Source organism: Nicotiana tabacum, chromosome 16, assembly GCF_000715075.1.
Source record: "Nicotiana tabacum cultivar K326 chromosome 16, ASM71507v2, whole genome shotgun sequence".
Lineage (NCBI taxonomy): Eukaryota > Viridiplantae > Streptophyta > Magnoliopsida > Solanales > Solanaceae > Nicotiana > Nicotiana tabacum.
In genome coordinates, this window is record NC_134095.1 from 41,444,759 (window position 1) to 41,516,847 (window position 72,089).

The 72,089-nt window shown below is 38.4% G+C and overlaps 1 protein-coding gene across 1 annotated transcript; it reads right to left on the reverse strand.

Annotated features, from left to right (window-relative positions):
- Positions 1-3,949: 3,949 nt before the first annotated feature.
- On the reverse strand, positions 3,950-11,852 carry LOC107827658 (putative protein phosphatase 2C 9). Its single transcript, XM_016654844.2, has 6 exons — positions 11,474-11,852; positions 11,264-11,312; positions 10,420-10,659; positions 10,037-10,313; positions 4,778-4,932; positions 3,950-4,358 (listed from the first exon to the last, which is right to left on the reverse strand). Exons 2-6 carry the CDS (start codon positions 11,300-11,302, stop codon positions 4,221-4,223), a joined length of 849 nt encoding a protein of 282 aa, XP_016510330.1. The 5' UTR covers positions 11,303-11,312; positions 11,474-11,852; the 3' UTR covers positions 3,950-4,220.
- Positions 11,853-72,089: the final 60,237 nt, after the last annotated feature.

The following is a 72,089-nucleotide window of genomic DNA, read 5'->3' on the forward strand; positions in this document are numbered from 1 at the left end:
ACAATTTAGCTTAAATTTACAACTCTACCCTAAATGAGAAGCTTTTATAACCACACAAATACTCTGGGCCCCATTTGGACTTGTTTAGGACCACAAATTCCAAAGTCTTCATTTTTTTCTTAAACTCCGTGCCCAGTCAAATAGGTTCACATCAATTGGAACGGAAGGAGTAATTTTTATTCAGGGGCGATTAGGTAACACGCAGAGTAAGGCAATATGCATTTGTTTTCTCTGCTTCCAAAAGTTATTCAAAGTTCTTACTTTTGCTCATAGTTCTTCATAAATTTTTGGCTCTGAACCGAGGGCAGAACAATCACTAAGCTCACTACTACTGGTTTGGCACTTTATTCTATCTTTAATTTGCTCATCTAACGTTATTAATCACTTGTATTGAATTAGTCCATACATCCTTAAAACCACGTATAAATTTAATTGTTATCCGTTTTTAAGGGTAAACACATATAATTTATATATATCAACTAGAAAAGATAATAGTGAATCCAACCACCTTTGAAACTCCACAATCCATGGGAAATCAGCAATCCCTCATCCTCTATTGTTCTTATAGGTTCGAGGTATTGATTATTACTGAATTGTTCTATTTTATTTTTCCCTTTTGTGCAACTGCCAAATATATACTAAGAAATGAACTCCCTCTAAATTATAACTTCCATAAACACTCATAATTACGAAATGGTTTTTAGCCTTTGCAAAATTCACTTTATGATCACGATGTTTTATTCCTGTCTTGTGCCAAATAAAACCAATCAGCAAATCCACTAAATGTTCTTTCCATCAACAAATTAATCTCAAGTCACTAATACAAACTTACTTTCACTAAATGACGTCTTCTTTTGCCTTCACTAAGATTAAGCAAAATATATAGATTGCTACTTGAACTATGAAATAAATTTCTGTTATACACGTTCTAAAAATGGAAATTATTTTATACTCTCAATATTTTAAAAGTGTGTCTATGACACACCAATTTTAAAGTTGACCAATTTCACAAAATATGTCTATGTCATGCACCAATGGGGTTGCAACATGTGTTGCTACCCTATAAAAACTTAGAATTACAAATCTACCGTTGTCTTCTTCCTCCTCAGGTTTTTGTACGTTTATCTAGAATTCTACTTCTCTTTTAGTTGCTTCTTTTTAATTCAAAACACCCCTAATCAATTTCAATTAATTCCAAACATCAACTTTTGCTTTGTGCAAGTGTTTTTACTTGAATTAGAACATAAAATTTCATATTCAAATGTAATTTCGACTTCAACCTTCGAAGCATTGCCGTCAATGGTGATATGAACTTTAATCCACCCAAATCTCATCCCAAACAGTGATTACAATTCATTTTCAATCTCAAACCACACATTTTTAAAAAGAATTGTTGGTTTTAAAATAATTGACTTAAGGTTTGGTTTCCATTGTTCGAGCCACAAATAAAATTCAATTTCTAACTCGAATTTGTAGTGGACATCAATGGATAATAATTGTTTGGGTTGAATTTTCAAATCAACCGCTAATTTCAAAGACTTCATTGATGAGCAGAATGCAAAAATAATTTACTAAGTTGTGGGTTGATTTAAATCTAAGATCTATAACTTATGTGGATTGTTTGTTGTTTGGAATTGGTTAAGAACTTATTCTTTGAGCTTAGAAACATTTGAACGAATTGATTTGAGGAGGAATTTTTTGAATCCACTAATCAAAGTGGTATGTCATAGACATACTTTTAAAGGACTGAGTATGTAAAATAATTTTTGTTGTCAATAAATGTGTCATAGCAATTTAGTCTGTAGTTTAGATGGTAACTTATTTCACCACAGGACTACAAAATATTCTATATCCAAAGAACTAGTAAATTAAATTGGTTTGGTACAAAGTACAAACATCTAGTATGAATAAATATTTATTGGTAAGGTAAAAATTAACTCGAATTGATGTTTATATCAAAGCAATAAAAACATGACATACATTCGCACATAGATTATATTAATTAATCATATTTAAGTAATGTATATTTTCAATTTTTATATAAATTAATCATGATAAATTAAATAAGTTTGATTTTATAGTAAATTAAATTATATTTAACTAATATAGATATATTTTTAATTTATTACACTAGTTAACTATGGTAAATTAAATTTGTTTGATGTAAACATCAAGTGCAAATAAATATTTACCAATAAGTACTTACCTGCAACCAATATTTATATCAAATTAATTTAATTTATTATAACAAATTAGTATAATTTATTTAACAAATACATTAATTAATTTCTAATATAGAAGAAGAAAAAAAATCAAAGAAAAGGATCTAATTAAGAGAGAAATATACCAAGACGAAGGAACCCAGAAAAAGAAAGGAAACAAAAACTGGGCAAAAAGAAACCCTCGAATTGAAATTAAATATATGCCCCCAGAACAAAGCCACAAGAAATCGATCCTCAGATCTCTGCCCTTGTAGCTGAAAGAAGAGGCATTCTAATTACACACCAAAAAAAACATTTTTAACTTACACAATCGCATTTTTTCAAAATCTATACCCAAAAATAATAAGAAAAAAAACAAACAGTAAAAAATGAAAGAAGAATAAGAATAAAAATCTATTTCAAATGGATATTGATCCCACTGCTTCGCAACAAGTTAGCAGCTGCTTTCATCTAAACAGAGAAGAAGCCCTTATTTATAAGGTGGGGCTAGGGTTTCTATGGATCAGCTTTGATAGAGAGCATCCTCAGTTGTTGCTGTAATAGCAAACTATTCCCTCAAGTTTCTATAATGTCAGAAATGTACATCACTTAATAATCATGGTGTTATTCTCAAGGAGAATGACAAAATGGTCCCTTATGTTTGGAGGTAGGTATAAAATAGTAAAGTAATTTTATGTTAATTTATGGGAAACTACCAGTTATGTCTTTATAAGTAGTTTATTATAAAAATTGGTCAATTCATAAAATATTACTAATATTAGCCAAATATTATTAATATTAGCCAATTTAGTTATTTGTAGCCAAATAAGGTCAATTTTTTGAATGATTGTTATTAGAATAGATTCGGTACATTTTAAGGAGCTTGAATCTCAATTTTTGGGATGATTTGATGGAGTTTTGAGGTGGTTTGAATTAAAAATTTGAAATAGAAGATGAACATAAAAAAAAAAGTTAATAAAAAAAGACATGTATATCATATTGTGTATCATTTATGTATCACATATGTATCATATTTGTATCAAATGTGTATCACATGTATATCTGCGTGATGCATATTTAATACATGTATCGCAGAAGAATTTTTTAAACTCGATTTTAACTACAAATTTCGATATCAAATCAATCCAAATCACCTCCAATCTTTCTCAAATTTTGTATACTGATTCATCTATATGTTTTCAATAAATTTCAACCATACCCATTGAAAAAGATCATTTTTTGCATATATATATTCCACTTAAAAAATAAATAACCAATGGGTTTAACTTCTATATTTACAAAGACTCAATTTGGAAATTGCTCAAATTTGTGAGACTAAAAATCCTCCCAAAAATGATAATATTCAAGAAGTCATGGATAATATAATATTCATATTACAGTTAATTCATTTTCTATCCGTATTAAATATGGGCCGAATAGGATATTTTACTCGTTTTTTATCCGACCATATCCGATCTGACTCGCTCCTTTGCCACTCCTAGCCAAAGATTTCCATAAAAACAATACTATCAAAGATACCTTCACACCTGTGACTAGTACCAGAGGCATAAACGAAAAAGAAAATAAACAAAGATCGTGAGTATCACACGCGCATTCATTACTCAGGCAGCTAATTACAGCAATGAAAACGGCAAAAGCTAATTTGAAGGTTGTTTCAGTTGTCTAGAAACAAGCACCAGATGTACAAACCCAGAGAATATGGTCTGATGAAGTTAAAAAAATATGTACTTCAAACGGTCTGCTAACATAGCTGTATACTTTTAACTTTGACAAATATATCATACAATGTAAATATCCACTCAGATTGTTCAAACGAACAATGTGACCAGATGCCCTTTCTTTATGTCTTATGGTACTGTCATTCAATTCCACCAGCCTTTTCGCAAGCTTTACTCTAAGCTGTCACAAATTTAATATCCTTTGTACATTTCTAGATTACACGGCGTGGAAAACACACTTGTTTCTCCGAAACTAGGAACATATGGTATGAGAAGCTTATCACCTAAATCTGACGACGACACAAGATATATCATCTTTGCTGTCTCTCTTCAATGCTTCCGCTGTTAATTGCTTGGCTGCTTTCTGGGGATCTTTAACTCTTCTGGCTATATCGACTGCCTCTTGATTAGACATCACCTGAATTAATCAAGTCAAAAGATGCAACTCGTGATCACCAGGGGCGGATGCACGTGGAACGAAACAGTGTCACGCAACACCGCTTCGTTGGGAAGTTTTACAAAACATATGTATTAATATTGTGCGGAAACGAATAACAGAAAGAAAATAACACCACTTAACACAGATTGTTGCTTGGCACGGTGGTTATATTCTTGATTTTGCTCTTAGAGGTTGGAGGTTAGAATTGAACTTTAGACCTCTTCTAACTTAAGACTCAACAAAATCAATGGTTTAAGGCTACTTCTTGTCTATAAATGTGATAAATAATGTTATTTAATTCCCACTCTTTTATAAATATAAATATCGACACCGCTTACGAAAAATCATGCGTACGATTATGGTTCATGCAAACATAAATCTACGGAAAAGATGTGTACCTTCCAAAGACCATCACTTGCAAGGATAAGAACTTCACAATTGACATCAACGTAGATATCTAGAATATCAGGATCTGATCGCAAATGTGATTTAAGACTCTTATCTCCAAAAGCACGAGAAACAGCCAGCTGCCCATTCACTCTTGCAACATCCCCTGATAAAAAATGCAGCAAAATCATCAATACAAAATACATCAGGTTTTCCCGAAGAAACAGAACCCATTTTTGGTAATGGAACCTCCAACCTATTGATATATATCAAGATACATAAGCTTCACCTACACGCCCTTTGGCCATCATTATACAAAAAACAACCAACTACTACTACTAATAATAATAATAGCTAAAAAGAGCTCTGCACATAAGGTGAAATGGATCCACATGAAGCTACCTACTAATGGCAAGCAAGTGTAAGCAAATAGTTCAGAAACATAGGGCAACAAACACAAAGCTACTAATGGCAAGAAACTAAAGCAAAAAGGTCACAAGTATAGGGTACAATTATTAGCGATAAGTTTCTTCAAAAATGTTAAATGGTGCATCTGAAGTCCAAAGACAACAATCAACAATACTGGTGCAAATTTTAACCATAAGGACCTAGAGACAGATAGAAGTACTAGTGATTAAGCCAATAGGGATCGGAGTTGATGAAACCTGTTTGCCCATTGATATAGCCATATCCAGGATTTTAAGACAATGAATGCAAATTTTCCTAAAATCTCAGAAACATAGTCTAATGGAATTTTGATAAAGTTACAGACATGACATTGTGCAATTTATTGGCTCATGAACAACATCTCTTGGATTTAAAGTAAATTCTGAAAGCACCTAAACAAAGTAAAGGATAATATTAACTCAGAAAGATATCCTACCAGAAGCATGGTTCATGATTAAACAAAGCTATTATTTGGTAAATCTGATTTCATAGACATTTAAGCTTGACTATCAAGGTCAAACAAGGATGGTCAACTTAAAACACTAGCAATACTTAGCAGTGGAAATCATTAATAGCAGGGGCAAGATACAAGAAGAAAGGGGCAAAATATACAGAAAATGCTAACTGAAAACTGTTTACAAAAAAAAATATGAGGAACAAAGCACTTTCTCTGGAGTTACTTAAAATTTTCTGAAATATTGATAGATAACAATTAAAAAATGCAAATCTGCAGCGAGGGGGGTTGGCAGGAAGTGGCAACTCTGCCATTGGGAATCATGATATGATGATGAACGTTATTATGCGTCTTAAGATATCATAAATGAAAATGCAAAGTTGGTGCCAGAAAAATATAATTAATCTTTCCCTCGCTCAAGCATGTTGCTGAGGCACTCCATCCATGGAGACCATATATTTTGAATGCTTGGAATGCAGTTTCCATATTTTAAATCTCTGGGGTTTGAAAATTATAGTCCATAAGAATAGAATCAAACCGAGTAAGCATTCATCTGCACACTCTCAAAACTACAGGAGCTTGGGATTAATTATTCAGAGAAGGATAAAAGGTTTTACTCTAATCTCATGAAGCTTTTTCAAATAGTTGAAGGGACATTGTATGAGAGACAACTAAAAAGAGTAAATCCAGGGGTACTACAACTATACAAATAAAGACATAGATCCCCCGTTATCTAGGTGGGATAACCTACACGGTCATCCCGCTACAGCTAATATCGCATCCTGTCGAAAGTCAAAAGAAAAAGAAGAGAACTCTTTTGAAAATTGGTCGTGCTACAATCTAAAAGCCGAGTTCCTTATATTGGAGTCTTAGGTTACGTACAGTATAGTAAACAATTAGTTTGTACTCCTATCAAGGAAAGTAAATATTCTACAGTATCCCAAGGAATATTATGATATATTCTCCGGTATTCTACTACTTAAATTCAATGAATATACAGATGCTGCAAATTTAGACACTATTAACTTCATGAATTCTCTCGACTTTTAAAAGATCCTACTTTCCATTGACTGTAATTTAATTGGACAACGACATTGCAAGTTAATTGAGTTTGAAATGATATAAATCATTGGCGATAATTGTATGATGTTAGTTGATATTAGCTTTATGTAAATGGATTTGAAGTCATAAAACTTGTAGAAAGATGTATTGAATACTTTTGTTTATAGAAGCATGTCAAAAATTCTTTAATGTTACATAAGGAAATTTTCTCTCATAAAAGGAAGTTGAGAGAAGGCACAATACATCGACAGCTCCTTAAAGTTGTCAACACTTTTCACTTAGACATTCCATCTTAAGTTCATTCCATTTGAACACTCCAACCACATCTCAAATGTGTCATTTAGACACAAAATTGATAGGGAGTCAAACACCAAAGATGTGTGTAATTCACACGATTGACAAACAAAATGGAGACACGTGGATTTAACTTAAACAAATAAAAAAAATTGAAAAAAGAAAAGAATAAAAAGAAAAACAAGAACCCCACCCCACCCCTTTGTCATATTCCCCATGATCCCCCTCCTCTCCGTCTTCTAAAACAACAAAGGTACCCCATGTCGTCTTCTCCGCAAAATCACCACTTCCACCATTCTTTTCCTCCTAATCTCCACCCCCAACCATTTACAACATTAAGAACAAGCACGAAATATAGAAATTAACTAATATTTTCTCTGTCATCGAGGATTAACCTCAGATTGCCATAAAATAAATCCACCAACAACGAACATTAGTGGTTTGTTTCCAATGGCCAAATCTGGAGCTTCCAGTGATACCCATGTGCCCGAACAGGGCCTGTAATGAAGATTTTAGTGATACCTCAAGGTAAAAGCACTAATCCAGCAAGCTCGCCGGTGCCGGGACCTATGTGTGTTTCAGATCTGAAGAAGCTGTTCAAAAAAGTTTCTGCGAATATTGACCTCGTATCTGAAGGGAGAAGGGTCGGAATTGTGTGGGAAGCACGAATGGCCTGCAGATTGAATCATGGGCTTTAATTTCTGATAAATTTAGACAACGGGTCTTTAACAGTAGCTAATTGGAGAAAAAAGAATTTGAGTTGAGAAAAGAGGAGAGAACGAAGAAGAATAAATGTGTGAGATTTTTCCGGCAATGAAAACTTAAGCATACCATGATGCGTGAAAAAATAGAAGAAAAAAGAAGGAGAAAAAAGTTTAAAAAGGAAAAGTAAATCTTTCACGCTCTAAAAAATGGTGTAATACACGCACTATGCCACAACACTAAATTGTGTCTAAATGACACAGTAGATGCCTAGTTAAAACGTTCAAATGGAACATACTTAAGCTGGTTTGTCAAAGTGAAAAGTGTGGACAACTTTAAGGGGCTGTCGATGTATTTTGCCTGCCTTTTAGAAAATTTCCTTATCTTTCATAAAACTTGTAGAAAGATGTATTGAATTTATAGAAGCATGTCAAAAATTATTTTATGTCACATAAGGAAATTTTTTTCATAAAAGGAAGTTGAGATAAAAAGGCAATAGATATAGCAAGCATTTCCCTAATTGAAGTAATAGAATGGATAAGTTCAAATCACTGTAACCACAAGCAGCTATAGCATGGAAGCATGGGCAATTATGTATTTTGTGGTAGATTTTGGTTTCATGCTATCTCCACTCCATATTGAGTCGACTAATTTATTGTTTTTGCCATTTCCAATTCATGTAACTCTTGCTTAAGTAGAGTCTTCCACGTACAAAATCTGACACTAACCTTTTAGTTCCGAAAGAACCTCTCTTGAATGTTATTTAAATAATTAGTGATTATCTGAGCATCTCTATAACTCAGTCTAATTGAGTCACCTATTTAAACTTTCATTCTCTATCTCTGCATTGATCAATTGAAGTTATCAGTATCCTTCCCTTTCTTCTTAAGGAGACGCGATAGAAAATACAGCACAAAAAGTACAAAGATTACTACCACATCAAATTGTGTAACTTTTTTGCACTGAACTAGAGGCACATTTCAAATCCAGCAAACTACTGAGAGAAACAAAAGAAATGACCCGGAAAAAGATTAAAAAAGAAAAAGACGAAAAGGACCGAATAATGTTGATAAGCAGGTTAAATAATTCCCCAATCCAATTTTACATGACACAATTATTATCTGGGAGTCACACAACTTTTTCTTGGACTGTGACTTGCTTGAACTTTTTAAGATATTTTTAGAACTCTAGTTTCTGATACTTTTTCTACAGTTTCCGAATATAGAACTCATATTTGATTTTACTAAATGAATTGATGTCCACAAACCCAAGATTGGACTATTTCACCCTCAAGCTTTGAATAGTGTCAGTCATTTCAGGATGGATAGTGTACCTATACGTAACAAAACTTTGACTCCGTACGCTCTAATATAAAAGAAATTGACAGCCCAACAGTTGTAAGGATGCTATAGTAATATGATTACTGGAACGATACTGAAAACCAATTGGCGTGATGGAAGCTAAAAACAAAGAAAGGTTCAAAATCATAACGAAAAGTTAATCCGATCGTATTTCTTTCAAAGTTTGACTTATCGAGCATGACCTAGCTCTAATAGATCCGCCCGCCTGAGTATGACCAGCTATCCAGTGCCAAAGGAGGAAATAGAGTTTGAATGATGTACCAAAAAGAGAGGAATTTTCCCCCTTTGTTCTTTTTGCTGCTGGAGTTATCTATTGATAACTACTTTTGGTGGATGATTAATTCTCGGTATTTACAAAAAGAAGTAGGAATATATTTCCTTTTTCAGATGGAAAATTGTGATAATATTTCATGAAACTTTTAGCATAAACTGATTACCTTCAGTCTGAAAGAGAGGGCCAGAGAGAGGAAACCAAGGTAGCTAAGAGAAGAAAGAAGCAGACATCCAATGAACAGGCAACAGTTTAGTTCATCGCCATAGTATTAAACCCTCAGGTACTAAAATTTCCATTCCACCAAGGGTCAAAACCAAAGGAATTAAAAATCGCAAAAAGATTATTGATTATTGTAATGTAGCTTTCAGAAATTTAAATAAAAACTGCAAGTGGTTCGACAAGCACAAAAGGTGGTGGCAGTGCAGTACATGAGTTCATCCAAAGCATCTACGCAGCGGAGTAAATTAATACAACAGCTTTATTGGATGATACAAGTCTTCTCAGTACTCCTGGAAACACAATACAAGACAGACAAAACAATAAACCCTGCCCACTATAAAACAATAAATCAATGAGTTTTACATGTTAATTATTAGGAATGTCAATCACACCAAATAGTATCTTGGACAGACATATTTCAATCACTGACTACATTGCTCAGATTTCAGGAAAGCACCTGGCATATTTGAGACAAAACCTCCTCTATCCTCAATGCTGGCTCGTTCTGTATTTGGCTCATGTTCTATCGTCATCTGAATAGCTTGACCACCCCGAGAAAGAACAGCTCGTGAATCTCCCACATTAGCTACCCACAATCTTAGGCTATTTATCAGAATAGCGGTGACAGCAGTGGACCCACCTCGGCCCAAATTAGAACTATTTGAAAGTATTGCCTGGTCAGTTTTTTCGTAGGCTTTTGTGATTGCTCTGCGTGGATCTACCCAAAACTCATCCTAGTAAAAGACGAATCCAAAGATGAGATGCCAACTGCTCTAATTTTTTCACTATATTATATGTTTCAATGCAGCATTGCAAATTCAGGATGCATAGAAAACCTACCTCCTTTAAGATATTGGCAAACAGATGTTTCTGCAGATAAGAAGGAACCTCATCCCCCAAATGACCATCATAAATAGCAAATAAGCCAAGCTCATGTCCTTCTATCTGTACAAATTTAGCGACATGGTAATCTTCCATCCGATGATCAGCCTTCCCCTTCACTAGGCTGACACCATACTTAGTATTACCCTCATGGCTTCTTCCTCTACCAGAGCTAGAAGAAGACTCTCCACCTACGCACTATGGTAGTAAAAAAGTTAATAGAAACAAATCCATAATGGTGTTAAGAATAATGAAGATTAAAGAAGATTAGCAGGTATATAACCTAGAAAGTACAAGACTGGAGCGCGAAATAATCAACTTCTAAGGAGCGAATTCAACCAAAAATATTTTATAACTCCGTTTAGTTCCAATTAAGCAAGGCTGCATCATCCATTCACACATCATATCGATATAGTTGACCAGCATAGTTCAACTTCCCATCAGAAGTTCTGTGGCATGCAAATTAAGAAAAAACCTTCTACAAACTTTTTCCTTCTCTAAGAAGAAACCTTATAGGAAACTTTAGTCATTGCACTCAAGTAATTCACTAACTAGACATTAATGAGGGACAACTTTCTCAGAATTGTCAATTACAATTAGTATAGGGAAATGAATAAGTATGAGGCAATAACTCTCAAATTCATTTGCAACATCAACTGAGTGTTGCTTCTGAGTTCTGCAGGATCTCTCTCCAAAACTCACTTCTTTTTAAATCAGTGTAAAGGAACACAGGAAAACACCACCAAACAATATCAACAAAAAAACAAGAAAAATAAAAATTGAAACAAAAGAATAATATTACCTGGCCACAATTAGCATTAAAACAGCTTAGCTTAACCATCCTTAAAAATCTGCCACCAAAGTTAAAAATCGAGTCTTGAGAATTTGTAAGAAACAACCATAAACCTCATGAAAATCACATCTTAAAAGGCCAGAATTTTAACCACTCATCACAAGCCATAAACCAAGAAAAGGGAGAACAAACATATATCAAGAATTCAAGCAAACCTACCTATTTTAAAGATAAAATAAAAACAAAGGATGGATTAACTGGCTGATTGCATCACCAAGAATTTATCTCTTCTGTGTTGGCTGAAGCAATTATTAGGCTAAAGAATAACAGTGAAGAACAAGGAAGCTAAGCTAGCACTTAAATCCCTCTTGGCTTCCCACTCACTCAGAAAGGTAAAAAATTCATCTCAATTTTTATGCTAAGAAAATGAATTATTGATTTGGAAAATTCTTTGTGAATCCTTTTTTCTCTTTCCCCTAACTGTCTTGAGGACAAAGTCGGGGAGTATTTTTGGCTTGTTTAGGAAGAGACAAGCAAGTGCAAAATGGGAAGATTAATAGTAATAGTAAAATGTTTACTTCCCCGGTTTGAACATGTCAAGGTTTGTCCCCTCCTTTACGGTTTTATATATACCACAAGGCACAAGTCTCTGCCATTTCTCTTTGAAGCATTCATAACAAATCCCATAAAAATTTTGGCAATTATGTTCTGCATTTTATAACTTCAAGTACCAAATTTATATATTTTTGGAGCATCTATCTAATTTTAAAATATACTTTCTCTGTTTCAATTTAAATGACATATCTTTTTTATTAGTACATTTTAAAAAGAATTAACATATTTTTATATTTAGAAATAAATTAAATCTATACTTTTTATTTTACCTATTTCTTAATGAGAAGCTTTTATAGTCACACAAATATTATGGTCCAACAAAGCTTTTGCCCCTTAAACTTCTAAGGTCACGTATATCGAATGTTTTTTGTTTTCCTTAAATTCTTTGTCAAGTCAAATTACATCATCTAGATACGAAATCACCGACTAAAAAATCACAATTCAAATCGCAGTATACAAGTTTGAACGTCAATAATATCATGGTTATTACGGTCCAGTTAACTCCTTGATTTTCTATATTATAATATTAATTATTTGTGAAATTCTATTTGGTGTTCAAAACTCATCGACCCAATTAATTAAGATTCAATATAAAACTACTAAACGTTAATCTACTAATGAGGCAACATGTGAGAAATAAAAATGCGAGCAAGCAAAGTTAAAAGATCATAGTACTCGGAGATTCAAAGGTCATTCAACTATTCGAAATTATCTAGTAAAATTATTTTTTTTTGTATGTAATAAAAAAATTATTTAGCTATGTCTATAGCACTTAAAAAGTTATTCACCAAATTTTACAAACTTTCGATGGCTAAATACGTATTTAATAATCTAAATTGTCAATCATTGTCTTCTTCTTTTTTTACTTTTTAAATAGTATAGAATCATTTTTTGAACTTGTTTATATAAAAAATAAATCTTATTTATAAAGTAAAAAAGCGCAAAAAATAATTTTTAATTATATATAATGTTGAAATAACAAAATAATGAATTTTTTTTTTTGTGAAAGAGTAACTATTCATGTCTTATTTGGAACCGAAACTTCTTCACTTACACATCTGATGTCCCATTGCAGGAGAAATTGCTGCAGCCAGTCCGTGCTGTTTCTTGGATAAATAAAAACTTTTTTTTTGGATCCAATAAATAAAAACTTCAAAAAATACGGATATATGCTTATGTACTCCACACAAGGATCCGTGTTATAAATAGAATTCTATTTAAAGTGAATGTCTATATTTCAGAGAGATTTAGAGTTTGTTACTTGTGGCTAAGTCACTTTTCCCCTATAAATAGAGGGTTCTATTCCATTGTAATTCATCCAGATCAATAAGAATTCTCTCTCCCTACTTTTCTCTGCAATATTCTTCTTCTTTTATTGTTTAATAACACGTTATCAGCACGAGACTCTAACCAATTGAGTAGAAGCTTTGGGATTAAACATAATGATTGTCAATTGTTCTATGAACTTCCTTCATAATTAAATTTTGGATTTAAGTAAATATTTTATTTTTCGCTTTTATTCTGTAATTTAATTTTAAATGCAAGCAAAGACAATAATTTTAATTATCTTTAACGGAGTTAGTAAGAAATTATATCCACTCGAAGTGGTAAAATTTCTATGTCTTGCCATGATCAAATTCATACATGATTGTGAGCACAATAAGTGGAAACTCGTCCCATTGAATTTGCTTCATTCTCATTCCATTAAGAGAATGTGATAGCAGTATGTGATAAGTCTAAAAGAAGATAAAATTATTACTATGAATGTATAAATGGATGTGGACGTGGCGATAGACGAAATTATAATCGTCATCACTGTGGTAATGGGAATTAATAAGGATTCTTAAAATAATCCTTCACTCTGTGAAAGTAATGTTTGTCATCGATTTGACATGAAATTTTGTAAAGCACATATAGATGATTATAATCTATTCATGGTGTGAATGTGATAACATGTGATTTATGAATACATATTCACTCTTGAAAGAATATGAATGTGCTAGTGGTAGTGAATATACCACACTCGCATCTAAAAGGAGGTTTGAGATGAAATAAGAAAATAATTTCATTATTATGGCATAAATGGTCATTGATCACATACCTATTGTGATTATGCCAAAATATTATGGCAATGTGATTATTACAGGGCAAAAGTAATAGAAGCAACATATCTTGCCTATAATAATTTTGACCATGACCATAATTATATAACTTTCTCCTTGAAAGAGATATTCACTGTATGGATGCTGATGAATATTTGACAATACAAAATTAATTGAAAGCTCTAGAAGAGCCAATTATACTATTTTGGAGAAACACAATTGATTACCAATAAGATATTGTGTTGTAGTAAGTCTCAAAGAAACTTATTCAGTTTCCAAAGTATACGCGAAAGCAATTGGTTATATTGAGACTATAAATAAAGGAAAGATTTAATATCTTTTAGGATAAAGGGCAAGATATATAGCCCTCTACTTTTAAAAATTATTCATATTTAACCTCCGTTATACTTTACGGACAAAGATACCCCTGACGTTAGTAAAGCTGATAAAAATATCCCTAAGGGGTCGTTTGGTAGGATGCATTAGATAAAATAATGCATGCATTAGTTTTGTGAATAATGCCATGTTTGGTAGACATTTTGAACCTATGCATTAGTTATGCAAGCATTACTTATACATCCTATTTGGTATTATCTTATGCATAACTAAGCATAGAAAACCATGGTATTAGCAATGCAATGAGTTTTAATGCATGCATTAGCTTAGTTAAAGACAAAATTTTCCTTCAAAATTTATGCTTGATTAAAATATGCTAGTTATTATATTAAATGCAAGTTTAAAATAATCCAAGTAGTGAGAAATAAAATTATAGCTCTAGTAAATAAATAAATACTTAACATATTCCTTTTATTATAAATAAATATTTAGTTCTATATTACAATATATGTAGACAAATCAAATAATTTTTTAAAAACTTTTTCATATAAAAACATTTCTCAAAATATGTTTCTTTTAAAAAGTTAGAGTGATGAACTGGTTTTGAGGACATTTTTGTAAACAAGCAACTCTTTTCGAAATTGTGCAATACTTTAATACATCAAATCAAATAATGGATAAGAAATATGTCAGCATAACTAATACTAGCATTACTAATACACCTTATTCAGCATTATTCTCATGCACCCTACCAAACGTCCCCTAATTGTTAACGGAGGTCCACCATGGCAAACTAAAATACACGTGTCATCTTCTAATTGTTAGTCTTTATTTAAAAATATTTCTTTTTCATTTGAGATTTTTATTCTATTTCCTTTTCTTCTTTTCTTTTTTCCTTGCTCTTTCTTTCTTTCTTTCTTTTTTTCTTTCTTCCTTTCTTTTTTTTTTAAGTGTTTCACTGGTTGTTCCATTCCGCCATTTTTCTTTACAGGTTGAAGTAAGTTAAATGTTGAGAGAAAATTTGGTTGGTCGGAAAGCTTAAGGTCCGGCGATACCATTTTTTCCGGAAAGATTTAAAGTGTTAAACATAGATTTTTTTCTCATTTTCAAAAGAAACAAGATTTCAAGTATTAAATGGCATTCGTTAACACCCAATAAAAATATCTAGCAAAATGTATTAACACTTGTCTTTGACCAAGAGTTTAACTTGTAAATTGCAGCAATTGCTCATAAAGTGCGAGCCCCAACTTGGTTAATGCCATGTTTTTTCAACCGTACTTCTGATATCATAGTTGAGATAGAGAAAAAAAGATAAAAAGAATGAAAGAAGAAAAGAAAAAAAATGGTGGAAGGAGAAATGGCAGTGACAAAGGACTTGGAAAAGAAAGAAAGAGAGAGAAAAGGAAAAAAAAAAAAAGAGAAGAAAAGGAAATAGAATAAAATTTTCAAACGAAAAAGGAATATTTTTAAATAATAGCTAAATATAAATATCAAATTAGAAGATGACACTTGTATAGTTTGAGCTTAAAATTTCTCTCAGCTTGCCACGGTCGATCTCCGTTGGAAAATAAGGGTATTTTTGATAATTTTACTAACGCCGAGGGTATTTTTGTCTGTAAAGTATAACGAAGGTTAAATATGAACAATTTTTAAAAGTAGAGGGATATATTTGGCCATTTCCTGTGACGACCCAAAGGGTCATCACCTGTTTTTTAATTGCATTCTATGCTTCCGAGGCCTTGAAAACCTCATTTAGAGTCGCCTTGATTTGCGTGCGCAGTCTGGGCGCGTAGCCAGAAAGCTTAAATATGAAATTCTGTAAAAAATGATGAAATTTGAGTTTACAATGAATAAATTTGACTTCGGTCAACATTTTGGGTAAACGGACCCGGACCCGTGATTTGACGGTCCCGGAGGTCCGTAGGAAATATGATACGCTTGGAATCGAATTTCGAGGTCCCAAGCCCGAGAAATGAATTTTTAAGTAAAATTGTTTTCTGAAAATGTTTAAGGAATTTTGAAATGGAATCTGATTAGAAAGTGATGGTATCGGACCCGTATTTTGGTTCCGGCGCCCGGTACAGGTCTTATATATGGTTTAAGTCATTTATGTAAAATTTGGTTGAAAACGGAGTCCGTTTGACGTGATTCGGACCTAAATTGCTAAAGTTGAAGTTTTATGAAGTTTGAGAAAAACCCTTTGATTTTTAGGTTTGATTCATTGTTTTTGAGGTTATTTTGGCGATTTGATCGCATGGATAAGTTCGTATGAAATTGTTGAGTTAGTACATGTGTTTCGTTAAGAGCCCCGAGGGCTCGGGTGTGATTCGGATGTGTTTCGGAGGGTTTCGGACTTAGAAAATGTTGCAGGTTTGTCAGCTGTTGAGTTTCTGGTACTTCCTTCTTCGCGTTCGGGGGAGTACCCACGCGAACGCGATGGGTTAATTGTTGCTGAAGGAATTTCCTTCTACGCGAACACGTAGCTCAGGTTGCGAACGCGAGGCTTTGGGGGGGATAACCCTTCGCGAACGCGGTCCTGGCCACGCGAACGCGAAGGCCAAATGGGCCTGGGCAGGGGGTGGGGTAGTTGTCTTACGCGAACGCGAACCCTTGGACGCGAATGCGAGGGCTCGAGGAGATTACTCTCCGCGAATGCGAGCTCGTGTACGCGAATGCGAAGGCTCACCCAGCCTGACCATCGCGAACGCGAAGGGCATTTTCGCCCAGTGATTTTAAAAAGGCCATAAACAGAACACTTTCGGATTTTATAAAAATTTCACAAACCTCTTCTTCTCCAAAGCTCTTAGGCGATTTTTGAAGCTTCTCTTCACCATAATCTCTTAGGTAAGTAATCTTTAACTTGTTTTCTTCATTTTTCATCAACACCCACTAGATTTTTAGGCCTAAAACATGTAATTAAGGGTAGAAATTAGGGATTTGGGTAGAGTTAGGGCTTTTTGATTATTTATGTTTTAGACCTCGTTTTGGGGTCGGATTTGAAAATAAATTATATATTCGGGCTCGTGGGCGAATGGATGATCGGGTTTTGGTCCGAACCTCGTGTTTTGACCAAGCGGGCCCGAGGTCGATTTTTGGGATTTTGGGAAGAATGATTGGAAAGTTATAATTGAACGTTGGAATTGGATGTTTAGCACTTATTGATGATATTGAGTCAATTATGTATAGATTCGATTGGGTTGGAGCCGAATTTGAGAGGAAAAGCGGTGTTCGAGGCTTGAGTTGGCCGTGAAAGTTCGAGGTAAGTGTTCGGTCTAACCTCAGCTTGAGGGATTAGGAGTTGAGTCCTATTTGCTATTTGCTTCTTGTTGAGTGCGACGTATAGGCATGGTGACGAGTATCTGTACGTTGCTATCGAGCATGACCGTGAGTCTTAAATTTGAACGTTGTTGTGCTCTTAGATGGCACTTCAGATGCTTTAATTAATGATCTCCTATATTGAGTAAAGATTGATTTTATCCTCGTAGATCTTAGTTATGATTGAGTATTGTCATTAATTGAGCTGAGTAAAAAATGAGTTAGGATTTGGTTATAGCTGATTCTCTCTTGTCGGGATGACTGTTTCGATATTGTTGTTCCCTTGCCGGGAAGTTATTATATTATTTTTGTTCCCTTGCCGGGATTTCTTGTAATTTTGTGATGACTTGTAAATAGGAGCGGGTGGTATGCCTACCACAAGATATAATGGAATGGGAGCGGGTGGTACGCCTACCACAAGATATGATGAAATGGGAGCGGGTGGTACGCCTACCACAAGATCGATAAAATGGGAGCGGATAGTATACCTACCACGAGATATAATAAAATGGGAGCAGGTGGTACGCCTATCACAAGATATAATGAAATGGGAGCGGGTGGTACGCCTACCACAAGATATAATGAAATGGGAGCGGGTGGTACGCCTACCACAAGATATGAGAAATGGGATCGGGTTACACGCATGCAACAACATGAAACTGAAAGTGAAAGTTGCCATATTTCTTTTTATCCGTGGTAGAAGTTAAATTGTAGTTTCCTTATTATTCTTTGATATTCTGTTTTATCTGCTACCCCCGAAGCATGTTCCCCTTCCCCAGCTTTGATTGCTTATTACCTGTTTATTTTTTCTACTATCTATTATATATCTGCACAGGTTTATCTGGAGTCTGGTCCTAGCCTCGTCACTACCTCACCGGAGTTAGGCCAGACACTTACCAGCACATGGGGTCGGTTGTGCTGATGCTACACTCTGCACTTATGTGCAGATACCGGAGCAGCGTTTGAGCAGCAACATTAGCTCGGGAGCCAACCTTCAGTCCACCTGGACACCGAGGTAGCCTTGTAGGTGTCCGCAGGCCCGGCGTCTACTCTATCCTATTTTATATTTTGTTAGACAATGTTATCTATCTTTCAAACTGATGTATGTAGTATTCTTAGTAGTCCGTGGATGATGTGACACCATGTTCTGGGTAGAGACATGTATTGGTTTCTAGATATTTGGGTTTCATATTTATTTAAGACTTCCGCTAAATTTTATTTTTCGCTGTCATTTAAATGCTTAATCATTGATAATTTAACTGGCGAAACTTGTATAAAAACGAATGAGTTAGTGGTTTCTAAGTTCATGGCTTGCCTAACTTCTACGAGTATGCACCATCACGACTCCCGAGGGTGGGAATTCCGGGTCGTGACATTTCCCTATCTTTTAATACCAACTTGTAGGGAGTAATATGCATGTGAAAAGTTACCCGCTTTATTCTCCAGTTTGTACTACACAAACAAAAGAATGCCACAATAAAATGGATATTTGTTGATATAAAAATCCATATCATAATAAACTTGGAGTTTATTGATAATTCCACACGTCATGGTATAAATATGAACTTTATCAATATTGATAATTTATTCAGTTGGCATAATTGATTTAGCCATGTTAATTAAGTATGAAGTGCATAAATAAAAAAGAATTCACGTGGGTAAATATTAAAGAACTAGAAAGTTCTTTATGAATTCTCTTATGTTGCATGTTCTCATTATTTATTAATAGACCAACTAAAATTGAGATTGAATACTGGAAATATCAAAAGTGAATATGGGTCCATTCACCTGCCATGTATACCACATAAGATGCATCTATGAGATGATTACATGTGCGATTATTATTAGCCAACAACCTGATATTTGCGAGGTAACTTGCTCAATAATTCTATTTAGAGCATAACTTCCAGATTTTCTATTCAAGATAGTTTATCTTGATTAGTTGGTTTACATCACAACTGGTTTAACAAGATGAATTATTGAGTGTCTTCACTTAATAGTAAAACTATTGCTTATGAGAACAAAGTTATATACATATATATCAGTTTGATATACGTTATATACGAAAGTATATTATTTTCTCCCCTCACAAGTGGTTCAGGGTCAGGAACCAAATAATTTCATCTTATTATTATTGATGTGCGGTGTATATTTGATCAACACCATAACGCACAAAGGTGAGTTTTCAAAGTTGAGGAAGCAAGTTAGTTTTTCTAACATGAGGGGGAGACATAATAAATAGTTGAGAAAAAGTTACGTGGAATGAATTATCATTTGTACATCTAGATCCTCGAATAAGATAATATGAACTTAAAGTTCATAAAAAGATAATTTATTTGCAATATATTGCAAAGCATGACACTACATTTGCTGACCCAAAGAAAGTAATTATATATTCACCGTATATGCTCCTATTACATTAAGTTCTAGAAGGACAAAGTCTATGGTACACTTAAATCGTATAGACAAATCAGTTTCAAATAAACTTCTTGATAAAGAAGATGAGCAAATGATCATAATAAGGAGGCAAGTGATCTAGAAGATCACATGACATAACACTTCATAAAATCTCAGGAGAGATTCAGGTACCTTAATATATGAATGAAGAAATCTCTATATTATTTCTATATGAAAATAAGGAGGTTAGAACCGATATAAAATGTTCGTTGACGACATTTATGATAGCGCTAAATATATATGAGGATCTTAAGTCTGGAGAAACAATTTGAATAGAATTAGTTTCATATGAAAGATATGTAGATTTGAACATGTAGTTCAAACACTTGAAAGTATAAAGTCAATGGTATGTACAATCAGTTTCGATATCTTATTTGGCTAGCATGACATGAAAACTTGATATGCATCTAACTAAAGTCTATTATATGACTTAACTTATATGACAATCCTTGAAGGATTTAAATCGCTTGAGGCATATACAATTCTTGGTCCTGAAGTACCATATCCTAAGTGCAATTTGTGCACATATGTATCTTGTTATAACTATAAGCATGACAATATGATAACGGGAATTTTTACCTCTATGGAGATATTGAAATGTCATTCCACAATATTATATGAAGACATTATGTATCTATCCAGAAGGATGCTTTCAAGGTGCAATATTTTCATTCAAGTTAATATGGCTCATTTGATTCTTAAATCTCTACAAACAATCTTTAGAAGATGTGCACAAGATTGGAATGCGAAGGTTGAAAGATGTGAATTGATGCTCTCATCAGGGGGAGTTAATACGCGTTGTACTCTTTTTTCCTTACAAGGTTTTGTCCCACTGGGTTTTCCTTGCATGATTTTTAACGAGGCAACCAAAAGGCGTATTGTTAGATATGTGTACTCTTTTTCCTTTACTAGAATTTTTTTCTACTGAGTTTTATTTTATTAAGGTTTTAATGAGGCATATTATCTGTTGAATAGACATTCAAGGGGGAATGTTATAAATAGAATTCTATTTAAGGTGAATGTCTATATTTCAGAGAGATTTTAGAGTTTGTTACTTGGTGGCTAAGTCACTTTTCCCCTATAAATAGAGGGTTCTATTCCATTGTAATTAATCCCAAATCAATAAGAATTGTCTTTCCCTACTTTTCTTTGCAATATTCTTCTTCTTCTTTTATTGTTTCATAACAGTCCCGAAATAGTTTATGAATGAAGATAAATTTAAGGGGTCATTTGGCAGGGTGTATAAGAATAATGCGAAATAAAGTGTATTAGTAATGCTGGGATAGTAATGCACATGAGCGAAGCCACGTGGTTAAAGGTGGTCACTTGACCACCATTCGTCGAAAAATTACAGTATGTATATAGGTACAATATTACGTATTAGAGGTATATAACACATATTGAACACCCTGTATCGAAAATTTTTTCACTTTTTTTTAAACTTGAACACTCTTGAAAAAATTCTTAGCTTCGCCACTGGTAATGCATGCATTAGTTATGTAGATATTATTTCTTATCTACTGTTTGGTATGGTGTATTAAAAATTATAATGCATTGCATAATTTTTAAGAAAAATAGTTGTTTATAAAAATGTCTTCCGTATTCTCTAGCTTTAAGGGACTTTAAATATAATTTTATCTTTAACCATATTAATGCATGCATTAATAGTCTTAGTATTACTAATATCATAGTTTTCTGTGCATTACTTATACATAAGTAATACTAAATATGATGTATAACTAATATAAGCAATAGTTATACACAAGAAATGTTCTATCACTAAACTCCCAATATTAATATATGCCTCCCATAACTCAAATAAACAAAGGAGTTGTTTATTTGGGATTATGAAGGCATTAAATCACTTGTCTAGGGACAAAAGCTAAGAAGTTAAGTTGCCTTACACATAATACTTATAAGTTATAACAAATACATACTTCATTTGATCCACTTTAATTGATTTTTCTGATTGTTTTCACACGTATTAAGTGATCCACCACTTTACATTAATTAACAATATAATTGACTATATCAATCTTAATTTATTTATTAAAAATATAACAAACTTTTTAGGCTCTTTATTCCAAGGACAACATTGGAAAAAAGAAGTTAACTTCTTCTTGATATCTGAAAAAAGTAAATATTGTGGACCACAAAGAAAATACTAAAAAATTAATTAAAATGCACCGAAAGAAATATCAAATTAAGTAGAGCTTTTGACAAAATTAGCCGCTCGGCAAAAACTATAAACAATCTCCGAGCCCACAATTGCACATTACAACTCGTAACCAAAAACAAATAAATTATGTTAACCACTATGCCGCCCCGAGCCTCAGCTTTCTTATACATAATTATAATTTAGTGTTAGGATAATTCCAGAGATTAACATCCTTTATAATAGTTTTTAATATTACATTTACTTTATTTATTATAATTTTTTGTGTAATAATTCTTTCAACTTATTTTTTAGTAATGTAGACAAATAGGAGTATAAGATAAATGGGTATTAAAAACATTTGTGGGTAGGGGCGGGTAATTTGTTTTTTGCCGCCTAGTTATTTGTAAAACATTCAACACTCAATATGTGCCACCCACCTACGATTACCCTGCCACCAAGAAAAAAGGAGAAAACAAAACCCAACAAACAAAAACATAAATTTATGGAACATAAAGATCTGAACTCGTGAATCTTTTTCCAGATAAGGGAGACAATTTATACGTATAATTATACAAAATAGATTGTCACTATACAATTCTATTTTTACTTACAATTTTTTTGATTGTTTATCTGATTTACCTAAATATCTTTCTTATATGCTGGATTGTTGACTGAGCAGAACATTTTAAAACAAAGAATTGTGAGCATCAAAGTGGTTTTACCCAAGATTTTCCTGATTTGACCATACATATGTTCTATCTAATGTGAGCTAGGCAAGCCAAACCTTTAACGACTTACCTCATTGTCCAATTATTTCTGGTTAACAATTATAAGGCGATAACGTGATAACAACGGAAATTCAAATTTAAGCGGAAGGCAACAATAAAATATATGAAAACTGTATCTATTACAAATACTTAAGCCTTAACCACCCAAAACCTGGTGTCACAGTGTCACAGACTGTCTAAGATTGCTACATACAAAGTCTGAAGAAATAACAGTACACTGTTTCTGAATAAAAAGAAAATGAAACAGGAAATAGGGATAGATGGAGACGCCAGGGTCTACGGACGGTTGCAGGTCTACCTTGGATCTCCGCGTGGACTGAAGGTAGCCTCCACACTACGGTCCAAAAGCTGCTCCGGGATCTGCACATAGTGCAGAGTGCAGTATCAGCACAACTGATCCCATGTGCTAGTAAGTGTGTAGCCTAACCTCGGCGAAGTAGTGACGAGGCTAGGACCAGACTACCAAATAAACCTGTGCAGTTCAAATATATACATCGGAAAAGAAGTACAGAAATAACCAGACAAAATGGGAGGGGGAGCATGCTGTGGGGGAGATAACAGTTCCGAATAGAAAGGTGTTGATACCCAATCTTTCCCTAAGTATTTTTTTACACTTAAAAATACTTTCAAAATAATATATATGTGCATACATAAGCATGCCCAAGTGTTTTGGTATTTTTCCCAAATTTTTAAAGACTTTCAAAACCAATTTATTGTCTATTTTAGCAGCGCAAAATCCATAATTATTCCCAAAATCATCATTTTGGTGAATAATTTTTTATTTCTCATATTTACACCAAAATATAATTAAAGGTGATTTTTTTGCATATTTTTACAAATTTATTTGGTATTTAAAGGCTAAATTGCATGTAATTGCAATTATAGCCTATTTTACAATTAACAGCATTTCATAATTATTAAATTATTTTTAGTATTTTTAAATTAATACTTATACCTTATTAATCAGTTCAGTGCTTTTAATTTGTTTTAAAAATCATTTTAACTATTTTATATAAAATAAAAAGGAAAAACTGGCTATTTGACATTTAGCCTCATCTCATTGCAATTATAGCCCATTCAGATTTCAATTTTAGCCCCCAATTTACCTAGTCCTAACCCCAATTAGACCGACCCATATTTTGAACCCGGCCCAGCTCCGATTTAATCTGAGCCATTGATCAAATGAGATCAACGGCCCAGATTTGCTTGCCTTAATTAAATCCAATTACCCCCAGACCCTTCATTTCCACGAGATTCTCTATCTCTCTTTATATCATCTCTCACTCTCCCTTCTCTCTAGAACCTTCTGGTTCTCTCTTCTTCTCCGATGAACTCACCGCCTCTCCGACCACCTCCAGCCTCACCCCTTTCGACCACCAGTCGCCGTGAAACCTTACCTCATTGATTCCCTCTATCGGTGAGACCCCAGAAGCCTCCTCCATACAATATGGTCACTGAAGGCTTGGTCTGGTTTGTCTCTGGCCTTTCTCCGATGGGTTTTGGTCCGATGGTGCTATGGACACCATTATTGTTGAGTTGCACAACCAGGTTTCTCTTATCTCTCACTGGTTTTTTACGAAACCCTAATCTCGACCCAAACCCTTAAATCTCTATATTTTTAACGATTTTTAACTCACACCTTTATGTTTTACACTACTCTCTACTCGATCTTTACGATTGTTCAAGTTTTAAACGTTTTCGTTCCCTTTTTCAAACTAGGGTTTCTGAACCCCTTTTCGAAATCACTTTATCTTTCTGATTTTGAGTACTATATGTTTGTGTTTGTATTATTTGCTGGTTTGTGGGATCTTCTAGGTTGTTCTCCGAGTTCTATGCTTTAATTTTTGTTATTAGGGTTCCAACCTTCTACTGTTTCTGTGATTTCTTGCTTAGGGTTCTCTGATTTTCATGTCTATTGTGTTTTATAGGTCTAATTGTTCATCGTTTACCAAATATTCTGCTGATTTTGTGCATCTTTTCGAATCCCCGATTTGTATATGTTTTCCTTAGAAGTTTTACACTGATTTTTTAAATCACTTCCTTATTCGTGAAAAGCTCTCCTTACTTAGTACTGATTCCCTGTGACTTTCAATTTCATCCGTGATTCTTTGAACTAATTTGTATGCACAATATGCTGTCCTTATACTTTCCTTACTTGAAATATTCTGTATTCAGTCCTTATCACATGCATCATACTCTTACTACTCCTATTATGGAAATACCAGTCTTGCAAATAATAATTTCCTTATTTGATACAATTTGTACCCGTTTGAGCTATGACTCCCTAATTGAAGGGAGTCCGAGGCTTTAATTGATTCTAATAGGCATTATTTCCATAACTATGATCAGTCTATACGTGTTACCTTATTTTCCACTTGTTTTCAAAAACTATAAATAGTCTACCCTCTCTTTGGCATAAGAGGGACAATCACTGCTCTGAACTCTCTCTTACACACATAAGCATCTTCACTGCTCTCTCTCTCTTATTTTTTCTACACATTCTCTCACTTCTACTGGTTACCCAGTCGGCTGAAAGCCAAGATTGAGTAACTTGTTACTCTACTGCTGAATTGCTCTGCTTCTCTTGGTCTGCATACACTCCTGCTCTACTTCCCTGCACACCACTGCTCTATATTATCTTACTCTTGACTGGTATGTCTCCTATTTGATTTACAGTTCCCAAAATAACATGTTTTATGTGTATTGCACTTCCTCTTGTTCCTTTTTATGCTTCTACTTATGGTTCTGCTGTTCTCATTGCAATTAACATGCCTCTGTGTTAATTGATGTGTCTATATTTCCCTTAATTCAGCATGCCTACTACTTCCTTTATTTGTCTAATGCATGTTTTTTCTTACCCCTGTACAATTATCAGCATGTAACCCTGAACCTCTTTGGTAAAAAATGTTGTGACTACCTAAGTTCTGAAATGCTTTTCTCTGATGACTATGTATGTGCAACTGTGCTCTTACATGTGAACTACTTGTCCCCATGCCCCCTTGTCCCCTATTTGTGTTTGTTTCCTTGAACTATGTGTGATGTTTTGATTCTGAGATTGTCTTACTCATCTCCTTACAAAAACTGTCATACTCTTCTATTTTTTTCAAGAACTGATCCTATATGGATCATGTTAAACTGTTTTCTCCTCTCAACTCAATTTCTTTAAAAACTCTATCACACACTCTCACTACTCTTAGAGATTAGGTCCTACCCCTTTCGTGTAAGCATTGCTTTGGGTATCTTTGAATACCCACTGAACTTTGATGCACAATGTCGCACCTCCTTTAAAAAAATTAGAAAAGTTCCATTAAAACTACTTTTGAATACTTTAAATCCTATTGAGTGCTATTATCCTGTTTTTCAGCAGCCCATTACCCTTTGTTTTCCACTATCCTATTAAATTAAAAACCATTAACAAACCACTTTCAGCCCACTACTATGTCACATTACCCTTACTGTTTTATCCCAGAAATGCCCCTGACTCCTACTGTTATTACTGAAAAAAAATCAGAACCTACTGCAAAACTGATTCTATAATTTGTATAAACTTGATTATTCTTCTGATTTACAGTTATAACCAATCCTATGAACCTCCTAACACAATTGTATTTGACCAACTTTTGTAAACTTGAATTCAAACTTAACATCACAACAATATTACACTGAGTTCAGTATAATAATTCAAACGAACTTTAACTTTGAACAAAATCAAACAAACACAGGAGCATTGTCAATATACTGACAATGCCCTGAAACTCAATGTTCAGAAATCAACATATACACACCATTGACAAACTTTCTGATTTATTAAACAAGAATCAATTAATTGGGAAGAACTAATTGATTAATTTCAATGATAATAATCAACTCCAAACAGATAAACAGGATATTACAAACAACATTTTCAGAAGCAAGATTCACAATACAACTAATCGACGAACTTAATCGAGTCGATTACACACATTGTACATAATCACAATTAACAGAAACAATTCACATTTAGAATCAAGTAGACGGGTAGGGGACAGTATAACAAAATTGACTAGAAAATTATGAAAATTTAGACAAACTAATGAAACGAACATAGAATATACGTAGAATACACACAAGAAACAGAAAATTACCTCTGAACCTTCAAATTCAACCGGACTCAACTCAATTTGAATTTGGACTTTGTTTGAAATCAAACAGACCTTAGTCGAAGTATTTTCTATTGAAAATACTTTGACTAAGGTCGATTAAACCTCAATCTTTCGTCTGAAGTGAACAGAATCCAAAAGTCTGGTATTTCTAGGGTTCTTGAAGGTTCGATTTGGGACTTAACCATTTCTGGTCAGATTCGAGGGGGACCAAATACGACACAAGGGTGAGGGTAGCCTAGGGGTCATTTGGTGTCAGTTTAGAACGGATCTGAGTTTGTTCTTGTTTGGTCCGAATCTTCAAAAGAAGATTCGAGAAGCTCGGAACTGATTCGAGCCAAACAAACTTCAGATCCATAACGAGGCATGCTAGGGGGTACTATGGTGTTATTTTGGAAGCCATTGGAAAGGTTTGAGTTTTCAGACCCACCTTCGATTTAGTATTCGAAGAGTTGGGGTCTGATTCGAAGGAAACTAAGGTCAGATTTGTGTAGAGGATGTTCAGGGGGTTCTAGGGTGTTATTTTGGTGACCGGCGGCGTTGATGCCACCGGGTTTCAGGCGGTGGGATTCTAGGGCGGCTAGGGTTAGGGGTGGGGTTTGGGGACGATGATGAACAGTGAGAGGAGGGGGGTGTTCAGTTAGGGGCCGGGGTAGGGGCTTGGGCCTTATATAGGGGTGAGGTGGATTGATCTCATCCGTTGGATCAATTAAGATGCATGGTTGAGATCAATCCACTTATCCAAACGACATCGTTTGATTTAAGTTGGGGAAAGGGGTCAACCCGGGGTTGAAATGGATCGGGTTTGGGTGAGTTTTTTAAGACCGTGGGATCAAGATGGATGAACGGTTCAGATCTAATTGCCCTTAAACGTCGTCGTTTCATTTATGCAGAAGCTGAACTGGACCGTTTGATTGCAATGAATCAACGGCTCAGATTTGAGGTATCTCATGCGGCGTCGTTTAGGCTTGTTCGAATTGGACCGGACAGGGGGATGTTGGATTGGGCTGTGGGGGGGGGTAATTTGATTTGGGCCTGGATTTTAATCCAGGATCCAATTTTTATTTTACAACTTATTATTTTTTTTATTCTATTATATTATTTATCAAAAAAAAATCCTAACAAAAATTATAAAACAATTTTTAACCTTACACAAAATATTAATCACTTCATAACAACTATTCAACATACAGATAAAACATTAATCACACAGTGGAATATAAAAAATAGAACAAAAATGCATATTTATCTTTCAAATACATAATTAAATCCTATATGCATGCAACATGTATTTTATTTTAATTTTCATTTTATTATGACAAAGTAAACATTTATGGACATACAACAAATATTTAACACCATGCAAATTCAAGAATTACACAGTAAAAGAAATTTATTTTATTTTTTGATTTATTTTGGAGTAGTTTTTGTAAGGCAAAAATTACGTGCTCACAGCTGCCCCTTTTTGTGCGGAAACTCGAAGAGTTTTTGTGCAAAGATAAAGTGAGCAGACACGAGCGATTTTTGCCCGTTCAAATACTCCGTGGGAAGCATTTTTTGAAAGATTTGACCGAACCTCTGCTTCAAAGGTTTCCTACATATCCTTGGCTATAAAGGAATCAGGTCAATGTAGTTCGGGAAGTTTTGGGTAGCTGGGACTACCGTGGGACTGTGATGTTACTGCTGCTTCGTGCTATTTTTACTGCTTGCTGACCTCCTTATTACACCTTACTTCAAAGGTAATACAAAAACTAAACTAGATTATGGTACAGGAATTAAAAAAAATCTTATCTAGATCATGCCCTTGCGTTTCTTGTTGTCTTGATATCTTGGTGACTCTTGGGCATTTGGCTTATTCCGTATTCTTTATCATTATGTCCCGTATTTTCTTTTGGGACTCTTGTTGTTTCTTGCTGGGGATTTTGTTGGACTCCTCTGCTTTATTGATTCTAAATATGCTCCTTTATCATATGAGCGGGCTTTTGATTTCAACACTTCAATTGCATTCCCTCGTTCTCCAGGTGGGTGCCTTGACTGCTTCTTTTCTTTCTTCATCCTCATTCTCCAGGTGGATGCCTGACTTCTTTAATTCTTATCCTCATTCTCCAGGTGGACGCCTGACTTCTTCTTTTCTCATCCTCATTCTCCAGGTGGATGCCTGATTTCTTTAATTCTTCATCCTCATTCTCCAGGTGGACGCCTGACTTCTTCAATTCTCATCCTCATTCTCCAGGTGGACGCCTGACTTCTTCAATTCTCATCCTCATTCTCTAGGTGGAAGCCTGACTTCTTTAATTCTCATCCTCATTCTCCAGGTGGACGCCTGACTTCTTTAATTCTCATCCTCATTCTCCAGGTGGACGCCTGACTTCTTTAATTCTTATCCTCATTCTCCAGGTGGACGCCTGACTTCTTCTTTTCTCATCCTCATTCTCCAGGTGGATGCCTGATTTCTTTAATTCTTCATCCTCATTCTCCAGGTGGACGCCTGACTTCTTCAATTCTCATCCTCATTCTCCAGGTGGACGCCTGACTTCTTCAATTCTCATCCTCATTCTCCAGGTGGACGCCTGACTTCTTTAATTCTCATCCTCATTCTCCAGGTGGACGCCTGACTTCTTTAATTCTCATCCTCATTCTCCAGGTGGACGCCTGACTTCTTCAATTCTCATCCTCATTCTCCAGGTGGACGCCTGACTTCTTCAATTCTCATCCTCATTCTCCAGGTGGACGCCTGACTTCTTTAATTCTTCATCCTCATTCTCCAGGTGGATGCCTGACTTCTTTAATTCTCATCCTCATTCTCCAGGTGGACGCCTGACTTCTTCAATTCTCATCCTCATTCTCCAGGTGGACGCCTGATTTCTTTAATTCTTCATCCTCATTCTCCAGGTGGACGCCTGACTTCTTTAATTCTCATCCTCATTCTCCAGGTGGACGCCTGACTTCTTTAATTCTCATCCTCATTCTCCAGGTGGACGCCTGACTTCTTTAATTCTCATCCTCATTCTCCAGGTGGACGCCTGACTTCTTTTTTCTTTACCAGGTATTTCCTGACACAAATATTGTCTTTGCCCCTGTTTTAAATCAAAGAAAACTTCGTTAGTTTAAAGCAGGGTGGTTAACTGGGGTATTCTTGCCGATGGTGAGGCTTCTCTTCATCTCTTTTTATTGCCTTGGAATGGTTGAAAAAGACTGTTTTGTCCTTGTAATTGATCCTTGACTATAGGATTCCCCTCTGTATGTTTTCCTTCGAACCCTTTTAACTGTAATTATATGTCCCTTCTGACTTTGCTGATCCACTTTTGATTTCACTTTTCTTACACCCATATCTTTTATCTCCCGCCTTTCATGGCCGTATTTTGCATCATGTAACCTTGAATCTTGGTAGTATACCTTGACATTCCTTCTTATTTGTTTGGAATAAAACTTATCTCAAAGCTTTAGAAAAGTAAGATTATTAGTGACGAAACACACTGATTTCGACAATTATAGAATGAAAAGAAAAATCCAAGTTTGGATGACTGTTGGAGAAAGAATAAAAACTTATCTGATTGGAGTTACTGACACCAATGATCAGGGTATGCATTTCGGATTAATCAACCCAATCTTTTAATCAATCTCCTTTCAATTGTCTTATTTTCGTTTTCCCCAAAATTTCCATAATTCAACTTCATTTTTCATTTCACAGACCTGTTGGACTTGCAATATCTCAAAGAGTTTTCACCGATAAACCTTCCTCATTTGTTCATTTCTCACTTCCTTTTCGCCTTATGGTGCCTACAAAGGTTTTCACCAATAAGACTCTCTCATTTTTACTTTTCTCTCAACTTCCGTCGTCTTATGGTGCCCGTGTGGGTTTTCACCTATAAGACTCTCTCATTTTTACTTTCTTTTCTTGTTTGTACCAGAGTGTTATGAACCATCTTCATTTGCTTGTCTCAGCATTTTTCTAAGATTGATCGAAAGGTCTTTTTGGTATGGGGTTAGAAATGGAAAAGGTATTAAAAGCTAAACAGTTCTTGGTATGGGTTAAAAATTACAACTATTGGAATCTTTTTCTTATTTGCAATACAGTTTCTTTGCCCCAGTTTTTTATTGGGGTCGCTTGACATAACTTTTTGTGCACATTATGTATATTGTGCACCCTATGACCGAGCCGTGAGGCGCCTACGTATCCTTCTTTGAGGAATCAGGTCAAACGCAGTTCACTAAATAATAGTGATTTTCTCTTTTATTATTATTATTATTATTATTATTATTGTTACTTCAATTTGATTTTCATTGATTCCAAGAGAGGGTAGGAACGAAACAAATATGGCTCAAAAGGGGAAGCAAAGGGTATAGTGTTTGGATAGCAGAATAAATTGCCTTTGTCATTCCAATCTTTGAAATAATGTTAAATACAAACATTCAAAAGTTATGCGTAATATCTCTTTACCGCGTCAGAATTGATCGCCATGTCCATGCATTTGCCTTCAATATCTGTTAAGCATAGTGCACCATTCGACAATACTCTGGTCACAATGAATGGTCCTTGCCAATTCGGGGCAAATTTGCCTTTCGCCTCAACCTGATGTGGAAGAACACGTTTCAGCACATGCTGACCCACTTCAAACTTCCGTGGACGCACCTTTTTGTTGTATGCTCTTTCTATTCTTCTTTGATATAATTGACCATGACATACTGCGACCAATCGTTTTTCATCAATCAAGTTTAACTGTTCCAGACGGGTTTTGACCCATTCATCATCATCAATCTTTGCTTCGGCGATGATCCGAAGGGAAGGAATCTCAACTTCTGCAGGAATTACTACTTCAGTGCCATATACCAACAAATAAGGAGTTGCTCCTACTGAAGTGCGAACAGTAGTGCGATATCCCAATAATGCAAATGGTAATTTTTCATGCCATTGTTTTGAACCTTCTACCATTTTCCGAAGTATCTTCTTTATGTTTTTGTTGGCTGCCTCTACTGCTCCATTCGCCTTGGGCCGATATGGGGTAGAGTTGCGATGTGTAATCTTAAACTGTTGACATCTTCCTTCATTAAGTTGCTGTTAAGATTAGCACCGTTATCTGTGATGATCACCTTTGGGATTCCGAATCGACATATGATATTTGAGTGGACAAAATCGACCACAACTTTCTTGGTCACTGATTTGAATGTCTTGGCCTCAACCCATTTGGTAAAATAATCAATAGCTACCAGAATGAACCTGTGCCCATTGGATGCTGCCAGCTCAATTGGTCCAATCATATCCATGCCCCAAGCAACGAAGGGCCATGGTGCCGACATTGTGTGCAATTCGGATGGTGGAGAATGAATCAAATCTCCGTGTATTTGGCATTGATGACACTTGCGCACAAAACTGATACAATCTCGCTCCATGGTAAGCCAATAGTAACCAGCACGGAGGATCTTCTTTGCTAATACATATCCACTCATGTGGGGTCCGCAAACTCCCGAATGTATTTCAGACATGACAGCTGTAGCTTGTCTGGCATCTATGCATCTTAATAATCCAAGATCTGGTGTTCTTTTATACAAAACTCCTCCGCTTAAGAAGAATCCATTTGCCAATCGTCTAATGGTCCTTTTTTGATCTCATGTAGCTTGTGCGGGATATATCCCCTTCCTGATATACTCCTTGATGTCGTGGAACCATGGTTCACCATCAAATTCTTCTTCGACCATATTGCAATAAGCGTGTTGATCGTGGACTTGAATATGTATCGGATCTACATAAACTTTATCCGGATGATGCAACATTGATGCCAGGGTAGCTAATGCATCGGCAACCTCATTATGGATTCTTGGAATATGTTGGAACTCCACTGATTGAAACCGCTGACAAAGATCATGTAGACATTGTCGGTATGGTATGAGCTTCAAGTCTCGAGTTTCCCATTCTCCTTGAATTTGATGTACCAAAAGATCCGAATCTCCCATGACTAAGATTTTTCGGATACCCATGTCTGCGGCTAGCCTTAACCCCAAAATGCAAGCTTCATATTCAGCCATATTATTGGTGCAATAAAATCGCAATTGAGCCGTAACAGGATAGTGATGCCCTGTTTCAGAAATGATAAGGCTCCTATCCCAACTCCTTTCATATTAGCGGCTCCATCAAAGAAAAGTTTCCAGCCAGGTTTTTCAATTCGCTCCACCTCGTCGATATGCATTGTTTCTTCATCAGGAAAATAGGTTTTCAACGGCTCGTATTCCTCATCAACCGGGTTTTCGGCTAAATGATCGGCCAGTGCTTGAGCCTTCATTGCAGTTCGAGTCACATAGATGATGTCAAATTCTGTGAGCAATATCTGCCACTTTGCAAGTCTTCCCGTTGGCATAGGCTTTTGAAAAATGTATTTCAATGGATCCAACCGAGAAATGAGGTAAGTAGTGTTGAATGACAAATAGTGTTTCAATTTTTGAGCTACCCATGTTAGGGCGCAACATGTCTTTTCCAGATGAGTATACTTAACCTCATAAGCTGTGGACTTCTTGCTAAGGTAGTAGATGGCCTGTTCTTTTCTGCCAGTGAGGTCATGTTGCCCCAATACGCAACCAAATGAATTTTCCAAAACTGTTAAGTAAAGAATCAAAGGTCTTCCTGGCTCTGGCGGAACCAACACGGGTGGGTTCGATAAATACCCTTTTATTTTATCGAACGCTTCTTGACACTCATCGGTCCATTTGACCGCAGCATCCTTTTTCAACAATTTGAAAATTGGCTCACAAGTTGTTGTGAGCTGAGCAATAAACCTGCTGATATAATTTAACCTTCCCAACAAACTCATTACTTCAGTTTTGTTCCTGGGAGGTGGCAATTCTTGGATGGCTTTGATTTTTGATGGGTCTAGCTCGATGCCTCGTCGACTGACTATGAATCCTAGCAATTTTCCAGATGGAACTCCAAATGCACATTTGACAGGGTTAAGCTTGAGGTTGTACCTGCGAAGTCTTAAGAAGAACTTCCTCAAATCCCCAACGTGGTCGGCCTGATGCTTTGATTTTATGATCACATCGTCCACGTATACCTCAATCTCCTTGTGTATCATATCATGAAACACTGTGGTCATTGCTCTCATATAGGTTGCTCTGGCGTTCTTTAAACCGAATGGCATTACCCGGTAGCAATAAGTTCCCCATGGTGTGATGAATGCCGTCTTTTCTGCGTCTTCTTCATCCATTAGAATTTGATGATACCCAACATAACAATCCACGAAAGATCCTATATCATGCTTGGCACAATTATCGATCAAAATATGGATATTGGGTAATGGGAAATTATCCTTCGGACTGGCTTTGTTGAGATTGCGGTAGTCGACGCATACTCTAATTTTGCCATCTTTCTTTGGCACAGGAACGATATTAGCTAACCAAACAGGATATCGAGTGACTCGAATGACCTTTGCTTCCAATTGTTTGGTGATTTCTTCCTTAATTCTCACACTCATATCAGGCTTGAATTTTCTCAGGCTTTGCTTGACAGGAGGCACTGTTGGATCGGTGGGCAATTTGTGAACCACTAAATCAGTGCTCAGGCCCGGCATGTCGTCATACGACCATGCAAAAACATCTTTGAATTCTATGAGTGCTTTAATTAACTCCTCTCGGATTTTTGGTTCGAGATGGACACTTATTTTAGTTTCCCGGACATTACTCGTGTCCCCTATATTGATGTCCTCGGTATCACTCAAGTTAGGTTTGATTTTTTCCTCAAAGTGAATTAACTCTTTACTAATCTCTTCAAAAACCTCATCTTCATCATATTCTGATTCATAATCACAATATATTTCTTGAATTATTACTTCGGAACCAGATTGATTTTTAAGACTGGGCTGAGGATTCCTCATGCATGCCATATCACTAGAGCCAGCGTAAAAAGAACTGTACAGAAAAAAGAAAAAGAAAAGAAAACTATCAGGAATGACAATAAAAAGGAAACTGCTTTTTATTGGATGATGAAAGATAACAAGGTTTGCACACTTCAAACAAACTGTAAGATAAGCTTTGGGATTACAACCCTGAAGTTACCCAAACAAACTTGAAAGAAAATCAAAATAAACTACCAAGACTCCTTTCGAATGGGGAGAGGAGTGGCTTTCCAATTATTAAGCTTTGTTTCTGGCCCAACGAATTGAACTTCCGCGTTGCTACACCCTTCTCCGCTTTCCAACATATTCACATCATCAAACAACTTCTCGAATCTTTCAATCAACTTCTCCTCAGGATTGACCCGGGATTTAGGAATTGTTGTTATCGGGCGATTTCTAGCACCGGTCTTGACAAAAGATTTTGACAGATGTGGGACTGGTTTTGGAAGATCCCATGCCTTATGTTTCAACTTTCTGGCCTTTATCATGTCATTTACGGTAGGTATGAACCCCAATCCGAATGTTCCCCAGTTCTCGGGGAAAGATACTGGTTGTATAATTCCTTGCAAAGATAAGCCCAGGCCTTTGCCGGGTATAAAACCATTCTTTAACATTTCATAAGCTATCATGACTGATGCAGAGGATATCTTTGGATTCGGAAGGTATTTCCCCTCTGGAATTTTCTCTAACGACACTGTGTCGGATACTTGGTATACCCATGGTCCCTGGTCATTTTCTGTTCCCTCGACCGGTACAATGGTACTGCTGCGAGCATTTAAACTTTCTTCCCCATGCACAACTATTTCTTGATGATCCCATTCAAACTTGACAACCTGATGTAGTGTTGACGGGATTGCTTTAGCAGCATGGATCCATGGTCGACCCAACAACAAGTTGTAAGAAACAGTTATGTCCAACACTTGAAATTCCATTGTAAATTCAACTGGCCCTATAGTTAGTTCCAACACTATGTCGCCAAATGAATCTCTGCTTCCACCGTCAAACCCCCGTACGCAGATACTATTCTTCTGGATCCTTTCCTCTTTAATTCTTAATTTGCTTAAAGTGGAGAGAGGGCATATGTTTGCACTTGACCCATTGTCAACCAATACCCGGGTTACTACGGAGTTTTCACATTTCACGGTGAGGTAAAGAGCTCTGTTATGCTCGGTACCTTCCACATGTAATTCATCATCAGCAAATGTAATTCTGTTTGTCTCAAAGATTCTGTTGGCTATTCTTCCTAAATGATTTACGGAGATCTTTTCAGGAACATGAGCCTCATTCAGGATTTTCATCAAAGCCAGACGGTGCTCCTCTGAATGAATCAGTAATGACAACAATGAAATTTGAGCGGGCGTCTTCTTTAATTGATCCACAACAGAATAATCATGGAGTTTCATTTTTCTTAAAAACTCTTCCGCCTCTTCTTCCGTCACAGCCCTCTTTATTGGTGTTGGATTGTTTTTAGTTTTTCTTAACTCTTCGGGCGTAAAACATCTTCCCGAACGAGTCAAGCCTTGCACCTCACACACTTCTTCCTTGACTTCTTTTCCTTTGTACATTACAGTCACCAGTTCGTAGTTCCATGGGATGGCTTTGTTGTTGATGACCGGCAGCTAGATTACAGGTGCAATAATAACCCGATCTGTACGGGCTCCTTCCACGAATACAATGGGTTTGTTAGCAACCCCTAGTACTATCACTTTCGGCCTTTCTTGTTTTGCGGCAACTTTGCTCGATGATCCCTCCTCGATTATCATAGATGGTCCATCACCATTTCTGTTCTGCTTGGGTACCGGCTTCTCCTCTGTTAACTGCTTATCTGATTTGGCTTCATGAGACTTGATCATCATGACAGCTTGTGACGGCTTCTTTGTCTCCCCATCAGCTTGTATGATTTCTATCATATTGGCCTCTTGATGGGCTGGCATTGGATTTCTATTGATATTTGGGGCTTCAGGGGTTTGAACCTCGATTTTATTAGTATCAATCAGCTCTTGTATTGCATTTTTCAAATGCCAGCATTTCTCCGTATCATGGCCTGGTGCACCAGAGCAATATTCACAGCTAATGGTGTAATCCAGATTCTTTGGCAGAGGATTGGGTAGCTTGGATTGTATTGGTCTCAGCATGTCTAGCTGTCTCAGCCTGTGGAACAGACTAGTGTAAGACTCTCCCAATGGAGTGTAAGTTTTCTTTTTCTGTTCTCTTTCCCCCTGAACGCTGGCCTCGGCCTGAAACCTGGTCCGGGATAGGCTCGTGGGTAAGTACTTGGTGTGGCAGGAGCACGCCAATTGGTGTGAACAGGTGGCTGATTGTATGCTTGAGCATGGTTAATAGAGAAATGAGGCTCCGAAGGGTGATAGTAGTGTTGGGATGAATCATGGTGGTAAGCTGATTGGCGAGGTCGTTGTTGATTATAGTAAAGCGGTGAACCTCTGGGTCCCAACCAAATTCCTGAATCAACTACCGCTGCTTCCTCCCTCTTCTTTCTTCCGATTCCTCCTACCCCGCCTTGAATAGCTTGAGTAGTTGCCTTAATTGCTGAATAGCTCATAATTTTATTTGTTTTGAGACCTTCTTCCACCATACCTCCCATCTTCACCACTTCGTTGAATGATTTTCCAACCGCTGAAACTAGATGGGCATAGTAAGTTGGCTCCAAGGCTTGGAGGAAGTAGTCTACCATTTCGCTCTCCTTCATAGGAGGATCCACTCTTGCTGCCTGTTCTCTCCACCGAAAACCATACTCTCTGAAACTTTCATTGTGTTTCTTCTCAAATTTTGTCAAAGATAATCGATCTGGGATGATTTCCAGATTGTATTGGAAATGGTATGCGAATGCCTGTGCCAGGTCATCCCAGGTGTACCATCTCCCATGGTCCTGGCGTGTATACCACTCCAAAGCTGATCCGCTTAAACTTTGACTGAAGTAAGCCATCAATAATTCATCCTTTCCCCCAGCTCCTCGCATCTTGCTACAGAAACCCCTTAAGTGGGCTACTGGGTCGCCGTGCCCATTGTATAGGTCAAATTTGGGCATCTTGAAGCCAACTGGTAATTGTACATTGGGGAATAAGCACAAATCTTTGTATGCTACACTGACTTGCCCACCTAATCCTCGCATGTCTCTGAACGATTGTTCTAAACTCTTGACCTTCCTGAATATCTCTTCTTGTTCAGCATTTTTGGCTGGCTTGTCAATTTCGGTTGGGAGATCAAAATGAGGAGCAGTTGAATTAATTTCGGAGGCTTTGAGGGTGGGCTCCGGGGGTAATATTGGTTGTCCTGGGCCTGGAATGTAGGCTCACTAGGAGATTTGTGAAATGTAGCAGGGGGAGGTGCTACGAAAACAGGAGTCATAGGTGGAGGAAAGTATGGAACTGGTTTCGGAGGTGGAGACTGTGGTGTCTGAGAGGTGGTGCCTAGGCAGTGCTGGTAAATGGGGAAGTTTGGGGATAATTCAGTGGTAATATTATCCTGAGTTTGGGTCATTGATGGAGCAGGGTTATTTGGGTAAGATGGGGGTAACTGTCCTGTAGATCAGGCTTGGTACATCTCAGCCATTTGCTGCTTGAGTTTAAACATCTCTTCTTTCATTCTCCCGACATCCATCTCCTCTAGCTCCATACCTGTGTCAATATCTGGGACAGACATACTTTCGGGTATTGGTCCTTTTGATCTTGTGTGATAGTGATAATATGCCAGTATACTCTTTAGAGAAACTAACTGCTTGAATTCTGAAAATGAACAAACTTGTTAGTTTTGAGAGTTTAACACATATATAATCACACGTTGAGATGCAATGCTCCTAGACAAATAATCCCTTTCTATTATGCATTTGCTCGGCTGCTTGTGTCGTCCCAGCTTTCTTGAAATTTTTATTGTTATTCACTTCTATTTATTATATATATCTTTTATCGTGGTGGTCGAATCTTATAGAGATTGCCTACGTATTATGCCCTTACATGAATCAGACCTTGCGTAGTTCGGACTAAAGGCAATCACTTTTATTCATTATACAAAGATGGAATTACATTTGAAAACTTTAAGAAAATGGCTTGAAACACACACACTTAAATCAAAATAAAAGATACAATTCTTAACATCTCACAACGTGCCCCACTTTCCACTTGTGTTGTATATTATTAGACTATTTGCTCAATGTGGAGCTTGACCTGGATGACCTCCCAGCGTACGATACATCCTTTCCAACTCCATTGCTAGATGACGAGCAAAAGTGGGCGCATGCTCTGTAAACCTTTCATAATCCATTCCTTGGCAGTTTACATAACTTTGAGATGTGAAGACTGCCAGGTCGTGGATTTGTGCCCTGAAACCTTGGAGACGTTGGTCTTGGTCTTGCAATTGCTGCTGACGAGTGGTGGCTATATCTCTGACACGGTTTTCACGATCTAGAGCTGCTTCTAATAGAGCTCGGAGTCTGGCCTGCTCTAATCTTGCTTGCGCTCTTTCCCTGTCGAGGTCTGCTTGTTGATGCTCTCTGTTGCATCTTCTTGCCTCTTCTAGTTGCGCACGAAGCTGGTCTTCTGATCGCATCCAATGGTCTTTTTCCTTCTTGAATTGTGCCCTGTCTTTTTCGGATTGCCTATCTTGGCGTTCCTTATTAGATCTGGATTCTTCGTTTAATTGCTGGATCCTTTCTTTTGCTTTGCTCAATGCCCTTTCGTTTTCCGCAAGAATGGAATCATAATCTTGCATTCTTTCAAAGAGATTGGCGATGGTTTTTTGATCCTTCCAGCTCCTCTTTGGCGTTTCAGAAACTCTTTTCATTTTTTGGAATCGAGCATGAAGATTTTCATACTCACAAGCTAGACTCTTCTTCTCGCCTTCGGCTTCTTGTGCTTGCAAATCTTTCTCCAAACTGAGGCTTCTCAGATTTTCTTTTAGGGCATGGATAGTTGCTTTGTACCCTTTTTCCTTTTCTCCCCAGATCAACCGCTCTTGGATTTTATCATTGAAGTTTTGAACATGGGGTCTTTTTGTTGGCCTTCTTAGCTCAGGCTCTGGTACATCATCCACGCGAGACCGTTTTTCAAACCACATTGCATATCCAGGATTTATCTCACCCTTTGTAGTGTCTGGGACTTGAGTATCACTTTTCAAGTATCGACATCCATTCCACATCTGCTGAAGTAGAGCCTCGGGAATAGTGGCTTCTGGGTGTAATTCGATTACTTGCATACTCAAATCTTCATCATCAGGAACTACTTGATATCTCCCTAGTTGCCTTAGGACTCTTAGTGGCGCATACGGCTGAATGCTTCTCAATCCCAATAGTAGTAGATAACTATTTGAGGTTGACATGTGTATTACTTCCCTCATCGGGAGCCATCCCAAAGTCCATTCAATCTGATTTGCCGTTAAAGCCTTTAGATGAGATACCCATGCTTCTATCCCTTCTGGAGCCTGATAATTTTTTGTTCTTTCCTCATAGCTCTCGATGCAATTATCATTGTTTGACCCATACTGTATGACCTTGGGCTGTTGTTGGAGATGTTCCATCACCCACATTTGCAACAAAATTTTGCATCCTTCGAAGACTTTTGCTCCTGATTTACATAAAGTCAAAGCCCGATAAATATCTGATAGAATGATGGGGATAAGGGTGTGATTTTCTTTGGTGGTGAGGATTTGCACAACTTTCGCGGTGCGAATATCAATTGTTCTCTCTTTGTTTGGGAAGACCATGACTCCTAGAAAAGCCACCATGAAGGCAAAGCGACGGTGAATCTGCCAAGTGTCTTTGTTTTGCTTGTTAGTAAGGCCTTTCTCATGAATTTCGAACCCATCTGACTTTTCGAACCTTGAATACAAAAAGTTGAAGGAACAACATCCATTGATGACATTGCTTTTCCTGATTTGACTGCTGATGTTCAGAAGACCGAAGAATCGAAGTACCGAAGGAGCCTTTGTGAATATCAGGCTTTGATTTTTTAGACTTCCGTCAAAACCAGCATATCCAGCTATTTCCTCTAATGTAGGAGTAAGCTCGAAGTCAGAGAAACGAAAGACATTGTGAGCAGGGTCCCAAAAAGTTACTAATGCCGCAATCAGATCATCACGGGGTTTAACCTTCATAATATCCGTGAGGTTTCCCAAATGCTTGACGACCCATCTTTGACCGTCTTCGCCTAAATCATACCACCATATTTGAAGCTGAAAGAGAAATTCTTCTGTACTCGTGGATGAGGGGCTTTGTGTGGTGCTCATTTTGTATCTGAAGTTTAATTTAATAAAGTTAAGACTCATTTTGAAAATAAAAAAAAACTATTTTCAAAATTTTATATTTTTGAAAATTTACACTAAAAAAAATCATTTTATTTATTAAATTATCTTTATTTCAAGATTTTAAAAAAAAAAACAACCCATTTTATTCCTCTCTTCTCACCATGATTTCATTTAAGCTGGTCAACAAGCATGTTCGAGGCAAATGAATGCACAAGTAGCAAGTAGGATGCATCAGGATGGTCTTTTTTTTTCGGGTTCACCTGTCCTAGACAAACCCAACCCCTGTGTTGAGTCTCCAAGGCCAAATGTATATGATGCAAATAGACATTCCTACTAGGGATCCGGTACATGGCTGAGTTATTCTAAGTGTAAAACCCGAGGTTGATTGTTCTAAACCTGGCTTACCCAAACGGACAGTTTGAGCCGAAGCGGGGACAACGTACCGGGAGCACGAAAGTCTGCCCGGCCTAGTTACTTGTCCCAACTCCGTCTTATTTGGTATGACTTTAATAGAAAGGTGGGTCACGCGCACGTGTACACCAATAAATTCAGAAGACTCAGAAAGAAGGGGGTTTCGTAGCAGTTGTATATATTTATAATTCAAATAATATTAAAGTGGTAAAAAACAACATTTAGAATATTAGCATATAAACAGTTGAAAATCATATAGTAAATAAAGCCAATTAACACAGATATTTTAAGCTCGAATTCTTTAAACCCTGAACCAATGGTTCTGGGTTACAGTTTACACTTTTATCCCCAGCAGAGTCGCCAGAGCTGTCGCACCTCCTTTAAAAAAATCAGAAAAGTTCCATTAAAACTACTTTTGAATACTTTAAATCCTATTGAATGCTATTATCCTGTTTTTCAGCAGCCCATTACCCTTTGTTTTCCACTATCCTATTAAATTAAAAACCATTAACAAACCACTTTCAGCCCACTACTATGTCACATTACCCTTACTTTTTATCCCAGAAATGCCCCTGACTCCTACTGTTATTACTGAAAAAAATCAGAACCTACTGCAAAACTGATTCTATAATCTGTATAAACTTGATTATTCTTCTGATTTACAGTTATAACCAATCCTATGAACCTCCTAACACAATTGTATTTGACCAACTTTTGTAAACTTGAATTCAAACTTAACATCACAACAATATTACACTGAGTTCAGTATAATGATTCAAACGAATTTTAACTTTGAACAAAATCAAACAAACACAGGAGCATTGTCAATATACTGACAATGCCCTGAAACTCAATGTTCAGAAATCAACATATACATACCATTGACAAACTTTCTGATTTATTAAACAAGAATCAATTAATTGGGAAGAACTAATTGATTAATTTCAATGATAATAATCAACTCCAAACAGATAAACAGGATATTACAAACAACATTTTCAGAAGCAAGATTCACAATACAACTAATCGACGAACTTAACCGAGTCGATTACACACATTGTACATAATCACAATTAACAGAAACAATTCACATTTAGAATCAAGTAGACGGGTAGGGGACAGTATAACAAAATTGACTAGAAAATTATGAAAATTTAGACAAACTAATGAAACGAACATAGAATATACGTAGAATACACACAAGAAACAGAAAATTACCTCTGAACCTTCAAATTCAACCGGACTCAACTCAATTTGAATTTGGACTTTGTTTGAAATCAAACAGACCTTAGTCGAAGTATTTTCTATTGAAAATACTTTGACTAAGGTCGATTAAACCTCAATCTTTCGTCTGAAGTGAACAGAATCCAAAAGTCTGGTATTTCTAGGGTTCTTGAAGGTTCGATTTGGGACTTAACCATTTCTGGTCAGATTCGAGGGGGACCAAATACGACACAAGGGTGAGGGTAGCCTAGGGGTCATTTGGTGTCAGTTTAGAACGGATCTGAGTTTGTTCTTGTTTGGTCCGAATCTTCAAAAGAAGATTCGAGAAGCTCGGAACTGATTCGAGCCAAACAAACTTCAGATCCATAACGAGGCATGCTAGGGGGTACTATGGTGTTATTTTGGAAGCCATTGGAAAGGTTTGAGTTTTCAGACCCACCTTCGATTTAGTATTCGAAGAGTTGGGGTCTGATTCGAAGGAAACTAAGGTCAGATTTGTGTAGAGGATGTTCAGGGGGTTCTAGGGTGTTATTTTGGTGACCGGCGGTGTTGATGCCGCCGGGTTTCAGGCGGTGGGATTAGGGGTGGGGTTTGGGGACGATGATGAACAGTGAGAGGAGGGGGGGTGTTCAGTTAGGGGCCGGGGTAGGGGCTTGGGCCTTATATAGGGGTGGGGTGGATTGATCTCATCCGTTGGATCAATTAAGATGCACGGTTGAGATCAATCCACTTATCCAAACGACATCGTTTGATTTAAGTTGGGGAAAGGGGTCAACCCGGGGTTGAAATGGATCGGGTTTGGGTGAGTTTTTAAGACCGTGGGATCAAGATGGATGAACGGTTCAGATCTAGTTGCCCTTAAACGTCGTCGTTTCATTTATGCAGAAGCTGAACTGGACCGTTTGATTGCAATGAATCAACGGCTCAGATTTGAGGTATCTCATGCGGCGTCGTTTAGGCTTGTTCGAATTGGACCGGACAGGGGGATGTTGGATTGGGCTGTGGGGGGGTAATTTGATTTGGGCCTGGATTTTAATCCAGGTCCAATTTTTATTTTACAACTTATTTTTTTTTATTCTATTTTATTATTTATCATTAAAAAAAATCCTAACAAAAATTATAAAACAATTTTTAACCTTACACAAAATATTAATCACTTCATAACAACTATTCAACATACAGATAAAACATTAATCACACAGTGGAATATAAAAAATAGAACAAAAATGCATATTTATCTTTCAAATACATAATTAAATCCTATATGCATGCAACATGTATTTTATTTTAATTTTCATTTTATTATGACAAAGTAAACATTTATGGACATACAACAAATATTTAACACCACACAAATTCAAGAATTACACAGTAAAAGAAATTTATTTTATTTTTTGATTTATTTTGGAGTAGTTTTCGTAAGGCAAAAATTACGTGCTCACACACAAGGCTGGTAATTCCACACTGCACTTGTCCCACATTTTTTGGTAAATGTTTGGGTGCTGGTATTGGCTGGGGACCCAATAGGGCCCTAGGGAGCTTTGCCGCACCCAGACCATGGCTGTGAAACTCGAAAGAAGTAAGGTTGGAAGATTGGGTCTGGTTGAAGGCTCCCTATAGAATAACTTCTTATTTTATTCTTCATTACTGTAATTTAGCTATCTCGGTTTGTAATGACTTGTAAACAACTGATTGGGGTTATAGTGAAATTGGGAGGGGTTATGCATGCTTAGTTTAAATAATGGGCAGAAAACATGCTTATAGGACTTTACTTACTTATTTGTGCAATAGATATCATGTACAGGACATGCATCTCATATAGTAGTAATCCTGTTTTAGACTCTTTACTTCCAGCTTGTTGTCATACTCATTTCGTAATCACGACTAGCTAATAACTAACAAATAACTATTAAAATAACTGGTGCATTCTCACTGGCATTTAGAGACCCTGTTTTAGGACTTTTATGTGCATTAGACACCATATTACTTAGGGTCTTTATTTTTGTCCGAGTTGCAATTTGCTGAACGCCTCGCCAATATGTTTAGTCTAATAGTACAAGTCTGGTTAACTACGTTCTTTTAAAACTGGGATTAATATGCATGCTCGCCTTTAAGATAAGTAGGCAATACATACGACGCCTAGGCAAGCTTTAGGCCCAATAAAAATCGATTAATCATGTTTTACCAGTTTCAGACTACTCAGCCTCTTTTAACTTTCTGAACTCTGTTGCCTCTCTGAAGTTTGCTCTGTTTTTCTACTAAAACTTCCACCCTATTTTGAGATAAACTCAGAATCGTGCATCTGTTCTATCATGTTTTCCACTGGGTTATCTTTCCTGTCCAGAATCGTGCTACTTTTTCTACGACTTATCAGGATACTACATCTTTAATGCCTCTACTATATTTTCAAAGTGTGCTTTAACAAGTTTATTTATACTTTTACTAATTCCTAAACTACTGTATACTAACTCCCATCTTTGGTCATATTTATGAAAATCAAACATTCTTCGGGTCACTCAATTTTATTTATTAAACCTTCTGCTTTCACCGAAACTTATCTTTTTTCCGACGTTCCTGCTTTTAAACTTTTATCCTTGAGACCTTAAATGTGTTAGAGACGTCCTAATACATGTTTATTTGTGGAGAGATCTGTGAGCCTTTATTTGTCTTTGTATGTTCCCTTATGTGCGGTCCTATTTGTTATGTATGTCGCTTAGCATTTTATCCTTTAAACCTGAGGGTTCAGCCTACTCCTTACCCTATAGGATTAGTAATCCCAATGCCTCCTAGACTGATAGGATTGGGGCGGGTAATAGCATAGAATAAGTAACGATACCATTCCGCGCTTTAATACCTTAACGGGGTGGGAAGGGTAGAATATGGAGATGATGACCGATGCGCTAATACCACGTGCGACCCCTCTTTTGAGGAGTAATTGCTGGGTATTGCATTGAAGTGATCCATATTAATCACAAACCTAGGACCCCTTTTCTTTATTTGCTTCCTTTAGAATTGTTTAAACTTTTCAACTCCCTGCTCTCTTTCTACTTACTTTCATAAGTTTCAACCTAATTGTAATGTTATATGCGAGTCCTTATTTGAGCCTTGATTGTTTACTTGTAAAGTTACAATTGTAACATGGCCGGGAACCACACTAGTTGATCTTGAGGGGTGCCTAACACCTTCATCTCGAGATAATTTCTAGCCCTTACCCAAACTCTGGTTTTCCAACTCAAACTCTTCTAAAACGTGTCCTAATGCACTATAATCATTAGGTGGTGACTCTTCAACTTCTAAACCCAATTCTCGAAAGGGAATAGAGTTGTCCTCCCAATGTCGTATACCCGATTTCGACCCGTAGAAAAAGGGGCATCGACAACATGGCGACTCTGCTGGGGAACTTCTTTAGGCTTTTACCATTGCATGTTGCTTGTGACTTTACTATCTCATTAATTGCTTTATTCACTGTCTTTTATTCTTTCACTACGAAACTGACTTGGCTCTTCATGTCTTTTCTTTCCTTTAACTGCTTTCCTTTACTGCTTTATTTCAATACTGTTGTAATTACTGCAATTATTGTAATCATTTATCTTATGAACGTGAAAATACATGTCAATTTGTTTCATTCTTGTAAACTGCATCTTTAACATCATATTCCATTCGGGCCAAACAAATACCATAGCAACGCTTATAATGAGTGGTTGCGCTTTTCCAATATTATCACCCTTTAAATTTGGCGAAGGCGTATTTGCGGTAAAATTAGTCGATCAGCGGTGTAGTCGATGGTTTCGTGCCTTTCCCTCTTGAGTTGTCCGCTCAAGGGTACCTGTCAAATACCCCAATAGAAACCTTACTCTGTTTAGCTGTGCCTGTATCATGTTCAAACCTAGCCAAGTCAGTTATGCTGTCCACATAATGACTCATTAAGATAGCCTTGTCCAAAGTCCATCGGGTTTCCCTGAAACCCAAACGGACACCTACAAGTTCTATGCATTTATTTGGAGAACTAAATGCTTGCTATGCTAATTATTGGTTTAAATAGTCGAATCTGGCGGGGTAAGGGTCTAACACTCTGTTTTGCAGAAAATGAGGCACGAAGTCCCCAGATTTGGCATGGTAACCAATATTCATCCAAGGCTGCTAAATTGGTGGAAAGATCTCTACTCTAGTGATCAGACACTCGTCCGCAAATACTTAGGGAATCTGCCTTCTCTTCTAGAAATCCAGCCTGACAACAAAATCATAGAGGCCGCAACTCTATTCTGGGATAGTGACAGGTCCGTGTTCCGCTTTGGGGACCTTAAAATGACTCCTTTGCTCAAAGAAATAGGAGGTTTAGTTGGTATTCCTTGGGAGACTCCGGGTTTGTGTTGATACCCAATTTTTCCCTATGTATTTTTTATACTCAAAACACTTTCAAAATATCATGTGTATGCATATATAAGCATGCCCAAGAGTTTTGGTATTTTCCCCTAATTTTTAAAGATTTTTAAAATCAATTTATTATCTATTTTAGCAGTGCAAAACCCATAATTATTCCCAAAATCATCAATTTTGGTGAATAATTTATTTCATTCCCATATTTATACCAAAATATAGTTAAGATAATTTTTGCATATTTTTACAAATTTATTTGGTATGTTAAAAGCTAAATTGCATATAATTGCAATTGTAGCCTACTTTAAGATTAATAGAATTTTATGATTGTAAAATTGGTTCCAATATTTTTAAATTAATATTTATATATTGTTTGTTGGCTCAGTACTTTTAATTTGCTTTCAAGATCATTTTACCATTTTTATAAAAATAAAAAGGGAAAAACTGGCTATTTAAAATCTGGCCCATTTGTTATTTCAATCATAGCCAAATTGATCCCCCTAATTGACCCCAATTCTGAAACCCAATTGGACCGGCCCAATTCCGATTTAACCCAACCCCTTTACCCATTTATCCGACCCGCCCGGTTTTCTTTTAATCCCAGCCGTTGATCTTTTAGATCAACGACTCCCCTCATCCCCTTCCTTTTTTAATTCAAAGGACCCCTTTACCCTACCTCATTCTCACCAACCGCCGCCTCTGTAACCCTCCACTATCACAAACTCTCTCGAGGGTTCTCAAACCCTAGCTTCCTCCTGCCTTGTTCCACCGTGTTTTCACCGGAATCCATGGCTTCTCAGGCCATGGACAACCTATATGCACCTCCTTCGGCTCTTGCATGCCTGATGATCGAAGGTTTGAGGCCAGACCTCGAAGGTCTTCACTCAGACCTTCACCAATTCGAAGATTCCGGCCATCTCCGACTTTGCTCCGGTGGCTCTTGGTCTTCTGAGCCTGTTTCTGACCTCATCCGACTTAGATCAGACCTCTTTCCAAGCCTTTCTCATTCCAAGGTTCCTTTGAAACCCTAGTTATTCGAGGTTTTCTCTGATTGTTCTTTTAAATCTATGCTATATCTGTGCTTTACTGGAGTTTTTAAAACTCTTTCCCCAATTTTTCTTTCAAAAATTACTTCTTTCCGATCTAGGGTTTCTGAAAAGCTTAAAATGTTTTTCTGACTCTTCCTTTTCTTTTCTTTGTATGTATATGTCTATACTACGTTCGTATGTTTTCTTTTCTACCACGCCTGTATTGTCCTTCTACTTTTCTTTTATACATGTTACTCCTGTGCTCACATGATTATCCTTGTTATGTTTTCATTACTCTTCTACTATATGTGTTTACTGTTAAGTTCTTCGATTTTTGTTTGCTTTACTGGACTCTGTTCGTGTTCTTGCTAAATGTGTTTCATCTACTGCTTCTTAAGTTTGTATCACTTTTTCTTCTGAACTTGTTTAAGTTCTGAGTTTTTCTCAAAACGTGTTCTCCATGCTTTTGACTGTGTATCATGTCTATTTGTTTCTCATAAGTCTTTGGAAAAGACTCCTGAGCCTCTATTGAATGGTTTGCCTTCTCATCTCTATTGTCTGACTGAACTCAAAACCCTAAGGTTCCGGGATTTCTTGGCATTTTGATCTTTTGTGTGCGAGTTAGGTTCCACTTCGGGACCCTGGACTCTCAGACTCATTGTGAGTTTGCGAACTAGACTTATACCTCTTCTTGCTTATGATTCTGAACCTTTCTTTGTTAAACTCTCTTCTAAATAATTTGTCAAACCCCTCTGGTATTCACATATTTGTGTGCTTTATATATAAGGACTCTGCCTTCAAAGGTTTTTGATTGATTCTGAAATCCTCTAATGGGGTTTGATTGATTGTTACTGATTTTTCTTTAATTGAACCTCCTTTACCTTTTCCTGACTTGGTTCATTCGAATTGAATTATAATTTTGATTTCCCTGGCTGTTTGATTGATTCCCTTTCCTTATTTTTTCCAAGCCGTGTACTATTGAATTCTTTTCTTTAATAACTTCTCTGTATTTACCCCTTTTGTGCTACTTTGAAAAGGTTTTAATCAAAACTTCTTTCCTTAATTGGCTTTTACCCATTGAAATCAGAATCCCTTTACTAAAGGGAGATTGATTTCAATGTTATTTCCTTACCTTTTCTCACTTGTTTTCTGCACTATAAAAGGGGCATGACCCTTCTGCACTTTGATCATCCTTAACTTACAATTCAATACTTTTACAACACACTTCGAATTGCATACTTTTACATACACACTCTTAATTCAGCACTTTACAACATAATCTCACAGCTCTCTTCTAAGATCTTCTGACTATTTGTTGGCTTTACAAGACTACTGCTTTTCTTTTCTTGTTTCCCTGAAACTGGTATGTCCTTTATTTAATTTTCTACCCCACCCTTATGTGCTTCAGACTATTGTTTACTCTACTGCCTATGTTCAGTAACTTGTGTTAAATATTTTTCTTCCTTGCTTCTATTTCTGTTATGAATCCTCTACCCCTATCCTCTTCTATGTGCTGAGTTAAGTTCTTGGCCTGACATTATCCTAATTACTGTCCAGGCCTTGGCTTGATCCACAATGGATCCTAACTCTCAATGCTTGACTAGCAGGCTGGTCAGGGGTGTGCTAGCATCCCAATTGCTGGGCATGACCACTAGCTTGCCCTGTCTCTCTTTGATTCCCTTCCCCCCTTGTGCACTTACACCTATTCCTAGAATCTTAAGTTCTTCCCCTCTCTCTTGAGCCTTGCTTTGGGACCTTGAGTTCCCTCTAAACTTGGACATCTGAGAGCTGACATTTCCACATTGCACTATAATCTAAATCTGCAATATATTTGGGGTGTAAGCACTGCCTGGAGTTCCTGAAACTCCTTGGACCTCTGAAACACCACAGATAAGAGAATGCTTTGGAAATCTGGATTTCGGAAGTGGTTCAATTTCATATTGTTAGACACTAAGTCTAAATTAGGCTGCTCGGATGTAGCTGTGATTCCTGATGTACTTTTAATTTCTGTCTTATTTTTTATTGGCATGTAATAATTTGTATAAACTCATGGGGATTTAGTGAAAAGGGAGGGGGTTACTTTATGCACAAAGGATAGAGATCATGCCTATAGGATTTAATTTTTGGTCTATGCAACTCTACACGTAGAAAGCATGTCTATAGGGATTAACTTCTAAACTTTCTGCAACTGCGCATATAGATACCATGCTCATAAGGGTTTATTTTTTCTGCGCATAATGATACCATTAGGCAAACTGTGGGTTTAACAACAAGGTTGCATATAGACACCATGCTTGTAAGACTCCTGTTTTTTTTTTTAAAAAGTGTTAAAATCAGTTGACATATAGAAAGCATGCCTATAGGAATTTCGAATTTGAACTATCTCATTCTTGTGCAAGACAGCACCAACCGTTTAATTAATAAATACTTTTGGTAAAACTGGCAGTCTCCTGCGATTTTCTGAGCCTCGTAAGTTAACAAACATTTCCTAAACAAACTGGCATTTTCTGAAACTCTCTTTTTCTGATAAGTTCGTGAAATCTCTTTTACTAGTCTGCATACCTTTTGAAGTTCCTTTTTATTTCTTTTAGACCTCTTCAAAACAGAACACACTTTTCCTGAAACTCTTTCCATTCTGAAAAACTGATAACTCTTTATAATCAGTCTTCTTTTCGAAATCGTTAGTTCTGTCCAACACATAGCTAAAGTGGTTCAGTCTTTGACGACTGCATTTGAGTAAGCCTAATGCAGACTTCCTGTCTAAAAATATGAGTTAAACCAGTCCGTTTATCGCTTTAATTTTAAAGACCAAACCAGTACGTGCAAGACATGCTAAACTCCATGGCTTATGTGATTTAAGGAGGTTTACTTGAGCCGTATTTGATTATTTGCTCTCCCCTCTATTGTATTGTGTGTTTTGATTGACGCCTTAGTATTTTGTCCTTTGAAACTCTCCAAAGGCCCCAAATCCCTTCCCTTTTAGGATTAGTAGTCCTAAATGCCTCCGGAACTGATAGGATTGGGGGCGGTAGTAGCATGCAATAAGTAACGATACCATTCCACGCTTTAATACCTTAACGGGTGGGACGGGTAGAATATGGATATGATGACCGGTGCGCTAATATCACGTGCGACCCCTCTTCCGAGGAGTGATTGCTGGATATTGCATTGAAGTGATCCATATTAATTATAAACCTAGGACCCCCCTCCCTTTATTTGCTTTCATCTTTTCTTGTAAAATTATTCAAATCTCTTTTTTTTAAAATTTCTGCCCTCTCTATATACTTTCAAAAGTTTTCAACCTAATTGCAATGTTATATGCGAGTCCTTATTTGAGCCTTGATTGTTTACTTGTAAAGTCACAATTGTAACATGGCCGGGAACCACACTAGTGGATCTTGAGGGGTGCCTAACACCTTCCCCTCGAGATAATTTCTAGCCCTTACCCGAACTCTGGTTTTCCAACTCAAACTCTTCTAAAAAAGTGTCCTAATGCACTATAATCATTAGGTGGCGACTCTTCAAATTCCGAAACCCAATTCTCGAAAGGGTATAGAGTTGTCCTTCCCAATGTCGTATACCCGATTTCTGACCCCACGATTAGAGAAAAAGGGGGCGTTGACAGCATGACGACTCTGCTGGGGAGCTTCTTTAGGCTTTTACCATTGCATGTTGCTTGTGACTTTACTATCTCATTAATTGCTTTATTTACTGTCTTTTATTCTTTCACTACGAAACTGACTTGGCTCTTCATGTCTTTTCTTTCCTTTAGCTGCTTTCCTTTACTGCTTTATTTCAATATTGTTGTAATTACTGCAATTATTGTAATTATTTATCTTACGAACGTGAAAATACATGTCAATTTGTTTCATTCTTGTAAACTGCATCTTCAATAGCATATTCCACTCGTGCCAAACAAATACCATAGCAAAGCTTATAATGAGTGGTTGCGCTCTTCCAATATTATCACCCTTTAAATTCGGCAAAGGCGTATTTGCGGTAAAACTAGTCGATCAGCGGTGCAGTCGACGGTTCCATGCCTTTCCCTCTTGAGTTGTCCGCTCAATGGTACCTGTCTAATACCCCTATAAAAACCTTACTCTATCTAACTGTGCATGCATCATGGTCAAACCTAGCCGAGTCAGTTATGTTGTCCACATAATGACTCATTAAGATAGCCTTGTCCAAAGTCCATCAGGTTTCCCTGAAACCCAAACGGACACCTACATGTTCTATGCATTTATTTGGAGAACTAAATGCTTTTTATGCTAATTATTGGTTTAAATAGTCGAGTCTGGCGGGGTAAGGGTCTAACACTCTGTTTTGCAGAAAATGAGGCACGAAGTCCCCAGATTTGGAATGGTAACCAACATTCATCCAAGGCTGCTAAATTGGTGGGAAGATCTCCACTCCAGTGATCAGACACTCGTCCGCAAATACTTAGGGAATCTGCCTTATCTTCTAGAAATTCAGCCTGACAACAAAATCATGGAGGCTGCAACTCTGTTCTGGGATAGTGATAGGTCCGTGTTCCGCTTTGGGGACCTTGAAATGACTCCTTTGCTCGAAGAAATAGGAGGCTTAACTGGTATTCCTTGGGAGACTCCGGGTTTGCTTATGCTAGGGAATCGCAAGGTTAGGGGTTTCCTTAAGATGATGGGACTGAAGAAGAACCCAGACTTGACCTGTTTGAAAGACTCCTACATCCCATTCGACTATCTGTATGAGAGGTACGGCCATATCAAGTCATACCGCACCTACTCAGATGAATTTGCCCTCACCTCACTGGGGCATATTCACAGAAGGGTCTTTGTATTCATGTTTTGTTTCCTGGGGATGATAGTGTTCCCTATGAAGAAGGCTAGGATCCACACCAGACTAGCCATGGTAACCAAGACTCTGATGGAAGGAATTGGCGGACAACCTTTCAGTATAGTTCCCATGATTGTTGCTAAGATATACCGGGCTCTGGACAACTGTCAGCGAAAGGCCTGTCATTTTGAGGGATGCAATTTATTACTTCAGCTCTGTCTCATGGAGCACCTCCAGAAAGGAGAATACCGACAAGAGATCTTATGCAGAGATTGAGATGATCACATTGCCTTTCACCAGCCAAGGCGTATGAATTATATACCTAACATGTTTGCTCAGCCAGAGGACGCTGGAAGATGGGTGGAGTTATTTGAGAATCTAAAAGAAGACCAGGTACAGTGGATGGTCGAATGGTTCCCTACAGAAGAATTCATTGTTTGATCCCGAGACGCACCATTTCTCATACTCATTGGTCTAAGAGGAACTTATCCCTACGTTCCTCTACGAGCCATGAGGAAGGTTGGAAGAACGCAAATGATACCAAGGGTTGACAAAATGAGTCACTTTAGGGCTGATTTCCAGGACGATGATAGCCCTCACAAATGCCAAGCTCAACACATGTGGCATTGCAAGCTCGTTTTGGGGAAAGAATCTATTGAGCCAGACAAGTATCATGCTGGTTGTGTGCCGCACTATTCGGGTTGGTTGGAAGATAATCACAATGGTATAGGTCAGCCCGGGTTCATTCACGGACACAGAATCATCGACGAGAAAGCTAAAGCACGGGTTAAGTACAATCAACTGCGCAAGAGAATTCGAGAGTGTGAAAGTGAGCATCGGGAAATACAAGAAGCCCATCAGAAGTTGATCGAGGAATGGAAGGATATGGTTGTCAGCGCCAACAAGCGACTAGGGTACTTGGAGCGGGGTCTAGTGGAGCTAGAAGGAAAGTTCCTTAAGAGGATTGAAAATTGTCGAAATGCTGAAGGGAATGCAGGCGGACATTTGGCCCAAGCTTATCTGCTGCTAGGACTGCGCGAGCTAGTGAAGCTGTTCGAAGGGGATAAAGATACTGAATCTGGGGAAGGTCCTTCTGGGACCAAGTAGTTAGGAGTCTTTTATTTTGCTTTTAATGATGTAATAAGGTCGATGGCCACTAGTGACATTTTATTTTCTGTTATTTAGCATCGTTTTGTATTCGTCTTATTTTTATCAATAAAATGAGGCATTTAGCATTATAAATTCTCCAAATTAATTTGTCACTAGGCCTACCTCGGGCACAACGAGGCACCCAAATTAGGACGTGATTTATATTCTTGCACAATGTGTTTAAATATTGCAACATTTTCTTCTCATAACCCGCACTAACTTGTTACCTTTTTTTGTTTTTCTTTATTTTTTATTCCCCTCCCCAAAGGTTAGTTCGTGCATTCTGGCACCATCATCTTACAATACGAGATCCAAGGGCCCTCCACCTCCTCCTCCTCCGAGTCCTATCCGGAACAAGAACAAAGGTAGAATGGGAGATTCAAGCGCCAGAAAGGAAATTGAAAGAATTGAGATTCCTCAGGGTACCCCGGTTGCTAAGGAAACTGCTGCCCAACTTGAGCAGAAACTGTTGAAGTTCCAAGAAGAACTGGATCAAGTTTGGAACTTGGCAAATTTATCATTCACTCTCACTGCTCCTGATGTCAACTTTCCAAATGCTCAAAATCCCGCACCTCCACAGAACACCCCACAACCACAGATGCAACCCACTCATGCTCAATACTGCAACACATGCCACACTCCAAACAACGCTCCACTACTCATTCCTGAACTATTGAACACCACAAATGACCACCTCCACAATACTCCCATCTACGTAGATACCATACCCCACTACACTCAACCAATCTCAAGTGCACCTGAGTCTGATGACAAGGACTCTCTTATTAGAAACTTGGCAGCAGAACTCAAGAAGTTGACCAGCCGAGTCCAGGGCATGGAAGGAAACAAAGGCATAGAGGGGCTGAATTATGAGGACCTCTGCATTCAGCCAGATGTTGAACTTCCGGAGGGATACAAACCTCCCAAGTTTGAAATGTTTGATGGCACGGGAGATCCCAGAGTCCATTTGAGGACATATTGTGATAAGCTGGTCGGAGTCGGAAGGAATGAGAAAATCCGTATGAAACTCTTCATGAGAAGCCTGAAGGGGGATGCTTTATCCTGGTACATCAGTCAGGACCCCAAGAAATGGACAAGCTGGGTAGGTATGGCATCAGATTTCATGGATAGGTTCCGATTCAATATAGAGAATGCACCGGATGTATTCTACATCCAGAATCTGAAGAAGAAGCCTACCGAGACATTCCGCGAGTATGCTACTCGTTGGAGATCAGAGGCTGCTAAGGTCAGTCCGGCCTTAGAAGAGGAACAGATGAACAAATTCTTCATCCGGGCTCAGGACCCATAATATTATGAGAGGTTGATGCTGATCGAGGGCCAGAAATTCTCCGATATCATCAAGCTGGGAGAAAGAATTGAGAAAGGCATTAAGAATGGTATGATTACTAATCTTGAAGCATTGCAGGCCACCAACAAGGCTTTACAGTCTGGTGGAACATCCAAGAAGAAGGATGTCAATACCGTGATGGTCGCACAGGGAGCCAAATCACCATTAAAATACCACACTTACCCGTCACTTCCACTTACATATCAGCCTATCCCGAATTACCAAGCACCTGCACCCTCTTACCAAAATCCACCACCCGTTTACCAATCATCTCCACCTCCCACATATCAACCCACTTCACCCAGATACTCTCAACCTGCACCTGTTTACCAAGATTATAATGCCCAACCCTCTCACTACCAATCACCTCCCACTCGCCAAAATTTCCCTAGACCCAGACCAAATTTTGACCGCAAACCTCCCAGACAATATACAGCCATCGCTGAGCCAATTGACTAGCTGTATGAGAAACTTAAAGCTGTTGGTTACGTCTCCCCTATCCCTGCCATAACTCCAAAAAATCCTTCCCAGTGGGTCAACCCTAATAAGACCTGCGCGTACCACTCCGGCATGAAAGGTCACACCATTGACGAATGCCGCTCATTGAAGGACAAGATTCAAACCCTGATCGACAATAAGGTCATCGTAGCAAAGGAGCCTGTTCCTAATGTCCGCAACAACCCTCTGCCTGACCATAACAGTGGAGATATTCACATGATCGAGATCGAAGATGACTTGGACCCCAACGGATCGATAGGACTGATTGCTGAGGATGATGAGCCAAAGAAACCGTCAGTCACACTTAACCCGATTGTTGTGCAGAACCAGCCCTCTAGGGGCGATGAAGTAAACATGTCTATACCTCTCGAATTTGAAGTACCTTCTTCTGCGAAGGTGGCCGGGCCAATTGAGGTTGAGTTTGGGGCTCCAAAGGCATCTGTACTCTTTGAAGTTGCTGTGTTACCACCGAGGGTACCCATTCCTGTAGCAATGTCAGACATAACACCGTTCCACTCAAATGCCATACCATGAGATTACACAGCTGAAGCAAGGAAGAAAGGAAAGACCAAGACAGGAGAAGCAATTGCTGCGCAGGGTATGACCAGAACAGGAAGGGTTTACACTCCAGAGAACCTAGCTGAGTCCAGTAAGCAAGCCTTGGGACGGACTACTGAAACTAGTCCCGATGATCTTTGGAGGAAAATACAAGCTAAGGAGTATTTGGTCGTGGAGCAGTTGTACAAAACACCAACACAGATCTCCATCCTAGCTCTTCTACAGAGCTCTGACGCATACAAAAATGCCTTGATGAAGATATTGAGCGAAGCTTATGTGCCCAGCAACATAACTGGGGGCAAAATGGCAAATATGGTAGGACAAATACTGGAAAGCCACAAAATCACCTTCCACGAAGATGAGCTGCCGCCGGAAGGACTGAGTCATAACATGGCCCTACATATCACCGTGCAATGCGAGGATTACTTCGTCACTAGAGTCTTGATCGATGGAGGCTCCAGCCTCAACATCTATCCGTTGATAACTCTCAGAATATTGGGAAAGAGCCTGCACGAGATCAAAGATGGGGCCATCAATGTCAAAGCCTTTGATGGGTCCCAAAGGTCTACTATCGGAGAGATCAGCCTATGCTTACAAATGGGGCCAACCTGGTTCGACATTGACTTTCAAGTGATAGATGTCCCAACATCCTACAATTTGCTGTTGGGACGACCATGGATCCACGCCGCTGGAGCTGTAGCATCGACCCTGCATCAGGCAGTGAAGTTCGAATGGAATCACCAGGAGGTGATCATTCATAGCGATGGTAGCAACCCCATATATAGTCGCCAGACCATCCCGATGATTGGAGGCAGAAGGAGAATAGGCGGAGAAACATACCACCACATTGAAAGAGTCAATGCTGTAGACAAAGATAAATGGTGGGATAACAAGATTGAAAGTATCCTGAATTGGTGTGGATACGAACCTGGAAAGGGACTCGGCAAAAACCTCCAGGGAATCGCCAAACCCATCAAGCTGAAAAAATATGGCACTACATTTGGTTTGGGGTATGAGTACACTTGGGAGGAGTTCAATCACTGGTCGCCACCATGGCGCGGTCCCTACTACCCACTGGAGCATCTGATACCCCACCTGGAGCAGACTTTCCAGCCGGTAGATACTATATATGGGTTGGAGGAAGATGAAGCATTGGCAGCCGTGAAGAATCTGTTCTTGGAGGATAATGATATGGACTGCTGTGTTATTTTCGAGGAGGAAGGCCCTTCTATACAAGTTGTGAACCGAGAAGAGCACCTCAACAATTGGTCAATCAGAACCACCAGGGCCCGGAAAGCTTCGGGGTAGCAAGGCTAAACAAAAGCACCATGCATCACATTTTACTTTTTACTAGCTGATTTTATTTCCGCATTGTCTTTAATTCTGAAAAGAGCTCTGATATTCAAAACAATTATGAATTCAATAGAAGCATTTCAGTTTATTATATATCTCGCTCTTATTATTATTTTTTCTATCATTCACTTTATTTTACACATCATTGTTATTACTTGCCTTGACGATGAACCAACGATTGTGACTTGCAATGAGACAACGTAACAAACGGATACGGATTCAGAAGAGGATGATATACCAAAAGAGGTCATCAGAGGGGTTGATAATTTTGAAAATAGGCCTAAGTCTAACTTGGATGAAACTGAGGTCGTTAATCTGGGAGATGCAGAAAATGTCAAAGAAACGCGCATCAGTGTTCACCAGTCACCTTCAGAAAAGAAAGAGTACACGGAATTCCTAAAGGAGTATGAAGACATATTCACTTGGTCGTATGATGATATGACTGGTCTCAGTACATCCATTGTAGCTCACAAACTGCCAACAGATCCAACATGTCCGCCGGTAAAGCAGAAGCTCAGGAAATTCAAGCCCGACATGCGTTTGAAAATCAAAGAGGAGGTTACCAAGCAAGTCAAAGCTAAGGTTCTCAGGGTAGTAGAGTATCCGACATGGTTAGCCAACATCGTGCCAGTGCCAAAAAAGGATGGGAAAGTTAAAGTTTGTGTTGACTACCGGGATCTTAATCAGGCCATTCCCAAAGACGACTTCCCCTTGCCTAACATACACATTCTTATCGACAATTGCGCCAAGCATGAGTTGCAATCTTTTGTTGATTGTTTCGCTGGGTATCATCAGATATGGATGGATGAGGAAGATGTAGAGAAAACGGCTTTCATCACGCCATGTGGAATGTACTGTTACAAAATGATGCTATTTGGTTTGAAGAACGCTGGTGCCACCTACATGAGAGCCATGACTACCATCTTTCATGATATGATACACAAGGAGATCGAGGTATATGTGGATGACGTCATCATCAAATCTAAGAAAGCCAGGGATCACATGGAAGACCTAATAAAGTTCTTCAACAGACTGAGGAGGTATAATCTGAAATTGAATCCCGCCAAGTGTGCATTCGGGGTTCCTGCTGGAAAATTATTGGGTTTCATCGTGAGTCGTCGAGGAATAGAATTGGATCCATCAAAGGTCAAAGCTATCCAAGAATTGCCACCACCAAAGAACAAGAAGGACGTGATGAGTTTCCTGGGAAGACTCAACTATATCAGCCGGTTCATAGCTCAATCCACGGTCATTTGTGAACCTATCTTCAAAATGTTGAAAAAGGACACTGCCACCAAATGGACTGATGATTGTCAGAAAGCTTTTGACAGAATTAAGGAATACCTATCAATGCTGCCGGTCTTGGTTCCGCCTGAGCCAGGAAGACCCCTATTGCTTACATTACGGTATTGGATAGAGCATTCGGTTGTGTTCTGGGACAACATGATGAAACTGGGAGAAAGGAGCAAGCCATCTACTATCTCAGTAAGAAGTTCACACCGTACGAGGCCCGGTATTCTCTTTTAGAACGCACTTGTTGTGCTCTGACTTGGGTCGCGCAGAAGTTGAGGCATTACTTCTGTGCTTACACTACTTATCTCATATCCAGAATGGACCCTCTGAAGTATATCTTCTAGAAGCCCATGCCCACTGGAAAGCTCGCCAAGTGGAAGATCCTGCTAAGTGAATTCGACATTGTTTACATGACCCAGAAAGCAATCAAAGGGCAAGCCTTGGCGGACCATCTCGCCGAGAATCTTGTGGACGGAGAATACGAGCCCCTAAAAATGTATTTTCCTGATGAAGAGGTATCTTTCATAGGAGAAGATATTGCAAAATCCTATGATGGTTGGAGGTTGTTTTTCGACGGAGCTGCAAATTTCAAAGGAGTTGGCATAGGAACAGTCTTAGTATCAGAAACCGTCCAGCACTACCCGGTATCCGCCAAGCTCAGGTTCCCTTGCACCAACAATATGGCCGAATATAAAGCCTGCATCTTGAAGCCATTGACATGAACGTTCAGAAGTTGCTAGTGATCGGGGATACAGACTTGCTCATACATCAGGTTCGAGAAGAGTGGGCAACTAAGAACTCTAAGATACTTCCCTACTTGCATCGCATACAGGAGTTGAGGAAAAGGTTCACAAAGACAGAGTTTCAGCACGTCCCCAGAGTCCAGAACGAGTTTGCTGATGCATTAGCTACCTTATCGTCCATGATCCAGCATCTAGATACAAATTTCATTGATCCTATCCCAGTAAAGATTCATGATCAGCCGGCTTATTGCGCCCACATTGAGGAAGAAATAGATGGAAAACTGTGGTTCCATGACATCAAAGAGTATTTGACAATAGAGGAGTACCCAGAACTTGCCAACACTACTCAGAAGCGCACACTTCGTAGGTTATCCAGCAACTTCTTTCACAGCGGAGGAATCCTGTACAGGAGGACTCCCGATTTGGGTTTACTAAGGTGTGTCGAAGCAAAGGAAGCATCCAGGCTATTGGATAAAGTGCATGCAGGGACCTGCGGGCCGTACATGAATGGTTTTGTCTTAGCAAAGAAGATACTCCGAGCAGGGTATTTTTGGATGACTATGGAAACAGACTGTATCCAGTATGTTCGCAAATGCCATCGCTGTCAGATACATGCAGATATGATAAAAGTGCCTCCAAACGAGCTTACTACAACGAGCTCACCATGGCCATTCGCCGCCTGGGGAATGGATGTTATCGGACCTATCGAGCCTGCCGCATCAAATGGGCACAGGTTCATCTTAGTAGCAATTGATTATTTTACCAAATGGGTCGAAGCAACATCATACAAGGCGGTCACTAAGAAGGTTGTGGCAGATTTCGTCCACGACCGCATTGTTTGTCGGTTCGGAATTCCAGAATCAATCATCACCGATATCGGTTCCAATCTTAACAACGACTTGATAAAAGCAATGTGTGAAACTTTCAAGATCAAACACAAGAACTCTACAGCCTACAAGCCTCAGATGAATGGAGCTGTGGAGGCTGCCAACAAGAATATCAAGAAGATACCAAGGAAGATGGTCGAAAGGCACAAACAATGGCATGAGAAATTATCATTCGCCTTATTGGGATACCGTACCACAATCCGCAAATCGGAGCAACTCCCTACATGCTGGTTTATGGTACAGTGGCGGTCATCCCCACCGAGGTAGAAATTCCCTCCTTAAGGATCATACAAGATATAGAGTTGGACGATGCAGAATGGGTAAAAGGTCGCTACGAGAAGTTAGCCCTTATAGATGGGAAAAGGATGAATGCGGTTTGCCACGGTCAGTTGTATCAGAACAAAATGTCCAGAGCCTTCAACAAAAGTATTAAGCCAAGGAAGTTTACACCGGGGCAGCTGGTAATGAAGAAAATATTCCCATATCAAGATGAAGCCAAGGGGAAGTTCTCTCCCAATTGGCAGGGTCTGTACATGGTTCACCTGGTTCTAACTGGAGGAGCCCTTATTCTTGCAGAGATGGATGGAGAAGTCTGGCCGAAGCCAATCAATGCAGATGCAGTGAAGCGATATTATATGTAACCACTTATGATTCCCTTAATGATGTAATTTGAACTACGCCTGACCTAATTCCCGTTTAAGAGGGGATACGTAGGCAGCCCTATGGGTTCGGTCATAATTTAATAAAAAAAAATTCCATTCTCCCCCGCTATTGGAACTGGGGCAGAATTTTGAGGAGGATCCTCAAAATTCCGAAGTTAATTTCAGTCCATGCATCGCTAGAAGCGCCAGCCTAGTAAACTGGGGTAGAATTTTGAGGAGGACCCTCAAAATTCCGAAGATAATTTTTTTAGTCATTCAGCACAACCGTCAGAAATGTCCGCTCAGCAAACTGGGGCAGAATTTTGAGGAGGACCCTCAAAATTCCGGAGCGAAAGAGGTTGCAATGTCTTGAACCACGTCGTAGTCGTTGGTTCATCTAAAGAAAACTATTTTCGATTATATATTTACTAAAGCATGCATAACTATTATCCGAATTGCTGTTGTTTAGCGATGCTAACCTAATGACACACAACGTCAAGAGCCCGGGGAAGACGAACTAAACTTTCCCCTCACAGAACTCATGATTTTCTTTGGATGTAGGCACTCGATTTGCAATATCGTCAGGTATATTTATGTACGCATACTTTCCCAAGAATGCAACTTCTCAGAATCATCACTTGCCCGCAATTGCTATCCGTACACAATCTCCCCAGCAGTCATATTGTCGTAATCGGCTATCAGCTAAGAGATCTTACTACTAATCATCCTTTTACATTCTTGCACTGCATAAGGCTACTCTTCTGCTTTCCGAGACTAAGCATTGTCTCCATCCTGCATTTCTCTGCATTGCATAAGGCTACCTTTCTGCCTTCCAAGACTAAGCATTGTCTCCATCTGCATTTCTCTGCATTGCATAAGGCTACCTTTCTGCCTTCCGAGACTAAGCATTGTCTCCATCCTGCATTTCTCTGCATTGCATAAGGCTACCTTTCTGCCTTCCGAGACTAAGCATTGTCTCCATCCTGCATTTCTCTGCATTGCATAAGGCTACCTTTCTGCCTTCCGAGACTAAGCATTGTCTCCATCCTGCATTTCTCTGCATTGCATAAGGCTACCTTTCTGCCTTCCGAGACTAAGCATTGTCTCCATCTTGCATTTCCTTGCATTGCATAAGGCTACCTTATCTGCCTTTCGAGACTAAGCATTGTCTCCATCTGCATTTTTTTGGCATTGCATAAGGCTACTTTTCTGCCTTTCGAGGTTAAGCTCTACCTCCATCATCATCTGCATAAGGCTACCTTTCTGCCTTCCAAGACTAAGCTCTGTCTCCATCTGCATTTCCCTGCATTTCATAAGGCTGCCTTTCTGCCTTCCGAGACTAAGCTCTGTCTCCATCCTGCATGGCTAAAATATCACCACTTTATTTTCTTGCATGGCTGAAATATCGCCACTTTATTTTTTCTTGCACGGCTGAAATATCGCCACCTTTTATTTACGTCTTGCATCGGCTGAAAGATCGCCACCTGCTGCATTTCATGGGCTAAAAGATTGCCAAATTGTCCAAGGGCGTCATTGTTCGGAGGCACCATTTTCATAGCCCAAGAACGCATGCCATGGACTGAGGACCCCATTTTATCTTTTGCACATCATTATTCAAAGGCATCATGGTTTAGAGGCACCATTCTCAAAGCCCGAGAACATCATTTCATAGCCTGCGAATCCTTTACCATACGCCTCATGGCCCAGGACGTCATGGTTCGAGGACGTCATCCTAACCGTCCGAGGACAACATTCATGGTCCAATAGGAATTTGCATCACGTTTAAATTTATGCACAATATGCGCTCGTATTGCTTACTTGCAGGTGCACCAGTTGGCAACGACCGTCTCAGCAAGAGCGATCCCGTTCCGATTCCCGTAGTCTATCGGTTTTTCAGAAAACCTCTCTCAATCTAATACATCGCGTCCGTTCGTTTCAAATCTCCATCGGCATATTCCGCCGATGGATCCTGAACTACATATGGCCTGATTCCTGTAAGATCAGGGATATGTAGGCAGCTCAAGAGCCAGAGCTCGATCAGAATTCTTTGCAAATCGTTTCTTTCGGTCAAAATTGGCCATCTTATCTTTACCCGACAACTCTTTCATCCTCCTCGGGTAAAGAGGGACAATTGTTGATACCCAATTTTTCCCTATGTATTTTTTATACTCAAAACACTTTCAAAATAGCATGTGTATGCATATATAAGCATGCCCAAGAGTTTTGGTATTTTTCCCTAATTTTTAAAGATTTTTAAAATCAATTTATTGTCTATTTTAGCAGTGCAAAACCCATAATTATTCCCAAAATCATCAATTTTGGTGAATAATTTATTTCATTCCCATATTTATACAAAAATATAGTTACGATATGCATATTTTTACAAATTTATTTGGTATGTTAAAAGCTAAATTGCATGTAATTGCAATTGTAGCCTACTTTAAGATTAATAGCATTTTATAATTGTAAAATTGGTTTCAATATTTTTAAATTAATATTTATATATTGTTTGTTGGATCAGTACTTTTAATTTGCTTTCAAGATCATTTTACCATTTTTATAAAAATAAAAAGGGAAAAACTGGCTATTTAAAATCTGACCCATTTTTTATTTCAAGCATAGCCAAATTGATCCCCCTTAATTGACCCCAATTTTGAAACCCAATTGGACCGGCCCAATTCCGATTTAACCCAACCCCTTTACCCATTTATCCAACCCACCCGATTTTCTTTTAATCCCAGCCATTGATCTTTTAGATCAACGACTCCCCTCATCCCCTTCCTTTTTTAATTCAAACGACCCCTTTACCCTATCTCATTCTCACCAACCGTCGCCTCTGCAACCCTCCACTATCGCAAACTCTCTTGAGGGTTCTCAAACCCTATCCTCCTCCTGCCTTGTTCCACCGTGTTTTCACCGGAATTTATGGCTTCTCAGGCCATGGACAGCCTATATGCACCTCCTCCGGCTCTTGCATGCCTGATGCTCGAAGGTTCGAGGCCATACCTCAAAGGTCTTCACTCAGACCTTCACCGATTCGAAGATTCTGGCCATCTACGACTTTGCTCCGGTGGCTCTTGGTCTTTTGAGCCTGTTTTTGACCTCATCCGACTTAGATCGGACCTCTTTCCAAGCCTTTCTCATTCCAGGGTTCCTCTGAAACCCTAGCTATTCGAGGTTTTCTCTGATTGTTCTTTTAAATCTATGCTATATCTGTGCTTTACTGGAGTTTTTAAAACGCTTTCACCAATTTTTCTTTCAAAAATTACTTCTTTCCGATCTAGGGTTTCTGAAAAGCTTAAAATGTTTTTCTGACTCTTCCTTTTCTTTTCTTTATATGTATGTTTCTATACTACGTTCGTATGTTTTCTTTTCTACCACGCCTGTATTGTCCTTCTACTTTTCTTTTATACATGTTACTCCTGTGCTCACATGATTATCCTAGTTATGTTTTCATTACTCTTCTACTATATGTGCTTACTGTTAAGTTCTTCGATTTTTGTTCTTTACTGGACTCTGTTCGTGTTCTCGCTAAATGTGTTTCATCTACTGCTTCTTAAGTTTGTATCTTTTTCTTCTGAACTTGTTTAAGTTCTGAGTTTTTCTCAAAACGTGTTCTCCATGCTTTTGACTGTGTATTATGTCTGTTTGTTTCTCATAAGTCTTTGGAAAAGACTCTTGAGCCTCTATTGAATGGTTTTCCTTCTCATCTCTATTGTTTGACTCAACTCGAAACCCTAAGGTTCGGGGATTTCTTGGCATTTTGATCTTTTGTGTGCGAGTTAGGTTCCACTTCGGGACCCTGGACTCTCAGACTCATTGTGAGTTTGCGAACTAGACTTATACCTCTTCTTGCTTATGATTCTGAACCTTTCTTTGTTAAACTCTCTTCTAAATAATTTGACAAACCCCTCTGGTATTCACATATTTGTGTGCTTTATATATAAGGACTCTGCCTTCAAAGGTTTTTGATTGATTCTGAAATCCTCTAATGGGGTTTGATTGATTGTTACTGATTTTTCTTTAATTGAACCTCCTTTACCTTTTCCTGACTTGGTTCATTCGAATTGAATTGTAATTTTGATTTCCCTGGCTGTTTGATTGATTCCCTTTCCTTATTTTTTCCAAGCCGTGTACTATTGAATTCTTTCCTTTAATAACTTCTCTGTATTTACCCCTTTTGTGCTACTTTGAAAAGGTTTTAATCAAAACTTCTTTCCTTAATTGGCTTTTACCCATTGAAATCAGAATCCCTTAACTAAAGGGAGATTGATTTCAATGTTATTTCCTTACCTTTTCTCACTTGTTTTCTGCACTATAAAGGGGCACGACCCTTCTGCACTTTGATCATCCTTAACTTACAATTCAATACTACAACACACTTCGAATTGCATACTCTTACACATACACTCTCAATTCAGCACTTTACAACATAATCTCACAGCTCTCTTCTAAGATCTTCTGACTATTTGTTGGCTTTACAAGACTACTGCTTTTCTTTTCTTGTTTCCCTGAAACTGGTATGTCCTTTATTTAATTTTCTACCTCACCCTTATGTGCTTCAGACTGTTGTTTACTCTACTACCTATGTTCAGTAACTTGTGTTAAATATTTTTCTTCCTTGCTTCTATTTCTGTTATGAATCCTCTACCCTTATCCTCTTCTATGTGCTGAGTTATGTTCTTGGCCTAACAGTATCCTAATTACTGTCTAGGCCTTGGCTTGATCCACAATGGATCCTAACTCTCAATGCTTGATTAGCAGGCTGGTCAGGGGTGTGCCAACATCCCAATTGCTCGGCATGACCACTAGCTTGCCCTGTCTCTCTTTGATTCCCTTCCCCCCTTGTGCACTTACACCTATTCCTAGAATCTTAAGTTCTGCCCCTCTCTCTTGAGCCTTGCTTTGGGACCTTGAGTTCCCTCTGAACTTGGACATCTGAGAGCTGACATTTCCACACTGCACTATAATCTAAATCTGCAATATATTTGGGGTGTAAGCAGTGCCTGGAGTTCCTGAAACTCCTTGGACCTCTGAAACACCCCAGATAAGAGAAGACTTTGGAAATCTGGATTTCGGAAGTGGTTCAATTTCATATTGTTAGACACTAAGTCTGAATTAGGCTGCTCGGATGTAGCTGTGATTCCTGATGTACTGTTAATTTCTGTCTTATTTTTTATTGGCATGTAATAATTTGTATAAAGTCATGGGGATTTAGTGAAAAGGAAGGGGGTTACTTTATGCACAAAGGGTAGAGATCATGCCTATAGGATTTAATTTTTGGTCTATGCAACTCTACACGTAGAAAGCATGTCTATAGGGATTAACTTCTAAACTTTCTGCAACTACGCATATAGACACCATGCTCATAAGGGTTTATATTTTCTGTGCATAATGATACCATTAGGCAAACTGTGGGTTTAACAACAAGGTTGCATATAGACACCATGCTTGTAAGACTCCTGTTTTTTTTTTTTTGAAAAAGTGTTAAAATCAGTTGACATATAGAAAGCATGCTATGGGAATTTCGAATTTGAACTATCTCATTCTTGTGCAAGACAGCACCAACCATTTAATTAATAAATACTTTTGGTAAAACTGGCAGTCTCCTGCGATTTTCTGAGCCTCGTAAGTTAACAAACATTTCCTAAACAAACTGTCATTTTCTGAAACTCTCTTTTTCTGATAAGTTCGTGAAATCTCTTTTACTAGTCTGCATACCTTTTGAAGTTCCTTTCATTTCTTTTAGAGCTCTTCAAAACAGAACACACTTTTCCTGAAACTCATTTCATTCTGAAAAACTAATAACTCTTTATAATCAGTCTGCTTTTCGAAATCGTTAGTTCTGTCCAACACATAGCTAAAGTGGTTCAGTCTTTGATGACTGCATTCGAGTAAGCCTAATGCGGACTTCCTGGCTAAAAATATGAGTTAAACCAGTCCGTTTATCGCTTTAATTTTAAAGACCAAACCAGTATGTGCAAGACATCCTAAACTCCATGGCTTATGTGATTTAAGGAGGTTTACATGAGCCGTATTTGCTTATTTGCTCTCCCCTCTATTGTATTGTGTGTTTTGATTGACGCCTTAGTATTTTGTCCTTTGAAACTCTCCAAAGGCCCCAAATCCCTTCCCTTTTAGGATTAGTAGACCTAAATGCCTCCGGGACTGATAGGATTGGGGGCGGGTAGTAGCATGCAATAAGTAACGATACCATTCCACGCTTTAATACCTTAACGGGTGGGAAGGGTAGAATATGGATATGATGACAGGTGCGCTAATATCACGTGCGACCCTCTTCCGAGGAGTGATTGCTGGATATTGCATTGAAGTGATCCATATTAATTATAAGCCTAGGACCTCCCTCCCTTTATTTGCTTTCATCTTTTCTTGTAAAATTATTCAAATCTTTTTTTTTTAAATTTCTGCCCTCTCTATATACTTTCAAAAGTTTTCAACCTAATTGCAATGTTATATGTGAGTCCTTATTTAAGCCTTGATTGTTTACTTGTAAAGTCACAATTGCAACATGGCCGGGACCACACTAGTGGATCTTGAGGGGTGCCTAACACCTTTCCCTCGAGATAATTTCTAGCCCTTACCCGAACTCTGGTTTTCCAACTCAAACTCTTCTAAAAAAAGTGTCCTAATGCACTATAATCATTAGGTGGTGACTCTTCAAATTCCGAAACCCAATTCTCGAAAGGGAATAGAGTTGTCCTTCCCAATGTCGTATACCCGATTTCTGACCCCACGATTAGAGAAAAAGGGGGCGTCGACAGTTTGCTTATGCTAGAGAATCGCAAGGGTAGGGGTTTCCTTAAGATGATGGGACTAAAGAAGAACCCAGAATTGACCTGTTTGAAAGACTCCTACATCCCATTCGACTATATGTACGAGAGGTACGGCCATAGCAAGTCATACCGCACCTACTCAGACGAATTTTCCCTCACCTCACTGGGGCATATTCACAGAAGGGTCTTCGTATTCATGTTTTGTTTCATGGGGATGATAGTGTTCCCTATGAAGAAGGCTAGGATCCACACCAGACTAGCCATGGTAACCAAGACTCTGATGGAAGGAATTGGCGGACAGCCTTTCAGTATAGTGCCCATGGTCGTTGCTGAGATATACCGGGCCCTGGACAACTGTCAGCGAAGGGCCAGTCATTTTGAGGGATGCAATTTATTACTTCAGCTCTGGCTCATGGAGCACCTCGAGAAATGAGAATACCGACAAGAGATCTTACGCAGAGATTGGGATGATCACATTGCCTTCCACCAGCCAAGACGTATGAATTATATGCCTAACATGTTCGCTCAGCCAGAGGATGCTGGAGGATGGGTGGAGTTATTTGAGAATCTAAAAGAAGACCAGGTATAGTGGATGGTCGAATGGTTCCCTACGGAAGAATTCATTGTTCAATCACGAGACGCACCATTTCTCATACTCATTGGTCTGAGAGGAACTTATCCCTACTTTCCCCTCCGGGCCATGAGGCAGGCTGGAAGAAAGCAAATCATACCAAGGGTCGACAAAATGAGTCACTTTAGGGCTGATTTCCAGGACGATGATAGCCCTCACAAATGCCAAGCTCAACACATGTGGCATTGCAAGCTTGTTTTGGGGAAAGAATCTATTGAGCCAGACAAGTATCATGCTGGTTGCGTGCCGCACTATTCGGGTTGGTTGGAAGATAATCACAATGGTATAGGTAAGCCCGGGTTCATTCACGGACACAGAATCATCGACGAGAAAGCTAAAGCACGGGTTAAGTACAATCAACTGCGCAAGAGAATTCGAGAGTGTGAAAGTGAGTATCGGGAAATACAAGAAGCCCATCAGAAGTTGATCGAGGAATGGAAGGATATGGTTGTCAGCGCCAACAAGCGACTAGGGTACTTGGAGCGGGGTCTAGTGGAGCTAGAAGGAAAGTTCCTTAAGAGGATTGAAGATTGTCGAAATGCTGAAGGGAATGCAGGCGGACATTTGGCCCAAGCTTATCTGCTGCTAGGACTGCGCGAGCTAGTGAAGCTGTTCGAAGGAGACAAAGATGCCGAATCTGGGGAAGGTCCTTCTGGGACCAAGTAGTTAGGAGTCTTTTATTTTGCTTTAATGATGTAATAAGGCCAATGGCCACTAGTGACATTTTACTTTCCGTTATTTAGTGTCGTTTTGGATTCGTCTTATTTATATCAATAAAATGAGGCATTTAGCATTATAAGTTCTCCAAATTAATTTGCCGCTAGGCCTACCTCGGGCACAATGAGGCACCCAAATTAGGACGCGATTTACATCCTTGCACAATGTGTTCAAATACTGTGAGATTTTTCTTCATAATCCGCACTAACTTGTTACCTTTTTTTTCTTTTCTTTTATTATTCCCCTCCCCAAAGGTTAGTTCGTGCATTCTGGCACCGTCATCATACAGTACAAGATCCAAGGGCCCTCCACCTCCTCCTCCTCCGAGTCCTATCCGGAACAAGAACAAAGGTAGAATGGGAAATTCAAGCGCTAGAAAGGAAATTGAAAGAATTGAGATTCCTTAGGATACCCCGGTTACTAAGGAAACTGCTACCCAACTTGAGCAGAAATTATTGAAGCTCCGAGAAGAATTGGACCTAGTTCGGAACTTGGCAAATTTATCATTCTCTCTCACCGCTCCTGATGTCAACTTTCCAAATGCTCAAAATCCCATACCTCCACAGAACACCCCACATCCACAGATGCAACCCACTCATGCTCAATACTGCAACACATGCCACACTCCAAACAACGCTCCACTACTCATTCCTGAACTACTGAACACCACAAATGACCACCTCCACAACACTCCCATCTACGTAGATACCATACCCTACTACACTCAACCAATCTCAAGTGCACCTGAGTCTGATGACAAGGACTCTCTTATGAGAAACTTGGCAGCAGAACTCAAGAAGTTGACCAGCCGAGTCCAGGGCATGGAAGGAAACAAAGGTATAGAGGGGCTGAATTATGAGGACCTCTGCATTCAGCCAGATGTTGAACTTCCGGAGGGGTACAAACCTCCCAAGTTCGACATGTTCGATGGCACGGGAGATCCCAGAGTCCATTTGAGGACATACTGTGATAAGCTGGTCGGAGTTGGAAAGAATGAGAAAATCCGTATGAAACTCTTCATGAGAAGTCTGAAGGGGGATGCTTTATCCTGGTACATCAGTAAGGACCCCAAGAAATGGACAAGCTGGGTAGGTATGGCATCGGATTTCATGGATAGGTTCCGATTCAATAAAGAGAATGCACCGGATGTATTCTTCATCCAGAATTTGAAGAAGAAGCATACCGAGACATTCTGCGAGTATGCTACTCGTTGGAGATCAGAGGCTGCTAAGGTCAGACCGGCCTTAGAAGAGGAACAAATGAACAGATTCTTCATTCGGGCTCAGGATCCACAATTTTATGAGAGGTTGATGCTGATCGAGGGCTAGAAATTCTCCGATATCATCAAGCTGGGAGAAAGAATTGAGGAAGGCATTAAGAATGGTATGGTTACTAATCTTGAAGCATTGCAGGCCACCAACAAGGCTTTACAGTCTGGTGGCACGTCCAAGAAGAAGGATGTGAGTGCCGTGATGGTCGCACAGGGAGCCAAATCACCACTAAAATACCACACTTACCTGTCACCTCCACTTACATATCAGCCCATCCCAAATTACCAAGCACCCGCACCCTCTTACCAAAATCTACCACCCATTTACCAATCATCCCCACTTCTCGCATATCAACCCGCTTCACCCAGATACTCTCAACCTGCACCTGTTTACCAAGCTTATAATGCCCAACCCTCTCACTACCAATCACCACCCACTCGCCAAAATTTCCCTAGACCCAGACCAAATTTTGACCGCAGACCTCCCAGACAATATACAGCCATCTCTGAGCCAATTGACCAGCTGTATGAGAAACTTAAAGCTGCTAGTTACGTCTCCCCTATCCCTTCCATAACTTTAGAAAATCCTTCCCAGTGGGTCAACCCTAATAAGACCTGTGCGTACCACTCCATCATGAAGGGATATACCATTGACGAGTGCCGCTCGTTGAAGGACAAGATTCAAACTCTGATCGACAATAAGGTTATCGTAGCAAAGGATCCCACTCCTAATGTCCACAACAACCCTCTGCCTAACCACAACGGTGGAGACATTCACATGATCGAGATCGAAGATGACTGGGACCCCAAGGGGTCGATAGGATTGATTGCTGAGGATGATGAGCCAAAGAAACCGACAGTCACACTTAACTCGATTGTTGTGCAGAATCAGCCCTCCAAGGGCGATGAAGTAAACATGTCTATACCTCTCGAATTTGAAGCACCTTCTTCTGCGAAGTCTGCCGGGCCAATTGAGGTTGAGTTTGGGGCTCCAAAAGCACCTGTACCCTTTGAAGTTGCTGTGTTACCACCGAGGGTACCCATTCCTATAGC

Coding starts and splice junctions, on each gene's coding strand:
- LOC107827658 (XM_016654844.2), bottom strand. CDS start 11,302: ATGGTTAAGCTAAGCTGTTTTAATGCTAATTGTGGCCAG. Junction 4,933..10,036: donor TTTTGTCTCAAATATGCCAG/GTGCTTTCCTGA, acceptor ATTTTTTATCAG/GGGATGTTGCAAGAGTGAAT. Junction 4,359..4,777: donor CAAGTGATGGTCTTTGGAAG/GTACACATCTTT, acceptor TGATTAATTCAG/GTGATGTCTAATCAAGAGGC.